Here is a 64,351-nt window from a genome sequence, read left to right on the forward strand (position 1 = left end):
CAAGAAGGAACAAATGCCGTCCTTAAGGCGGGGCTTTATTAATTCTGGGGCTTTTCAATTTGAAAGTCTGGTTTCTTTGATTGTTAATTAACCCCTATCCTGTGTATTTACAAGCAAAAGATTTTAGTTATCAGAATCGGGTCATATCCCCTTTTGAATGGTTTGACATGCCATTACATTTATATACACTAAACTCATTATAATTTGAGAAGTAATAGTTTTGCAATTATGTTCATTCTCTATGGGATGTCGTCTGCTTGGGCAGTGTTGGTCCATATAGTGACGTCATTAAAACATCGTTATTTTTCTTGCGAATCTCTCGTATATCCAAGCTGCTATGGAGGTGGTTGTATTTGCATTTTTATAAATCACCCGATATGTAGTTGACCTAAAACTTGTCCGATGGCCATCTGTTAGCTTACCAGTTTCTAGTGAAACATTAGTTGACATATTTCGTCCTTGTTTTCACGAAGTGACGGTAGCGAGGAAAATCGTAACGCAAAGTGAATGCAATTTTTTTTCACTACCGTCACTTCGCGAAAACAGCGACGATTTGTTATCTTCTTTGAATTTCACCTTTAACTTGCCTTTTCTTTGAATGGAATTTTATATGTGATTTAATTCAGGTTTTGATTACTGTTATGTTCTTTTGCGTTAAAAATACGGACCATCTTTACTCATTTACTGCTTTTTTTTGGTGGGGGGGGGGGGGGGGGGCAACTGCCCCTCCCCCCCACACTCCCGGCGCCTTTGTACTATATGGACGTATACATGTATCTCTTATATTGGGGGACCATTTCCTATATGGGATGTTGAGGACTTTGTCAATATTTAGCCTTGTCTGAATTCAGTTCCCCCTCCCCCAATTTTCAATTTTCCCGACAGCTGCCCAGTTTTACCAACAATATCCTGACAGGTGGGGGGGGGGATGGAAATGTCGAACCCCCCTTTAGCGACGCCCCTGAATACCAATGGCTTGCAGATTCTCCAGAAGCCAAGGCAAACATATGCCACTCAGTTGGTTCAAGCAAATATGCATGTATATTTACATTCATAACTCACCTCGTGTAGAATTGATGAGAGTCAGTTGAAGTTCGAATCCCCGGTAATTTGTTCCCGTATTACTAGTAAAAGTCATCCAACCTGTAGGCCCGTATATTCTATAAGAGTCAACAATCCATGGAAATGCAAGTTACATATTAGATTTCTGCTCTGTCTAATAATAGTTACATTGGTTTTCATAGATGACAAGCAACTGGAAATTCAAGGGGAATGAACAAAGGGGAAGAACGCATGCTAACTGCGCACATCTATTTTTATATAATTTCAGTAAGCATCGTAGTGTACCATGTACAGTATACCGTAAAAGATAGGTATTATATGTGATATGACATCAATTTTTGCTAACTTCAAACTTATCGTAAATTGTATTGACGCTTACATTTTATATTGTTGGTATTACGTATTATAACCTAATATAAAGGTGCCTTAATAATGCCTATTTAGCTTAACGTTATCATGACCTTAACGTGTATTCTTTCAAATGAAGAAGAAAGGGTGTAGATAATAATAATAATAATAATAATAGCTCACATTTATAATGCGCCTAATACTTTGTTTCTAGGCGCGGAACATATTATTACACCGGTCATCGGATTCAGGCTTACCCGCACACAAAGTAAGCACATTCTCCACTCCCTGGGGAGCATTCCAGCCAGTCGCCATTTTACAAATGAATAACCAATTTATTACAAGCTACTTATGACTACCACCAGGGGCGGTGATTCTCCCTCAATATTGTTAGAGCGATTGTCCCCCCGGAAAATTTGAAAAAGTGTGAAACATAACAAAAATGTAAAGCAAATTCTGACTAAAGACTGCAACACACTTCTAGGCCCGGGAGGGCAGCGTTTAGACTAATAAAAGTGCAAACATTTTCTCACTCGGTCGCTTCGCTCCCTTGCATAATATCCTTCAAAAATGGACAAGTGAATATTGTAGAAATCTTTATTCCATTCCTATCATGTAAGCACAATTTACACTGTTTGTTTACAATATTAAGAGTTATAGAAATAGATCAGTGCTACAAAATTGAATATTCCGCTTGTTCTTTTAAGAAGTCTCTTCCTGCCTAGTTACAGTCACTTCCTTCACCTTCGTCCCTCTCGTTCACTAGCTCCCTCTTCCCTCACATTTTGTACACCCCCCTCCGTCGTTCCTAATGAGGCGGTCACACATGGTACGAACGGGGGACGCCCGGCCGGCGAATTAGCAATTTTGGCTAGTGCGTTGTTGTTCGCTAGGTGTGCGTCATCATTCGTTACTCTTTCGTCGAGCGCGCTGGACCAACGCTATGCATTCTACGTTTTTCGCTGCATGTGTCAGGATTTTTTGAGCATGCTAAAATATGTGCGCGGAGGTCGACGCATGAATGTAAACGCCTAAAGGACGGCAGACACACCCAGAGCGCACTACGGCACTAGACCAATTAACGCCAGACATACGCGGAGCACAAGCTGTTAATTCGTTGTAAGTTCGGCGGCCGCGGTCTGCCGAACGCCTAGTTCACCTATAGCGAAGTCCTATAGCGCGCTTCAAACGCATGTCCAGCGATCTTGCAACGAATATTTATAAGCGAGCTTCAACGACTGCTGAACGTGTCTCTGGCGCACCCAAAGTTCTTCTTGCGTGTTCCTAGCGTATACCTGGCGTGTACGTAGCTTAGTGGGGTTGGGGGACGTCGGGTTAGGGGACGTCGGGTTAATTCTCTTGGGTGGCATCTTGAAGAGCCCAGTTGTACATTCGTCGTTGCGCTACTTTGATATGACGACAAACGCAAGCAAGACGAGTCGCCGATTTCTATAGGCACAGTCACGTGACCACTGCCGTTCGCGCGGTGGCTGTTCGCTGAGCACGCAGTGCATGCGTTGACCATTCGTCCCGCGCGCTAGCAAACACGCTGTGCATTCGTAGGGTTTTTTAAGATGTGCGCTTCGTATACGGTCTGTATGCGCCCTGTATACGCTCTGCGCGTTAGCAACATGCTAGCTTCTCCCAAATCCTGACAAAAGTTAGGCGCACAACGATGCAGTGACCTTTTTTCCCGATCTTTAATGCGCGGGCCGTGCGTCGTCTATGTAACCGAGCCAGTACATTTACATGCACATACCTACATACTATATAAATACTTCGTTAATGATAGTAAAAAAGAAAAGGAATGTCATATATGAATTCTATTCAGACCTTCTGTCGGGATGCTGTGAATAAGCTGTCAGCGTATACAGCTTTATACTTCCAGGTGATGCTGCTGAATCTCCACTCCCTATCAACAAATAATCGTAGGTTGCAACGTAGAAATCCAAAATTTGTACGAGAATATCGTAGCCTGGTGGAGCGGCGATGTACCAATTGTATTCTGTGTTGTCATCGTAATTTAACGGATAGTTAGGAGACGATGTATTTTTGGTATCTCCAAAGTTGAGGCTTAGCATTTCATCTGTAAGTATGCATTTAGAAGTTGAAAAGCTTATCAATGTATTGTTTTTTGTTTGTTTATTGACATGCTTGCTAGGTTGGGCATGTTTGTCGACATAATGATGATGGTAACAATAAAACAATTATAATAATCAAAATAATAATTATACTTATAATTATAATAATAATGATAATAATAACAATAGTATCAATACTTGAACTAATACTTATAATGATGATAACAATAATAATAATAGCTCACATTTATAATGCGCTTAATACTTTGTTTCTAGGCGCGGGCTTACCCGCAACACAATGTATGCACATTTTGCACACTCCCCAGGGAGTATTCCAGCCAGTCGCCATTTTACAAGCGCCACTTGCTAATCCAACCCCATTAACTTGTGCATCCTACCGGGTACCCATTTAACACCTGGCTATTGTAGATCAATGTCTTGCCAAAGGACATAAGTGCCGGGGCGGAGCTTGAACCGCGGACCTTGTGATCCACAGTCCGATGACATATCCACTCGACCACGACACCCCTGCAATACCGATACCAATGATGATAATAATAATAATAACAATGATAATAAAGATAATAATGACGGTACTTTAGCATTGTTATTGCTGTTTCTGCGGGTCTTGCCATTACTATTATCCCAACAGGTACCCTTTAATACTCCTGGGTTGAGGGGAAAACTTGTGGGCAAACCTGTTGTCTGTTCCGATCAACTCATACGAGAGTCCAGAGAGTTCACTAATACAGCAGCACAGTGCATACTTACTTGATAGTGACATGCTTGTTTACCATGTTTGCTCGGGCCTGCATGTGCGTTGAATGATTTCACTACTTGGGCTTGTTATTCGACATAGTTAGTTTGGAACTCTTTTATTATCGGGCTAAACGGTTTGGCTGGGCGTTAACCTGCTTCTTTGACATTAAAGGGTTAATTATATTAAACGAATTTATCATGTGCAAAACCTTACCTGATGTTGAATTGATGATACTTAGTTGAAGCTGAAATCCCTGGTAGGTATCAATATAATTGCTGGTAAATTGCATCCAACATGTGGGTGTATACAGCATGAACAATCTGCAAGAAAAATTGGAAGTTAAATTTACATTTGGACTTAAGAAACATATTTTTCATCATTCTCCAACTTTAAACAAGAAAGAGAAGATCAAATCAGACTCTAACAAGGTTGACGGTGGACCTTCTCAATACCTTAGACTCGGGAGAAATTTTGAAATTTCTTGCTTTAATTTGTCAAATATTTTTCTTGACTTTTCAAAATAAAGCTTCCCATCAACTTACTGATTGACAAGAACTTAGCTTGTTTCAAACAATTCTATGTAACTAAATATTAGGTAGGGATATTTCTGATTAACATGGCCCTTAGTCCAAAGTACCGTGTACTATTTGCTGTGGACCTCACTCGATGCCAGACTGTCACTTAATATGACGCTGTTTAGCTCTCCCGCAGGTTTCGAGTGCTGAGCTTTGAGGTTTGATTTCGGTGAAAAATAATCATTTCAGAGTTATCTAGCTCAGAAAAATATGATTTTTTTTAAAGTCTAAAGAGGACTCAGCCGAAAAAGGTTAAGATTCTTAATAATTCCTATTGATCATGTTAACCTTCTGACAAGAGGAGCTAGCAAGGGATCTGTGCTTTGATCCTTGCAGAAACGTACTTTCCGTTTCTCTTTTATTACTATCTCCTGGAAATGATCTGAAAATATAATTATTAAATATAGCATTTATGCACACCTTATATCTGAAGGTAATGAAGAACCGGTCAATGAAACTACCTCGACACTCCCTGGAGAAGTTGCTGAATCCCCGGTACCAATTCTCAGATAGTCGTAGTTAGATTGAAGGTAGAAATTCTGAAAGTGAAATAGAACATCGTAGCCTGATATAGCAGTGATGTACCAATTGTAGAGTGCGTCGTTAGGGTAGTTTAAAGGGTAGTTTGGAGACATTATGGTCTGCGTTTCACCAATAACAAGGGTCAGATTCTCATCTAGGAAAGATAATAAATAACATATCATAAATCATCATAATCCTTTAAATATGATTTTTCAAACTCAGTTCCTAGGTCGCGAATTTAAAATGGTTTTAATGATTGTTACGTGTTGGACCGAACTAGTCAATGCAATAGAGAACATAATTATAAAGGGGCAACTAAACGCAAAGTTTTATATTTCACTACAGGGCATTTCGTTATCGCATACAGTCTTCAAAGGCTTACGCCGAAAGGGTGGGAAGCGTCGCGTCGCGTGGCGTTGACTTGAACGCGACCATTCGGCGTCCAAAGCCCTTCCGGTTTTGGCCGACAGGGTGCGTTGGGAGTGTCGCGTCACGTCGTGTTGACTGGCACGCGACCATTTGACCAAAGCCCCACCCCCGGTTTTGCCGAAAGGATGTGTCCAACCAAAAAAAAAGCAGAACTATCCGTTTATCGTACTTTTAGGTTGCTTGAACTATTTTTTTTATTATTGAAACTGTTTCACACAAATAACTATGTGAAGTCAAACTCATAAAGACACGAACGTGGATACCCACGAATGCACACGCACATAAGCCCATGCATACATACAGGTGTCGGGGAAAAGGCCAGCGGAATAAATGCCAGAAGTAAAAATGCCAGAGGGAATATAACAGTGTAAAAGACTGCAAATCTCTCTTTTTTTGCTCTCTCATCAAGATTATGGTACATGCACCCCCCAAAAAAAAAAATCAACAACAACAAACAAACACATTCATGGCTTCAAACGATTAAAATGCTTTAATTTGCCCAGGATAAAACTTGGTTTTGTAAACGGACTTTGTATTTGTATACACTATGTATTAATGGCTATGAACAAAAAAGTTTCTTGGGGTGTTGATTGAAAAATATTTTCTGCTGCCGCCTGCAACCATTCCCCCCACTCTTTACACTCTGGGAATGTCAATGTGGGCCTTTTGGCTCTCTCACCAGTGAATCAGGGAAATAATGCCCCTCCCTTCGCCCCCTCCCTCTCAATCGAAGATGAATTATAAAATGTATAGTGTATGCGAATACAAAGTCTCTCTACGAAATAAGTTTCATCCTGGGCATGTACCATAATCTTGATGAGTAAAAATAGATTTGAAGTCTTTTACACTGTAATTTTTTCCTCTCGCGTTTTTTTTCTCCGACATGTTTAACTCTGGCATTTTTCCCGCTGGCATTTTTACCCGACACCTGTATGTATGCATAAGCTTATGTGCGTGTGCATTCGTGTGTGTCCACGTTCGTGTTTTTCTGTGTTTGACTTCACAAAGTTACTTTGTGTGAAACAGTTTCAATAATAAAAAATAGTTCAAGCAACCTAAAATTACGATAAACGGATAGTTCTGCTTTTTCATTTTTTTTAAACGAACCCTTCCGGCAAAACCGGGGGGGGGGGGGCTTTGGACGAATGGTCGCGTTCTAGTCAACGCGAGGCGACGTGACGCTACCCACCTTTTCGGCATAAGCCGTCTTCAAAGGATCCAAATATAGTCCGCGGACCGTACCCTCACCCGAATGGATGAAAGTAGGGCCCTCGAAATAAGGAACCAAGTTCCCATCCCTTTTAGACATATAATTCCTACAATTTTAGCCAGAATCTATACCAACCTTTTGGTGACGATGATGTTACGGGTGATAACAATGATAACAATTATAATAATGGTAATAATACCATAATAATACTAATTCTAATACTAATAATGTAAATGACATTAATAATAATAATAATATTAATATTACTACTAATAATAATTATGATTATAATGATAATGATAATAACAATAATAATAATATTGCTACTGCTCTTCCTGCTTGCCTTGCAATTAATAGTAACCCCCAACAGGTACCTAATAATACACCTGGATTGAGTGGGACACGTGTGGGCAAACTTTTTGTCTGTTCCGATCAGCTCATATGAGAGTCTAGGAAGTTCACCAATGTAGCACAGTGCATGCTCACTTGGTTAGTTAGTTGGTTGGGTTAATAGTGACATGCTTGTTTGCCATGTTTACTCGGGCCTGCATGTGCGTTGGATTATTTCACTACTCGGGTTCGTTCTTCAACACAGTTTGTTTGAAAATTGTTGTTTTACCTGGCTAAACGGTTTGGCTGGGCGTTAACCTGCTTCTTTGATATTAAAGGGTTAATTATATTGAACGAAATTATCATGTGCAAAATCTTACCTGATGTTGAATTGATGACACTTAGTTGAAGCTCAAATCCCGTGTTAGTGACATAATAACTGCTGGCATAGTGCATCCAACATGTAGGTTTGTACAACATGTACAAGCTGCAAGAAAAAGTGCAAATGTATTAATTTTTGGAAACAGAATCATATTTTGTTCATCTTCCTTCAATTTAAAAAATAGAGAGAGGGTCTAATCAGTCTCACGAAAATATACATGCTGTGTGAACTCTTTCACTACGGTATACTCGGTACAAATTTTGATTTCGGTTCAAAATAATTATTTTCGGAGTAATCTAGTTCAGAAAATTAAAATGGTTTCTCTGAGTAAAAAAAAAAGGTTCAGGTTGATGTTATAACTCCTATTCATCATGTTCACCTTATGACAAGAAGAGCTTGCAAGGGATCTGTGCTATGTTCCTTGCTGGAACGCAATATCCATTTCTTAACACATACTAACTTTTGGGGCACTCAACGTTATTATTGTTGGCAATTAGAAAATGTGAAGACTCTGTTATTATTATCTCCTGATAATGATCTGGAAAAGTGTATCGGTAAATGTAGTACGACAACACTCTTAAAGTAATAAAGCCCCTACTCTCCTACCAAATTCATTCCTGAGTATGTGCCTCATATGTGATCATAAGACCAATCTCAGTTTAAAATACTATTATTAAATCGAACTATCGAGGATTAAAGCGTATGTTAGCCTGTCGAACCAAAGATGCCGGGTTCGAATCCCACCTAGGCGGATGACTGAAGTCTGTGTTGTGTGTTAACGCGCCCCTCCCCTTGTTTCATATAGACGCAGGCTATGTTAAATGAAAAACACTCCGTCCCTCGGATAAGACGTTAAATGGAGGCCCCGTGTAGAGGAGAGTCACCACGTTAAGAACCAATTGAACTATTCGTATAAGAGTAGGTGGAACCCCTGTGTAGTGGTCGTCCTGTACATCCCATTATAGTACGATAATACTCTGTAAAAAGGGATGTACTCCAATTGGAAGAAGAAGTATAATGCACACCTTATATCTGACGGTAATGAAGAACCGCTCAATGAAACTACCTCGACACTCCCTGGAGAAGTTGGTGAATCCCCGGTACCAATTGTCAGAAAGTCGTAATTCGATTCAAGGTTGAAATTCAAAAAGTGAAAGAGAACATCGTAGCCTGATAGAGCAGTGATGTACCAATTGTAAAGTGCGTTGTTGGGATAATTTGAAGGGTAGTTCGGAGAGATAATGGTCTGCGTTTCACCAATAACGAGGGCCACATTCTCATCTACGAATAAATCATAAATCATCATAGTCATTCAATGTGATTTTTGAAACTCGGTTCCTTGGTCACAAATTTAGAACGGTTTCAAGATTGATTGTTCACGTGTTGGACTGAACTAGTCAATAAAATTGAGAACAAATAAAGGGGGAAACTCTAAACCTATTGCAAAATCTTGTAATCTACTACAGGGCGTTTCGTTTTTGTCCACTGTTCGCATACAGTCTTCAAAAAGATCCAAACATAGGAAAGTTGCCTCGGCCCAGAATAAAATTGGCATATGCCTTAAAAGGACACTTGTATTTCCCTATGAATTTGCCTGTGCTACCCGACTTAAGCAGTCCCAATGTTTGAATTAATATTTCCCAATGTTGCCAAATATTGATGACAATCTTTTGTAGATCGATATTATAAAAGTTATGCAAATGAGCTTCAAGAATAGGGTTACAAATAATGGACCATGAAAACCCATCTCTGAGCAAAACGACGTAAAGAGCCTTACATGTTGAATTGACGATTCCCAACTGGAGCTTAAATCCCCGCCAAGTTCCACTAGCATCACTGGTGAACTGCATCCAAAAGGTGGGTGAATTTAATCTGTAATAATCGAAGGTTATTTGTTGTTGAGTTGTTCAGAGAGACCTCATAGATGTCCGAAAGACTCAGGCGATTAAACATACATGTACATACCTATTAATGCTCGTGACCCTGTTTTTCTGCTTGGATTCATTTTAAATAATTACTTCGAACCCGGTTTAGTGACCAGTTGCCATGATAACCAATGTTAACCCATTGCCTACATGAACCGGGTGGCCTCTGTATTAAGCTCATGCCAATGAATGAATTCAGTAGTCAACGGGTTAACACGAATATCTCATGAAGAGAATTCCTTTATAATTGACAAAAACACTGTCAATTAAAAAAAAAATGATTCAACCCACTAGGAAATTTACAAATTAAGATGAACTATAATAACTGACTCTTTTCTTTTTGTAAATAAGCGAATTCATTAAAATAAAATTGAAACAAAAATAAATATCTATAACATAGACCCCTCATATGTTCACAGTTTTTACTATTCTGTAAACTTTGAATAACTCACTCATCAACATTTAAGAGAGTTTAAAGCATGACATGTGTTATTTAGACTTTGAACATAATTCTTTTAGGCATCCAATGAAATATGATATAGAGTGACTGCCATGCTGAAATTGACCATCCACATGTTAACTACACACATAACTAGCTTAATCCTCTCGTGTCTCGTACAGTGTAAAACATGGTAAATGGAATTGTTTAAGTAATACTGTCTATATTTTTATACTCATTTTAAGAAAGTAATACAATATTTTAAACTCAACAATTGTATATTAACAGAAATAATTTTCTGACACCATATTGCACCTAAATAAATTTCAAAAGCCATTATTGCACTATTATTTGAACTGAATTGAATTAAACACCTCTTGGTTAGTAAAGTGTAAAAACGGTCGATTCGTTACATCTAGACCATTTCTTGGTTTAAAGGCATTCCGATGTCTGTTTCAGTGGAGTATTACATCCCCCTCGCGAAGAAATACATTTTGTCAGTGTTTGTATCTACACTGTCGCTCATAAAGTTGGAATATTTTTGTTTTACCCCAATTTATGGAATAATTTTAAAAATAATTTAAAACTAATAGATCTAGATAATAGTATACATTCTCAGATTTTATTGAATAATAATATGCCAATGTGTGTTTTGCGTGACTGTTAAAGCATGTGTATGCTACTATGCTTATCAAATAGGGGACCTACGCCCTTAAGTCATAAATGACAGTAATGAGGATTAATGGCCCACAGAAGGGCACTAATATAGCACATTGACACGGTTTTGATCCTGGGGCCTCACAGTTACGAGGCCATTGCTTTGTTACTGAATCATGACTGTACGCAGCGGGGGTTAGGGTAGGGGTCAGTTTCCATAGATAAAAAAAAAACAGAAAATGCAATAAATTTTCAATAATTTATTGCATTTTACCCCGGTCCCCAACATAAAAAAAATCCTCTGGACGGCCATGCATTATGGCTCAAGGCACGGGCACACAGAGGATTTTGTTATGTTGAGAACCGGGGTAAAATGCAATAAATTATTGAAAATTTATTGCATTTTCTGTTTTTTATTTTATTTATGGAAACTGCCCCCTTCCCTAGCCCCCGCTGCGTACAGTCATGGTTCAGTGACAAAGCAATGGCCTCGTAACTGTGAGGCCCCAGGATCAAAACCGTGTCGATGTGCTATATTAGTGCCCTTTTGTGGGCCATTAATCCTCATTACTGTCATTTATGACTTAAGGGCGTAGGTCCCCTATTTGATAAGTATAGTAGCATACACATGCTTTAGCAGTCACGCAAAACACACATTGGCAAATTAATATTCAATAAAATCTGTGAATGTATACTATTATCTAGATCTATTATTTTTAAATTATTTTTAAAATATTTCCATAAATTGGGGTAAAACAAAAATATTCCAACTTTATGAGCGACAGTGTATGTAATGTACAGCCATAATTTTTAGGGGCCGTCTAAATCCTCATCCCGACGGAAATATTTGATGTGTTTGTGTGTAGTCGTATGTACGCGTGCGCGTGTCTATGTATGTTTGTGTGTTGTAATGTTCATTCATACTACTTCCTATAAGGACAAGGTGGGTGAATATTTCGGGACAGGCTCCTTTCCGACCATATCAATAGGTAAATTATTCAAAAATCACGCGCTCAAAAAGTGCCTATGGCTCATATCGTTTAGAGAAATTCATTATTTTCGACTTAATTTAAAAAAATAATAATAATTCGCATATAAAACACACCTTATATCTGATGGTAATAAAGAACCGCTCAATGAAACTATCTCGACACTCCCTGGAGAAGTTGGTGAATCCCCGGTACCAATTCTCAGATAGTCGTAATTCGATTCAAGGTCGAAATCCAGAAATTGAATGAGAACATCGTAGCCTAATACAGCAGTGATGTACCAATTGTAGACAGTGTTGTGGTAGTATCGTTTAGGATAGTTTGGGGAAGTCAACGTCTGCGTTTCTCCATATATGAGCGACACATTCTCATCTGAAAAACACAAAATAAGCCAAGCCAAGAATAGGTATATGTTACACAAACGACACATAGTAAAATTATGATTTTTGTTTCCGTCTGTCCAATATTCAGTGATTTTCTATCCACATGGTTAGCATAGCATTCCCTTAACGCGTAAACCAATGAAGTAGCTAGACTCAATGGATATCAATTGAAGATACAAAATAAAGAATTTAAAGAAAATAGTGTAAATATGGTAATAATCTCAAAATGAAAAATTTCATCGTTTTATGTTGATACGAAAACCAATATTGAGGCAAAGTGGGTAAAAACTTAAGGGAAAGAACGACATTATGGTCAGTATAACATTCCCCGAACGTGTAAATCAGTGAAGTATAAGACTTAACTGGAAAGCAATTGATCAAGACTTAAATATAGTGTAAAGTACGTTGATAATGTTAACATGAAAATGTCATCGTTCTATTTCAATACGAAACCGATATTGAGGCAAGATGAGTAGAAACTGAAGGGGGGGGGGGAGGAAATAAACATGTTTAATCAAAGTACACTTTGCTGCATGCTACTAGCAATACCATCTTAATCCCTGTACATGTTCATAAACGGAAAAAGGTAAAATGTAAACGCTAAGAACACGCCATAGGATAGCATCTAATTTGGCCCAGTCTTGGTAAAGTTACAATCACTGCACACAGAAAGATGTATATGGGACTACGCGACACGTGCGCGATATCTATCTGGTCCGGATAGATATAATAATTTACCAAATATATCAATTAGTAGGCGGTTTCCCGGCAAAACTTGTATCATCACGTATTAGTCAAACATATTCTTTCACATGATTGGTAATAAGAGCTTCCATTTCATTTTTAAGAGGGGGGCGTTTCCAAAACAGTGAATAACATTATTGCAGATGATATTCTCAATTGTTAGATTTTAGTCAATAATAATTTCTTGTTACAAGCAGAAGCATTTAATCTGTAAAAGTGACGAAAGTATATGCGATATAATTTATCATCTGGTTATCCGTTCATTTGTTTTCTTTACAAAATGTATTTATTGAAACAAAGCAATTAATTGGCTGCTCGTTAGAGCGCTTTCTGATATCCATCAATAGCTACCAGTATTCTGTTATCAAAATTGTCATGAATGGGATAAAGCCGATTAATGTTCTTACGCTAAGTTCGAGAGAAAATAAACCGGAGTTTACCATTACTAAGAGAGCACCTTACTCCTGCATCATCTGCATGTGAGCAATCATGGACACCAAGACCATTGTTTGGGCAAGAAAATATGCTTGATTCTTCTCCAGTGCAGTGGACATTGTCCAGAGTAATGTTTCCTGACCCTTCTCCAAATGCAGCACCAGAGAAGGCACCCTCTACGCCTGGGAAGCCCATACTTCTGCAGACGACCTTAGCATCATTCATATCCCAAAAGTCGTCGCATACGGTTCCCCAGACTCCGTCAGCGAATACTTCCACTCTGCCTTCGATGTAGTCAGAACCATTTCGGAGATGGACTGAAGAAGAACAAAAGAATTAATAAGGTAAATTAATTTGTTTGTACACACGACTTTAAGTGAGGAGTTTAAGGATTCAAATTGTGTCAAGGAATTTTTGCCCTTGTTAAAGGTGAAGACCAGTTTTGGAAACAACCCCCTCTCAAAAAATGAAATGGAAGCTCTTATTACCAATCATGTCAAAGAATATGTTTTGACTAATACGTGATGATGCAAATTTTGCCGAGAAACCGCCTACTAATTGATATATTTGGTAAATCATTACTATTTGGACCTGATAGAAATCTCGCACGTGTCGCGTAGTCCCATATACATCTTTCTGTGTACAGTGCTTGTAACTTTACGAACATACTTGTCAGTATTTCGTTACTTGTATAATTCATTTGTTCTTTTATATATTGTATTACTGTATGGTTTATATATGTCATTTAATTTGTGGATATTTGAGTGGAAAATAAATAAGATCAAATCAAATCAAATCAAATCAAATCAAGACTGGGCCAAATTTCTTATCATTTTGATGATTCCAGAACCTTGCAGCACACACCAATACTTATATGCTAGATGATCAATCTTTTCTGATCTATTCCAAATGTTTCTTTCACAATGCAATCACATGACCAGAACTGGTCTTTATCTTTAACGAAATTAAAACTGATATAACTATAGGATCAACAGTATAGTCTGTTGGGTAAGTCGACATAATAAAATCGAAATAACATACTTACCTTCTGAGCAAAATGACTCATAATCGAGGCAACAGTCATCAAATTCCTGGCAGGAAACGTCACAAAAACACGTACTATCTATGAATCCGCAGTCACAACACCCTTGACAGTATCCGGTTAATTCTAAGAAAAGTTAAGTTATTTTAAGTAAGTCTTGAGATCAATGATTTTTGTATTTTGTTTTATTTTTGTAACGACAGAATGTCTTATTTTAAGCCATGTTCTATCTATACTCAACTATGTTACTTAGGGACGTTGCGCTTCAAACATTTGTTGTTTATGCATTGTTCCTACTATGTATTATATCTCAATGTAACCCACTGAATTTTATTATCTGTAAACAGTTATTTTACATGGTGAATAAAACAAACAAACAAACAAACAAATGTGAAACCTTTCACATTTTTACAACACATCTATGGTTGTACTTTTTAAATATTATTTTCTTTTGAAGATGATAATGCCAGGCTGTTTTATGCTTGAAAGCGGTTTTAACGACGGGGGCAACGTATTAAAAGTAACTTTAACAAGATCTTAATGACAACATCATGAAGATAATAGAAATCCAGCTTAATAATGGATCTTGTTACCAGAAGTACTGCAGCTCACTCCTGCGTCATCCGCATGGGTGCAATCATGGACTCCGAGACCATTGTGGGAGCAGTTCAGAATGCTTGATTCCCGTCCATAGCAGTCGACGTTGTCAAGATGTATATCGCCTATGCCTGGTCCAAAGTCGGAAACATAAGAAACACGTTCGAACCCCATGCTTCTGCACACGACATGACCATCTGCCCGATCCCATTCATGATCACACACGGTACCCCAGCTCCCGCTGGCGAAAACTTCCACCCTTCCTGACGTGAAGTCATATCCATTACCAACGAGACGAACTGGAAAAAGAAGACATTACCATTAACCAAATTGATTAATAAAAAGGACTAATTATCTTTTTAGCTTAATCATCAACACATCTCTGACATCATTCATAACTATGGTTTAGAATAGATCTGCTACACAGATGACATTCTGTCACATATACATTTGTTGACCCACGCTCTCCGGAAAAATATTTATGAATCATCTCACCAAATTTCACTTTGCATTGCTGATTTTAAGCACTTGAATGTCTTTGAATATACATCTCAAACTATTTTCTTTTCTCTATTTGTCAATCAATGCAAAACTAGATGCACACTGTACGATCAAACTGCGACACGATTCTGGAAAAACTAATCAATCACTGAGAATGAAAATGCTAGATTCCAGGAATCTCTCTGGCTGCAACACCTCTTCTTTAAATTTGAATTTTATTATACCATACTTGACTATTTAGAACCTCAAACACGGAGATATATTACGTAATGCATGAAAACGCATTGCTCTACAACAACAAAGCTTATGCTTAAGTCAATCATCTCATCTATTTTTATATTATCTCATTATTCTATTAATTCAATATCATTATCATTAATATTATTTTCATTATTATTATTTAATTACTATTTTTATTATTATTATCATTATTATTATTACTATTACATGTCATACATGACGTTGTCATATTATTTAATACATAAACCCTTTGACTAGTTGAGTAGTTGTCCATTATTTCTAAAACTTTTCATTGACTTTTCCAGACTTTATTGAGTAACAATGATGTGCAATATATTATAATAATATGGCGGACTAAAAGAGGAAAGAGAGAGAGAGAAAGAGAGAGAGAAAGAGAGCGAGCGAGCGGTGGAAGAAAAGGAGAAAGGGAGACAAAGATAGGAAAAGGGAAAAAAAGATCTTGGAGTTTCCAGGATCAAATTTGCAATCAAATATTGGGAAACAAATGTTGAGCTTTAAGTACTTGACGCAGACCTTGTGAGCAGTGTGGAGTATAGTCATAACAGCAATCATCACGTGACTGACAGGCATAGTCGCAGTGGCATCCAATGACGTCACCACATTCACAGCATTCTTCGCAATATCCCCCTGCAAAACGGAAATGAAACAATAATGTATTGTTGCACTAGCAAGGGTAGTCCAGAATATGCCCGGTCCTTTAATTTTCCCGACACACTTGATTCAAGCCGTCGAAGATGGCGTTATCAACAAACTCATAATTTTTTTTCGCCGGGTTTCCTAATTTAATGATCACGCCATCTTCGGCTGGTAGCAAGTAAGAAGGGGAGGTGTGGTGGAGATCAAAATTAAATAGGCCAGATTCTGGACTATAGCAAGGGCCAAAGTATATGCCTCCACCATACCCCCCCCCCCCCGACAAATTTACGAACGAGAAGTAAAAATGACGTAAGCCAATTGCATCCTTCTCTCTCTCTCTCCTCTCCCCTTCCCTAAAGCTGTTTGCATGTCTTATGAAATTTCTATGTATTATCTGATTGTTATATTCATTGTATGTTTTCCGATTGGTCTAATAAATAGTAATAATAATAATAATAATAATCACTTTATTCTTAAAACCTCATAAATCATGGGCATTTCTTCAGATATGTTCAGTTAATTCGCCATGGCGACCTCCAAAAGTGATGATCGAGAGAGAGAAATGGAAAGAGAGGGGAAAGGGAGAGAAACAAAAGAAAGAGAGAAAGAGGGGCAGGGGAAAGATGGGAAATAAGAAAAGAAAGGGGGGGAGAGAGAGAGAGAGAGAGGGAGGGTGGGGAAGAAAGAGGAGGGACTATAGGGAAGCACTGCCGACGTGGAAGGCCATTCGCTTTATGGGAGACAGTCAATATCTTTGGTAGGCTTTTATGAGAGACAATCCAGTTGTGATACCAATTTCCTGACATTTGCAGCAAAAGGCTTACGGCTCAAAATAACAATATTATAAGTAGATTTCTCATGAAAAATTACCTCTTTTGACCGTCTTCTTTAAAAATACACCGTCTACTTTTGTTTTCGTAACAGTTTTTGTTATGAGCCACACACAGAAGGATAAGTTTGGCAGGGAAAATTGCCTTGTTATTTTTGTTGTTGTTTCTTTTGTTATTTTGCAAGCTAGGCCTCCAATATCGGAAACAGTACGTGTTATAAATGGGAGAGGGTCTTCCAAATTTGCCACGAATTGAGCACCATTCGGATAGTATCATTAGAAACAGATACTGACGTGTAGATATAATGCATGTATAACAGATGATTTTATTACATCTTGATAGAAAACCACATGGCTAACCGATGGCTTGCAGACTCTCCAGAAGCCAAGGCAAACATATGCCACTCAGTGGGTTCCAACAAAATGTGTATGTATATTGACAGTCATTACTCACCTACTGTGGAATTGATGAGAGTCAGTTCAATTTCGAATCCCCGGTAATTTGTTCCCGTATTACTAGTAAACGTCATCCAACCTGTAGGCCCGTATATTCTGTAAGAGTCAAAATTCAGGGGGGAGGGGGGTTTAAAATTTGAAAATCACGCCAAAAATTTCGCAACGATTCGGCCTTCGGGGGGGGGGGGGGGGGGTAAGAGCAGTTTTTTTGTCCCGAAAATTGAAAAATTAGGCCTACCGATATTTCGTTTAGTTGGGGGGGGGGGGGGTTAGGGCTGTTTTTTTCACCCTTTAGCACACACAATTAAAAAATATATATATTATAATTTTTACTCTTTTATTTAACCAAAATTAAGGGAGAGGGGGGGGGGAGTATCCTCCTATACCCACACATTAAAACAAAAATTGAGGTGGGGGGGGGGGGGTTAACCCGCCCCTCCCTCCCCCATCTGTGTACGCGACTAATATGTATTACATTTTGTTATATGACATCAATTTTGGCTAACTTTTATTTTATCGTAAATTGTATTAACGCTTACATTTTATATTGTTGATATTACGTTCTATGGCTTAATATAAAGGTGCTGCCTATTTAGCTTAACGTTATCATGACCTTAACGTGTATTCTTTGAAATAAAGTAGAAAGGGTACAAATGAATAACCAGTTTATTACAAGCAATTTATGACTACAATCAGGGGCGGCGATCCCCTCAATAATGTTAGGGGGGATCGTTACCCCGGAAAAAGTATAAAACATAATAAATTGTATAGCAAATACTGACTAAAGACTGCAACACACTTCTAGGCTCTGGAGGGCCCAGGGGTGCAGCGTTTAGACAAATACAATTGCAAAAATCTTCTCGCTCGGTCAGTACGCCCCCTTGCATAATATCCTTCAAAATGGACAAGTAAATATTGTATCTGTATACCGTTGCTATCACGTAGGCCCAGTTTACACTGTTTGTTTACAAGATTAAGAGTTATAGAAAAAGATCAATGCTACAAAAATGAATATTCCTCTTGCTCTTTTAAGGAGTCTCTTCCTGCCTAGTTACAGGCACTTCCTTCACCTTCGTCCCTCTCGCTCACCATTATATGCTCCCTCTTCCATCGCATTTCGCCCCCCCCCCCGCCCGGTCATGAAAAGAAATCGCCGCCCCTTACTACACTCTTCAACACTAACATACACCCGAAATACATACATACATACACCCTTACACCTCCCTTACATATAGCCATACATACATGCACATACCTACATACTATATAAATACTAATGATAATAAAAAGAACAGGACTGTCATGTATGAATTCCATTCAGACCTTCTGTCGGAAGGCAGTGAAGAACCTGTGAGCGTATACAGCGTTATACTTCCAGGCGATGCTGCTGAATCTCCACTCCCTATCAACAAATAATCGTAGTTTGCCTGAGTGTTGAAATCCAAAAAGTGTACGAGAATATCGTAGCCTGGTGGAGCGGCGATGTACCAGTTGTATTCTGTGTTGTCATCGTAATTTAACGGATAGTTAGGAGACGATGTAGTCTTGTTATCTCCAAAGTTGAGGCTTAGCATTTCATCTGTAAATATGCATTTAGAAGAGCTTTTCAATGTATTGGTTGGGCATGTTTGTCGACATAATGATGATGGTAATGTTAATGATGATAATAATAATAATATATGATAATAATGATAATGATAATAACGATGATAATGATAATAAGGATATCCTAATGACGGTAATAATAGTGATAAAGATAATTTTAATAATAAAACAATTTTAATAATCAAAATAATAATTAAAATTATAATTATAATAATAATGATAATGATAATAGTATCAATACTTGAACTAATACTAATAATGCTGATAACAATACAAATGATAATAAAGATAATAATGACGGTACTTAAGCATGGTTATTGCTATTCATGCGGGCCTTGCAATTACTATTATCCCAACAGATATCCTTTAATCAGGGCTCAAATTAATTTTTTTGTCCACGGGGGCTCTTAAAAAAAGAGCCCCTGTGAGAAGGAACACGGGGGCTCTTTTAGTACTTACGGGGGCTCTTTTTATACACATTTCCATCTAATTGGACACCATGATACTCCTCAATTCTTTGCTATATATGTCATCAATATCATTTATTTAAGTCAGCATTTTCCCAATTTACAAGTTACATGGCCGTTACTGACTTTCATCCTGTGGTGACATCTTCCCGTTTAGCACATTATTTCCTCCTCATTATTCGGAGCAACCTTATTCACATTCTTTCTTTACTTTAAGTCTTTACCCAGGAGCGGATCTAGCTTTTTGCTAAGAGCATCTTGGGGCGATTTTGTTGTTGTTACTATTTTGAACCACGGTAAGTGATGTTTTCCTGGCATCTACTAACATCTACTAATACCGTGTGGGTCTGAACACTTAAAGGTATTACAAAGTTTTGGTATGGGGTCATGAATTCGGTTCAAATTAAAATATTGGAAGCATATGCGTTCCTACAATATTAATTGATCGTTGTCGCGGTTGTAATCGAGTCTGAAGTTATGAAATTATAAATAATAAACTCTTTATGTTGTATAGCTCCCTCTCAAGGTCAAGATGTTAATTTAGCTTTGAAACAATGTTTCTTGACTAAAATCGACCGATTAGCTATTCCCGTTTGGAAATTATATATTACAACTAAATATTCTGAGATTTTCATGGTCGCAGCTACCATTGTACGGCCATACGCGCTATTTGAAATTTATCAAAATTTATACATTATAATACATCCACAGGGGCACCCATATATATCAAAATTGTAAAGATTCACTATCCACCCAATTTTCAAAATTTCCCAAAACATTATATTACCTTTAATAGCGTTTTTCTATGCACATCACATTTTCATTTGGCAGCTCAAGGGGGGGGGGGGGGGTAAACCCCCTAACCTCCCCCCCTCCCCCTCCACTCGGGCCCGTAGATCCCCTGATACAATACCCTTCCACAACAACTTTGGTCTTCCTCTTCTTTTCAATATTGATTTACTTGTCGAGGTTCATTATTTGCTGGTGTTTTGGAATCACGAGATTTCAGATGATTCACGCTTTTCACAACGAAAAACTTATCCATGACAATGTTTCAGCCCTTGCGCGATCGCCTCCATATTAAACTCTCTTGACACCGACAAATTCGAGCGAGAAATCTTGCACGCTAATCTAAGTTTTATTTCATCGGTTTAAGGGTTGAAAATTGAAACTCAATATTGTGTTATAGTTATAACAAAAAAGAAAATCTTTATTTTATAATTCCACGGGGGCGATTTTTAATAGTGCAATCGCCCCTGCATGTGAGCAACCTGACGGAGGCGATTATGTAGATCACGGGGGCGAATCGCCCACCGCCCGGTGTATTTTGAGCCTTGCCTGGGTTGAGGGGAATACTTGTCGGCAAACCTGTTGTCTGTTTCGATCAACTCATATAAGAGTCTAGGGAGTTCACCAATACAGCAGCACAGTGCTTACTTACTTGGTTAGTTAGTTGGTTGGGTTGATAGTGACATGCTTGTTTGCCATGTTTACTCGGGCCTGCATGTGCGTTGGATGATTTCACTACTCGGGTTCGTTCTTCGACACTGTTCGTTTGAAAATTTTTGTTTATCTGGCTACATGGTTTGAATGGGCGTGAACCTGCTTCTTAGAGATCAATGGGTTATCATTTATCATGTGCAAAATCTTACCTGATGTTGAATTGATGATACTTAGTTGAAGCTGAAATCCCTGGTAGGTATAAATATAATTGCTGGTAAACTGCATCCAACATGTGGGTGTATACAACATGAACAATCTGCAAGAAATGGTGGAAGTTAAATTTACTTTTCGACTTAAGAAACATATTTTTCATCATCCTCCAACTTAAAAAAGGGAAGAAAAGATCAAATTAGACTCTAAAAAGGTGGACGGTGGACCCGCCCCCCCCCACTCAGTGTTATTTAGGGTACGCATATGCTCGTTCCCTCTTTTTGAAAGCACCCCCTATATGAGGACTGCCAACATTTCCGAACCCCCCTTTCGCGGGCTTTTCGCGGGCTTTTCCTGCCTTGGAGACCCCCCTAAATCATAAAAAATGCTCAATGTACCCCCCTAAATTCGGAATAATTTCTCAGGAGTCCAAAGAGATGAGAGAAAAAAGAAAAAACACCCCCTTTTTAAAGAAATCTCCGGGTGAAAAGTCAAATACACCCCTTTTTTACAATTCTCGGGCCGGACTTTGTCGCACGAAAAGTACCCCTTTACCGGACATTTTGGCAACACGCATGCGATAATTTCGAAACATGAGTGGGGGGGGGGGGGTGGGACGGTGGACCTTCTCAATAACTAAGACTCAGGAGAAATTTTGCAATTTCTTGCTTTAATTTGTCAAATATTTTTCTTGACATTTCAAAATAAATTCTACCCATCAACTAATACTGATTGACAAGAACTTGGCTTGTTCCAAACAATGCTATGTAAGATTTTTAATAATTCCTATTGATCATGTTAACTTTCTGACAAGAGGAGCTTGCAAGGGATCACGGTGCTTTGATCCTTCCAGAAACGTACTTTCCGTTTTTCTCTTGTTACTATCTCATGTAAATGGACTGAAAAATATTATTATTATCTCTAGCATTAATGCACACCTTATATCTGACGGTGTTGAATAACCGCTCAATGAAACTACCTCGACACTCTCTGGAGAATTTGCTGAATCCCCGGTACCAATTCTCAGAAAGTCGTAATTCGATTGAAGGTAGAAATTCAGAAAGTGAAATAGAACATCGTAGCCTGATATAGCAGTGATGTACCAATTGTAGAGTGCGTCGTTAGGGTAGTTTGAAGGATAGTTTGGAGATATAATGGTCTGCATTTCACCAATGACGAGGGTCACATTCTCATCTAGGAAAGATAATAAATAACCTATCATAAATCATCATAATCCTTTAAATACGACTTTTCATACTCAGTTCCTTGGTCGCGAATTTAAAATGGTTTAAAAACTGGTGTGTTTCATGTTGGATTGAGGACATATAGCCCTAAACATAACGCAAAATCTTATATTCCACTGCTGCAGAAGGACATTTCGGTTTTCTCCACTTTTCGCATAAAGTCCTCCAAAAAATTCAAACAAACAAAGCATTTGTTGCTTTCTTAGCTGTCATGTAAAATAACCACCACTATCATTACTATCATCATCACACAGGATGTTGATTTATAGGTCCAATATACAAATACCATATGCCTTATGAGGGCCCATGTATTCCTTTTGAAATTGCCTGTGCTATCCACCTGAAACAGTTTTAATGTTAATTAATATTTCCAAATGTCACCAAGTATTGATGAATACACTTTTTAAATCGATATCATAAAAAATATGATTCGCTTTATCATGCAAATTGATACCATCTAGGGGCGGCAATCCCGAGGGGATCGTCCACTCCCGGAAAAATTGAAAAAGTGCCCCCCCCAAATGGTATAGCAAATACTGACTTAATACTGCAACACACTTGTAGGCTCTGGAGGGCCCTAAAGTGCAGCGTTTAGACTAATAAAAATGCAAAAATCTTCTCGCTCGGCCGCTAACCTCCCTCGCATAATATCCTTCAAAATGTACAAGTAAATATTGTAGAAAACTCCAAAAACCTGTGAGGGGGTAGACACTGCCGTCACCTTCACCCCTCTCGTTCATTATGCTCACTCGTCTGATGGGGGGGGGGGGGCATGGGGCAGTTGCCCCCCAAAAAATTGAAACGTTTTTCTTTCTTTTTTGTAAATTATAATTTGTATGCGTTTATGGAAAATGACAAATGCCCAAAGTGACAGTCAGGCAAAAAAAAATATGCTTATTAAGAAGCCTACATGTCATGGCCCGCGGTTTGACGTGGCTCGGGGTCGAACCTCCCGACCCCTTACTTTAAAAAAAAGAAGGTTGAAGAGAAATAAAAAGAAAGGAAGAAAGAAAGAATAGTGAACTGCCAATGTCAGATACGAGGTATAAAAATATGCTCATCTGACCGTAATTAAATTCCTAAAACCCCTGAGCTTGCGGGAGCTCTGCCCACTGGAACCCACAAGGGGCCCTAAGGCAGGCTCCTTGATGCTAATCTGACCGTAATTAAATTCCTAAAACCCGTGACCTTCCGGGGGCTCTGCCACCCTGGGCCTCTGGATGCTCATTTTATCGTAATTTAATGCCTAAACCCCTGAGTTTAGGGGGGTCTGCCCCCTGGACCCCACGCCAATTAGTGACTTGCCAGTGTCACAAATAAGGTATCAAAATATGTTCATCTGACCGTAATTAAATGCCTTAAACCTCTGAGCTTATACGGGGACATCACTCCTTGACCCCCGCCGGGGCTATGCCCCTGGACCCAATGCAAATTTACGCTCCACTCGCCTCGCTCGTTTCGCTTCGCTCGTTTCGCTCGCTACGCTCTACCTGATCATTAATACTTTAGCACACCCCCCTACTTTGAAAAACGTTCCGCGGGGCATGCATGTAACATAAGAGTGGTGGTAATGCGGTTCCCCCCCCCCCACATGAAAAAATGGTCCCTCGCATTTCGTCACCCCCCCCCCCCCCCCCCGGTCATGAAAAGACATTAACGCCCCTGATACCCTCCATATAAGAAGGTTTATATCATAGAAAGAAAATGATGTTTTCAATGATGATACCAAACATCGAGATATATAGGATATCGGCATGCAAATAAGCTTAAATTACTGTTCAAATTCAATTTGATTATGTAGTAAGAATTTAAAAATCAGCTTCCTTTCTATATAAGCTGACATTTGGATTTCGATAGCCTATAATGAAACACATCAAGTGATTGTGTTATCACCCAAGTTCTTCAGGGTTAGTGTAAACGACAGACACTTTTTAAAAACTGATTTGATACATGTCGATAGGATAAGATAAAAATATGACACGAAGTAATAAAGATAAATAACAGGTAATATTTTCCTTTGAACAAAGTTTTAATTTATATCAGGTAAAATCTTTTACCCTTTACGGAAGAATGGTTTTTAACAATACCGTGTGCAGGTTGTGGTTGTTGTGTGGTCCAAGGCGGCCATGCTGTTGATATCAAAATGATAATAATAATAAAAATTATAAGTATAAGTAATAGTAATAGGCCTACAGTAAAATGATTGTACTCAATTATAATAATAATTGTTATTATCGTTATTATTACCATAATAAGTAGGCCTAGTAGAATTATTGTTATTATAAACTAAAAGTTCTCAGTATTGAAATTCATAAAAAAAAAGTCTTTGTTTCTTTGGCAGTATCAGAAAATAGGAAAGGACTGATTTATAGTTGTTATCTAATATAGAACATTTTTAAGTACAGACACAGACACACATACGCACAGACACCCACACACACACACACACACACACACACACCCACACACTCACACACAGGTGCGGATCCAGGATTTCGTAGGGGGAGGCCCAAATTTGAAATTAATGAGAAATCGTGCCGTAAGGGGGGGGGGGGGTAGTGAGCACTATTTTTTCTTCTCTTTTGACCCCGTAAAATAAAATCAAACATTCCCCCTTTGAGCCCCCCCAAAAAAAAAAGTGGGGGGGGGGGGGGGAGGGGGGGGGGCAAGGACCGCTCGGTCCCCTGGATCTGCGTCTGAACACACACACACATATATGAATATGAACCCTATAATATACACCCCTCTTATCGCAAATTTACCCGAAACTTTCATAAAAAGTTACAACAAATATACGAAACCTCGTGTCTCGACCCCGAAACTTTTTAATATGGGATAAATAATAACAACAGTTTACCGACACTCCATCATTGTATGGGCATGTTTTCACAAATATTCATGTTAACAGATAAGCCTCATTTCAAGGGCCATTTTTGAAAACAAAAATTATTATTTGCCTTCAAAATAACCACCCTTTCGTGAATATGGGGTATGTTTTATAAAAGGTCGTGTAACCCGACGCGTTGAGCCTATGAAACGAAGTAGCAATGCTTAATCAAGTAAATATCAATATCAATTTTTCAAAAAGAACGTTATGAGCCTCATTCCCAATACTAATTAGTTAATCAATTAAAAAAAAATAGCATTCCATTATTACCGGTCAGGATAACATTATCTCCTCTTTTGTTGTCAGCATATGTCTTTAAAGTTAACAATAGCAATTTCAAAACTTCAAGGTGACCTCTGCTCTTAAAGGCACAGTTCGACTAATAAATACACATTGTCAATTCATACTCATATAATTCACTTTATTATTAACTTAAATACATTCAGGAATTTCACAATCATGTTTCTTTGGCGATTTTAATATAATTTAAATTTGACTCACCTGGTGTTTGGGGGGAGGTATGCGCTTCTGTGCCATAAGAAGGTGTCGTTACTGTTAATTCATGTAAAAAAGAAGTAAAAACGAAGATGATAATAGACTATTTTTTGTAAATGCACATGTTTTTGTTTATAATAATTATTATTATAATAATAATAACAATAATAATTATCTTTACAAAATTATTTCATTCACCTGTTAAGAAAAGTTGTATTTCAACAGTCAGAATGCACAATGCATATAATACGTGTTGACTATGATCTTTGACATACCTAGCAATAACCAATTTATGCAGTTCGCAGTCCGATTGATATTAATATGTATTTTATTTACCTTTTGAGTAAGGGGTAGTGTCGTCCTTATCAGTAACTAGTTCTGCAATCCATATAAATGTTTACAGTTAATAATAATAATGATTATGATGATTATAACGTGAATGACAACAATTACCATATCAATAACGGATTATGAATTTAGAAATAGATCATTATTATAATGATAACAATAATAATAATAATAATGATAATAACAATGATAATAACAATGATAATAATGATAATAATAATAATAATAATAATAATTTTAATGATAATAATAACATTACTACTAACAATAATAATATCAATACGAATGATAAATAGACATACAGGTAAAACATTGTCCTCAAAGCTTGGTATAAACAAGAAGCATATTCTACACTCCTGGGTCTTATAACATTGAGTATAGCAACCGATCGACGATTGATCAATCAAAATGTACGATACATATCTTGTGATTGGGTTGCACACAGCGACTGATTACAAAAAAAACAATCGACCGCTTACTTATCTTTGAGTTACAGGGCCTCTAGTATTCCAGTTACCTGGATTTTAATCCTGCATACAATCGCAGTGGCGGAACCAGGATTACCCAATAGGGGGGGGGGGGGGGTGAAAATTGGAAAATCGCGCAGGCCGTTATTTTCGCTCAACGGGGGGGGGGGGGGAGCACTAAAAATAAAATAGTTTTATTTTTTTTTTACTCAACACCCCCCCCCCCCCCCCCCAGCCCCGTGGATCCCCGCCTGTCCAATCGTGGACGTTATTTTGTATATGGGGACTACTACTTCCACATATATTAAGGCTACTTTATAATTTCATTTTATACATGCATTCAGTTTCAGGATAATTGAAAATTGGGAATATAAAAGGTAATTGATTGCTTGAATTTACTGATATACAAAACCGAAAGAAGATCTACCTGTTTGGTCAGCGGTGGTCTCCGGGATCGCACTCAATGAATTATCTAAAATGTGATAAGAACCATTTCTTTTTTAAATACATAATTAAATATAAAAACACTTATGTATTATAATATTATTGAAATTACTGTCAGACTTGTTCAGACATGAATAATTCGGCTATGAATATGAACCCTTACGAACAAAATATGATGTTATGATTTTTTAACTGGTTTTATAATGAATAGTAATTTGGTTTTGTCGTTTTTTCAAGTAATTGAATATTGTAATTCAGAACGTAAGAAAGACTTTAATATCCCTGAAAGCTCGCTTACTTAATTCCATAGGGTCTTCGGATTACACGAGATGTTGTTGCATTAGCAAACCGTGATTATCGAAGGGTCTGGTTTAACGTTTAAGATATACACCCCTCTTATACCCGAAACTTTCTTAAAAAGTTACAACAAATATACGAAAACTCGTGTCTCGACCCCGAATTTTTTTAATAGGGGATAAATAATAACAATAGTTACCGACACTCCATGATTGTATGGGCATGTTTTCACAAATATTCATGTTAAAGGAAGTATGTCCCATTCGCAGGCCAAAAATGAAAAGGTTGAATTCCAACGACATTTGAACGATAATACTATTAAATTTAGAAATTCCCTAAAAAAGGTAGGGCTCGAAAATGTCTTCAAGTGGGAAAATAACGGCTATTAGTTGTCAAATCGACTTAGGAGCTATAGAGCCAATAAGTAAAATTTTTGATTTTCAGACCATTGTATCGAACGGTCATATGTTTTATGCTGCGCAAAGATTGAATCAGTTTAATTTTGGCCATCACAAGAAGTGGGTGATTGATGTAGACAAATGCTCATGTAGCCTTTACAGCTCATGTTATGTATGTTATTACCAAAGGAGAAGAAAAAAGCCAGTCAGTCACTCTAGAGTGTCTGACAGTGAAGTCTAGCAAGTAAATGGGTTTCCTTGCATAATTTGAATATTAGGACACTGCTAACGTTTAAATTTCACAGATAGGACATACATGTCATCTTAAAAATTCCTGCAAAGTTCTACATAATTTAAGGTTGGTTGCAAAAGGGAATAGTACCTTAAACAGATTAACCTTATCGCAAGGGCCATTTTTGAAGAAAAAAATAATTATTTGCGTTCAAAATAACCGCCCTTTCGTGAATATGGGGTACGTTTTCATGAAAGGTCGTGTAATCCGACAAACCAACCCGACGCGTTGAGCCTATGAAACGAAGTAGCAATGTTTAAGGTAATAGTATGGGGTCATGAATTTTGTTCAAATGAACATACTCAGAAATAAAATGTGTTAATCAGGTTCGTAATCTTGGAGTTTTGTTTGATGCTGGAATGACCATGAAGTCTCAGATCTCAAATGTTGTTAGTTCAGCATCATTCCATATTCACAATATTTGGAGGATCAGAAAGTATGTGAATCAGAAACCCACTGAGCAGATTGTTCATTCCTTTATTACATGTCGCTTGGATATGTGTAATTCATTGAATATTGGCCTTCCTCAAAATCAAATAGCCCGTCTGCAACGAGTTCAGAACATGGCAGCTCGGCTCGTCACTCTCCGCAGTAGATCAGACAGTATTTCAGATATATTAAAATCTCTTCATTGGTTATCAGTCTCAAAAAGAATTATGTATAAAGCTGTTACTCATTACTTACAAAACACTTCTTCATTCTTCACCCCATTACTTGTATCAGATTTTGAAACCGTACACTCCTCAACGGAATTTACGTTCAGGTTCACAGCTCCAGTTATGTACACCCAAAACCAATATGGGGGGACAGGGCTTTTGCTAACGTTGCACCCAAATTATGGAACACTTTATCATTAGAAATAAGACAATCGTCATCAATTGAAATATCTAAGAAGAAACTTAAGCACCATTTGTTTATGTCGTAGTTTTTAATATTGTATAATTATTTTGATGTTGTACAAGAGCGCCTTGAGCAGTCTTTTAGAATGGATATGTGCGCTTTATAAGTTGACATTATTATTATTAGTATTATCATTATTGCAATATTCAATGATCGTTGTCACGGTTGAAATGGAGTCTCAAGGTCAAGACATTAATTTAACTGTAAAACAATGTTTCTTGACTATAATCGACCGATTGGCTTTTCCGTTTGGAAATTATATATCACAACTACATATTCTGAGATTTTCATGGTCGCAGCTACCGTTGTATGGCCGTAGGCGCTATTTGAAATTTTGATATTCCATTTTTTCAAAAGCAGAAGTGTTTTAGGAGCTAAATTTTCTAGTGGTTATAATACATTTACATGGGCATCCAAATTTACCAAAACTTTGTATTACCTTTATCAAGTAAATTTCAATATCCATTTTCGAAAAGAACATTATGAGCCCCATTCCCAATCGTAATAGTTTAGCAACTTTAAAGAAAAATAACATTCCATTATCACCGGTCGTGATTTCCTCTTTTGTCATCAGCATATGTCTTTAAAGTTTAGAATAGCAACTTCATAATTTCACGGTGACCTCTGCTCTCAAAGGCACAATTCGACTTATAAATACACATTGTCAATTCATACTCATATAATTCACTTTATCATTAAGAAATCATGTTGCTTTGGCGATTTTAATATAATTTAAATTTGACTCACCTGTTGTTTGGGGGGAGGTATGCGCTTCTGTGCCATAAGAAGGTGTCGTTACTGTCAATTCATGTGAGAAGGAAGTAAAAACGAGGTTGAGAATAGACTATTTTTGTAAATGCACATGTCTTTATTTATTGCCTCGTTACAAAATTATTTCAATCAGAATGCACAATGCATATAATACGTGTTGACCACGTGTTTGACATACCTAGCAACAACTTACGCATGCTATTCGCAGTCTAACAAATATAAATATATATTTTACTTACCTTTTGAGTATGGAGTGGTATCGTCCGTAACGATAGCAGTAAACGGAACTAGTTCTTGGTGAAATAGTGGGGCGATAGAGAGAGAGATAGATCAATGAAAATATATTTTGCATTTTAAAAGCTCCAACTTTGTTATCGCAAACATGCTAGGTTTGTAAAAATCATTTTAAAGTCTTTTAGATCTCATTGTCACTGCTATATTGATCAATGACAAGTTGCATCATACAAAAGCAGATATTACAACTTACAATTTCTACAACTACAACAACTATAGTTGAAGTAATATGAAGAGTAGTAGGATAGTAGTAGTAGTAGTAATTTGATATGATTTAAATTATTTTCTTCAGCACTTCATATACATGTTTACAATCAATAATAATAATGATTATTATGATTTTTACGTGACAATAACAAGAGAAATAACAAAATTAAAAAAATAATTATAATAATGATAACAAAATAATAATAATAATAATAATAACAATGATAATAATAATAACAATAATAATAATTTGAAAAATAATAATAATATCAACAGGTATGATAAATAGGTATACTGGTACAACATTGTACTCAACGCTTGGTATAAACAAAAAGCATATTCTACACTCCTTTGAGTTTAGCAACCGATCGACGATTGAACAATCAAAATGTACAATACATATCTTGTGATTGGGTTGCACACAACGACTGATTACAAGAAACAATCGACCGCGTACTTATCTTTGAGTTACAGGGCCCCTAGTATTCCAGAACCCTGGATTTTAATCCTGCATACAATCACAGTGGCGGATCCAGGATTACCCAGTAAGGGGGGGGGGCGGAAATTGGAAAATCGCGCAGACCGTTATTTTCGCTCAACAGAGGGGGTGGGGGGGGGGGTAGTGAGCACTACAAACAAAATAGTTTTTTCCCTTCTTGACTCAACACCCCCCCCCCCCTCCCGTGAGCAAAAAAAAAGGAAAAGGTAAATTTGTGGTTCCCATCTTTAAAAAATACTTTTTGGGCAAGGGGTGGAGGCCGGGCCCGTCGCCCCTCCCCGTGAATTCGCGCCTGTACAATTGTGGACGTTATTCTGTATATGGGGACTACTACTTCCACATATATTAAGGCTACTTTATAATTTCATTCTATACATGCACTCAGTTTCAGGATAATTGAAAATTGGGAATGTAAAAGGCAATTGATTGCTTGAATCTGCCAAGACATGCCAAATGATGCTACTGTTCAAATGAATGTGAAAATAAAATAAAATATATTTTCATTAAAACTGAAAGAAGATCTACCTGTTTGGTCAGCGGTGGTCTCCGGAATCGTACTCAATGAATTATCTAAAATTTGATAAGAAAAAAAAATACATAATTATATATAAAAACACTAATGTAATATATTATTATTGAAAATACTGTCAGACTTGTTCAGACATGAAATAATTTGACTTTTGTCGGTTGAATAATCATAGGAGATAACGCAAAATGTAGATTAGATACTGAATAGATACTGAAATGAACTCAATGACGTATAAACAATACAGGTATTGACAAAGTAAGTATTATGATAATACATAAAGACGGTAAGCAATCACCCGGTACGAGAATTGCAAATAAAAATCACCTCGTGAGTTTTTTTCTTTTCTTCGACCCATTGTTTTTGATAAATGCCAGACAAGGCTAACAATAAATTATCTTTGAAAGATGCTCTTTGAAATCACAATATAAACATTTGAATTACGACTTATATAATATTTGTATTTATTGTGTTTAAAAGGCTAACAAAATGGTAAAAGCTAATGACATATAATTTTTTTAGATCTTTTCTGTTTTTCCATTTAATTTGACATTCATATGAACAAATTTAATCAATGTTTAAATATGTTTAAAGGCATTGTCACGATTAGAGATATAAAGTATATGTTTTCATACAAATATATCTATCCGTTTTATCTGTGGTTGTGCCCAGAACCGAAGTCAAATCATGTGAAAAATGAGGAGTGACCGAGAGTAATGTAACGAGAAAGACAAATTATTAAAAGCATTATAAACATACATGGAGCAAAAAATGTATTGCTTTCCGACAACACCCACATAAACACATACACACGTTCATGTATACACGTACGTCAAAAAAGTACTATCAGAGGATCTTCATAAATGTCCAGCAAATGCTAAATGAAGTAAATATCGATATTAATTTTGGATAAGAACATTATGAGCCCCACTGACTCTTAACCAAGGTACAACAAAAAGTAAATAAAATATCATCATGGCTATTTATGATAATGTTATTTTCATTTTTTCAACATATCAACACAGCAATGTCTGTACATTTTGAATAGCACCTTCATTATGTTTGAGGGAAAATCTATTTTGAAGGCACAATTCGACTTCATGAATACACATTGTCAATTCATATTTAATAGAGTAGTAGTAGTACTACTGTCATACTATTGCTACTACTACTAGTTAAGTAGCATTAAATTGATTTGATTTATTCTCTTATGCAATCTAAATAAAATTGTTAACATTTTTCGGTAATATAACGAACATAAAATACAAAAAAAAATGTATGACAATAAACAAGAAACAAGCAAATGTACTTTATTACAATTGAAGAAAAACTAACGGGTAAATGTTTTAGCTATCATATTTCATCAAACTTTATGAGAAGAAGAAAAATGAAGACGGACTGTCAATTTACCTCCAATAAGTATTTGTTTATTTCGATAAGCCTTTGCAAAAACAAACGCAAAAAACAAATAATGTAAGCAAGCACTGGTCTTAAGAGGAATATGGTTGAGAGAAAAAAAAATACTGTTTACTTCCCAGTAACTGCTACACCGAAATATGTTAGGATAAGGGAGAAGCTTATAGGAAATTGGTTTTTGATATTTAACATATTCAATTAATTGTTCCGACAAAGATTTTCAGCTAATTTTGTAAAGGTTACCTGGAGGTCCGGTTCGCCATGGCGTAGTACCAGATGCAGTACATATCTGGAAAGTAACACATACAAACTCCGATTTTGTATGCTAATTGAAAGCGTATTAAAAAAGAAAAAAGTTTTACTATATAATGATGAGAATTTGAATGAAATCAGACCTGTTTTAAGAGATAAGGAGAACAAAAATTATTATGTTTTTTTTTTTTTTAAAGAGCAAATAGTTTAGAATATAAGAACTTCTTTATATTTGCACGGCGCCCGTACTATGAATTCCACAAAGTATCATTTGTAATAGGATATAAATAATAGATTTATATCCGTTTACCGACAACGACCCTGCTATCTTATTAGTCATATTGCAAAGTACATACATTAGTTTTTTCTAGGTCAAACAAACAGTATAGCTTGATTGACCAAACAATAAGTAATGTATTCCCCTCTCAGTGAAGTTAGCACCTGGCAACAAAAACGTGGGATTGTTAATTTTTGACAGAGTGATAAAATATTCTTTGGTTTTTTAGTATATCATTTTAATTGTGTGCCTGTCTGAATAGGCTTTTAATGTATTGTAACCAAATTCAATGAATACGTCTTTGTGAAGTGCAAAATACAAATTATTTCATTTACCTTTTTAATACAAATAATTGTATCTCAATAGTCATAATTCAAATTGCATACAGTATTTGTTGCTAGGTAGGACAAACATTATGATAGTGGCTTGCCCTACCTAACAACATATCATATATGCAGTTCGCAATTTGACTTTTGAAATACAATTATCCTTAACAGGTGAATTACATTATTTGTATTGAGGCATTTCACCAAGACGTATGCATAATTACGTTACAACATGAAATCGGCCTATTGCATATAGAACCTAAACAATAACAGATTACGTAATGGTGCAATATGCAACAAATGTCAGAATCCAAATGACCTGACTAAAATGTATAAAGTTTTTTTCAGGGAGGTAATAAAGAATGAATGGAAACCCTTGTTATTTATTCAAACGCATGCGTGAGTTCTAAACCGTAACTATGGGATGTGTAACATTCCGCTTGGCTTTGAAGTTCCATGCTCCGAGCCGCTCTTCCACTGTGGGGAATTTCGGAGGCCAGCACCATGCAGTTTCACATTTATTACAAAATATTCAATTACCGGCAAAATTTCAGTGTTAATTATAAACTTTATATGGGGGTTGTATTGGAAATAGTGCATAAAACAATTGTTCTAATTTAGTACTCCGCCCTTCCTATAATTTGTGTGCCAGAGTTAGTAAAAGAAAAATTAGATCCTGACAACAACTCAATATTTTAGGATAATGCACTTAATATTTCCGCACGTTTTAATGTCCCGTCATTTAATCCATGATTTACGATCTTCGATAACTTTAAGTTTGCCAATGCGTGTTTTTGTTTGTTCTTTTGTATATACTTTTTCAGTAAGAAAAAAGATGAAATTAAACAAGTTTGTGTTCGCTTGTTCTACTCATTACACTTTCAACAATTGATGAGAAATTATTGAAAGGGACAGCGAACATTTGCTGGGATACCATTTTCTGATGTAGGAATTTAAATCCTGATATTTCATGCGCTCTTTTATCTCACCACCTGGTCAACAGTTACAGATTAGCGCATTACTTTTCGGCGGTTTGGAGCATGGGGTCATCTTTATCATTTCCCTGTTTTTTGTAGAAGGTTGAGTTGAGCTTGAGATTATTTATACACGGTTAAAGCCCGAAACAGTTTGCAGACTGGTTTCAATCATGGCCGTGTTGGTAAAAAGCAATATAATCATGACATATAAACAAAAGCAATAAAACACTGACAAATTTACAAACATAAAACAACAATATATAGAAAAAGACTAAACACACTGTAATAATTAAAACTATATTGAAAGGCCTACAAGATAAACAATTGAAATAAGTTATAAACATAAAAAATCTGCTCGTAAATATAAATGGTAAAAACAAAACGAAGTATAACAAGTTAATAATAAAAAAAGTTAAGAACATATTTATGTATTTATGTTGAATATTAAATAAGTAAAACTTTAAAACAAAAACAAATAAAAACACAAATATATGTAAAAGTTATATATTACTAACACATATATGCCTATGGCGTTTATTATACTTTATTACCCTCATCGATTCGTAATTTACAAACATTACAAATGACTTTCAGGTCTCCGAGCCTTTTAAAGGGGAAAGCTATCTTGCTTTGTAATGTTTGCACTCTTTTTATGAGTATTGAGGGGACAAATGTATACTGACCTCCCTTTGTTTGAAGGATGCTAGTCTCCTTTTTCTCATTACATATTACTATTTCCAAAATTAACCCAACAAAAAAATGAGAATGAAAAGTGTACGATTTTTTTAAAATTAGGTTTTCATCGAGAGTCCTGTGAGCGTTTTGTCCAGTTAAAGCTGCCTTTTTGAGTTTACCAGCCACTACTGGTGACAACGAAATCTCTTTATATGAGTTTTTTAATCATGATTTCTGTTAATGTTGGTGTTGCTTTGGGTAGTGCTCTTCAATACACTTCGGTATTCTTCTTTGAATTCCACTTTTAATTGTAAACATTGGCTCTAGTATTTCAAAGGGTCTGGAGAGGATTTGTTGTTGCTTTTGTTTTGGCCACCATCCTGTTGCCCATGGCTTGCCGGGTGTATCTCTCTGGTTTTTGTTTTTCCCTTTTTTTTTCCTTCGTATTTAGGCCTTATATTGAAAAAATCTTCCAAAGATAGTTCATCGCTTTTTTGGCCATGATACTCTTCTCTGATGCAGGATGACATTAATTTTATTTCAATAAATTGTCACGGCTCGGCAAATGATAGGAAAGAAAAGACGTTTTGTTATATTTGAAATTTAAACAATATGACACTCATTTTACCCCTGACACAGAAACAGTAATATATCGGGAGTGGGAGGCATTTCCCCCTCGTTTAATACATCTACTTTTAGCTCAGAGGAGTAGCAATTCTCTTTTAAGGAAACTATTCTGTCAAAAGTTTACAAATGCAAAATAGACAAAGGGGAAAACCTGGTAGTTTTAGATTTGACATTATATGATAATGACATTACACTGGCATTTTTATTTAGTCCGAACACTCATAATTCAGCCTTTTCCCCTTTTTCTTCATTAAAAAACGTATAAAAGAATTCGAAAATCCGCGTGTCATTATTAATTTATCTGCGGGACTAGGATTTAGTTCAGCATCAAACCCTTGATACTTTTTACATGTAAATAACCCTAGGGCGAAACAGCAACTTAAAAATATGAAGAAATAAAATAGATCTATGGAGAATTATATACCCTCTGAAAAGAAATTACACACTGTACCAGCCGAATCATTTTAAACAAGGAAGATTTAGGCTTCTGTTTTATATTCTCAGAACTGCTGTCATTAGTTCATAAATCTGATATTCTCTCTGGTTATCGAACATATTATTCATTAGTCCGTGTTAGCATGACACTAAAATACATTTAACGGGGTCCTGAAATTTTTACATTTGATGAATCTACATAAGAATAAAACATGATTTTTGATAGGCCGTTATAGACAATTTTCGGAATTTTTATTCGACGTTCAAATGATTATATCTGGCTTGAATCTATGGGGGAGAAAACAGGATATTACTGAAATACTCAGATGACCCTATTTTGACACTTAACGGTACAAAATAAGATTAACAAAGTGCACTGAACATATTGTCTAACCTTAAAACAAATATTATGAAAACAAATGTGACATGGATTTAGACAAATGGAGCCTGCAAAAAACAATAACTACCAGAACACAAACTAAATTGAGTATTCGGAGGTTATTTGAGATACTTAGGAATCGACTTTTTTCGGTGAATTTATTTAAGATAGTCGAATATAATTATTGCGAAAGAAAAAATGACATGAAACGTTAAATTATTTCATGGTCTAAAAGAACCTTAAGGGTGCTGGGGTAGGGGGATTAATTGTAGTTAAAAATTTGTTGGTATCAAAACTGATTTATTTACTCTTTTCACTTCAAGAGCCCAATTCGCATATTATCATAGACATATATCGTTTTTTAAGCATTAACAATCATGATCAAATCAGTAGAGAGCATTTGTGACAATCATATGATAAAGGTGAGGTTAAGATGATTGGTGTAAACTGTTTTTCCCCCTATTTATCAGTCCTTAAAAAAGTAAAATAATGTAAAGGGCTAACAAAGTTTATTTAAACTAATATATACAGATTAGCTTTTAGTGGGGTTCATACTGTCCAATTCCATGTCAGTCAATAAAGTTTACCAACACGAGGTGGTTTCAAATCTATAATATTATATAATTATGAAAGAAAATTGTTGAGATTTGGTGTAGTAGCTGATAAGAAATGTACCTTTTGTAATACCGAAGAAGAATCTATCTTACACTACCTTTTTTTATTTTGTCACTATTGATACAGCTAAAGTATGGTCGAAAATTGGATATTGAGTATTTCGTAATATTGGGGAAAGGTTTAAACTTACTAATCAAAATAAATTGGTTGGACTTTGCGGTCACAATATTGATGCACTTAACTATATTTTAATGGTTCCAAGGCGAGAAATATTCCCTGCTTAATATCGAAATCAACTACCTTCATTTAACAAATGTTATCAGCTGATTAATGTTGATAAATTGAAAGAATACATAATATAAAAACGAATCTCAAAGAAATTAATTTAAAAAAAATGGTTCCATTTTAGAAAATGTTTTGAGAGTGTTGGCAGCGTGTCAACATACAAGTGATCACATATGTACTGAAATATCCATTTTGTCATCTTTGTATTTCTCTGCCACAAAGTTTTGGGCCGTGATGATCATGATCGTTATTTTAGCCATTATATTATATCGATATGATTATTTGATTATTAATATATTATTTGTGGATATAAAGAGTGGCTTTGTCGATTTGTTTAGATTTTTTTTTTTTTTTTTTTATAGATAAAGGACCTGTGGAAGAGGGAAATTTTGAAAAGACGTTTTTGTATTCAGTCAATTTGCGCTTTGACTACTGAAATATACTTTTTATACGGGCGAATGAAATAATTCGTAACAAGTCACAAAAGTGTGCATTACATTTAATTGCATGAAGAAAAACTGCCAATAGATCGTAATCTAGCCAAACTTAATGTATACGTATTTGTGAAGTGCCCAATACTAATATGTCATTCAACTGATAGCTCAGTCGGTAGAGCAGTGGTCTCGTAATCCGGTGACCCGGGTTCGAAACCAACGCGATGCGCTAGTGCCCTTTGGTAAGGCATTAATCTTCATTACCAGGTCCCTCGGAGAGGACCTAAAGCCGTCGGCCGTCTGGTTGCTTACTTACAAGCATTAATGCTTTCTTAGCAGTCAGGTAAAATAACCACCACCACCAAAGTACAAACTGTAATAAATAATTGTACTTTAATACACAGAATGCAAAATGCATAAAAGGATATACGTGTTGATAAGTGGGACAAGCCATAATTTGTGTCCTACCTGCATGGCAACAACTAATGTAAAATGCAGTTCGCATTCTGACAATTGAAATACAATTATTATTCGTGAGAGATGAAAGACAAAATTCGTATCGTGGCTTCACAAAGACGTATGCATTAAATGTTCTTACATTATGAAAATGGTCCATTTAGTATAAAAAGTACAAGCCAACTTACCAATGATAAAATCAACCACACATTTAGATCCATCTTGCTATTTCTACGTCGCTAGTTGATCTGAAGGGTGCGTCTGAATCGTGAGTTTACATAATCATATTTTTTGATATAGCACAATCTATTGTTCTGTTTCCATATCACGTTGACGTGCTCTATTGGCTGATACAGATCATACAGATTCACCATCTGAATCGTGTTAAAATGCTAAAGGTCAAAGGTGCCCTCTGATTATTTTATCCGACGGGCCAGAAATATGCCTACAAGTATTCGATTTGTCTAATTATACATTTCATAACGAATGTTTTTAGACAATTCAAAACGTTCGGAGATGGACGTTAGTTCGAAGCTTCGATTTTTGCAACTGAATGTCCCGAAACAGAAGTTTGGTAATGATGAACACATATGTCGATACCAGGGCAAGGACTTGTAACGATCACTCACGCAAGTTCGTTGAAAAACAATTTCGTTGAAAAACAATTGTAAAATACAAACAGTGATGGTATTTGACGCGAATGTTAACAAAATGAATGCAAATGGTCCCTGAGAAGAGACTTAATGTTTCTCCGGCAACGGTTTCGGGCCCCTTCGCAAAATGTCGACTATATCTGAAAGTCAGTAACCGGACCCCCCCCCCCCCCCTTTCCGCCCACCAAACGAACTGACGATAACCAAGATTACATTAAAACTTTTTTAAAAAAATTAAAAAAAACCTCATATCTAGTCTCAATATCAAGCCTTTGTTTTTTAAGTGGTAAAAAACTTGTGGTTAAGAAAGTACGAAACGATATAGAAACATCGCATTTCATGTTATGATTTTTTTTTTTATGCTCGTGTATGTTTGTACTGATTTTAAATCAATAAACACATGAATAAAATTAATGATAATTTTTAAATAGTAAGAACAGATATATAAACACTGAATTTTTATGTTATTTCCATTTCAGACCACCATTTTATACTTGTTTAGAAATATTTGTTTGGTACTTTTAATTTTTAGATTTGTTTATAATGCTCATGTGTGTTTCATATTGATTTGTAATCAATAAACACATTAATAAAAATAATAACAATTTTTTAAAAGTACGTCAAGAGTAACATCACGTAATTGCAAAAGCGTGAGTTTTCGTGATTTACCCTTCTGTAAAAAAAGTGTCAATCCTACACTTTGTAGATTAGATAGCCTGTGTGTCTACGAATATGCTCAACACGTGATTACGAGAGTGAACGCTACAAGCCCGGGGCAAGGAGTTCATTGTGAAAATAAAATATTTTTCCAATTTGTAATTTTTTAGTGTAATGTTTTTTTTTCTCCATAGATTCGTTATTCATTTCCTAAAGGTTACTACTTTCGAATTAAGGTTCATACTTTTCAAAGAGAAGTTGTATACACAGCATTGAAGTCATTTTATTTTTTATGAAGTTAAGAACCTTCCCAATATTGTCTAAATTTCGAATCCTATTTTATTTCTTTTAATTGATCCTTGTTCCATTTTGGACTATATACAAAAATTCGACACTCCAAATATTCAATGAACAAACCTTCACATAAACGAATCTTCAAAATTATAGTGAACCTTTGGGTTATAGTGGACCTCTTGAATAAACGAACCTTTAATAAAGATATAAAGTCATGTATTTTCTCGTTAGGTTTAATTTTCTTCTTATTGTATTCTCATAGTCCTTATATGAACCCAACTTTTAATTCATGTGATTTTTCAATTTAACTTACTCAGCACCAAGTACTGCACCAGAATTTATCCAAATATAATATGTCGACCAGGAAGCAAATCAAATGTAAACATCTTGTCCGAAAAACAAGAACAGAGCCAAACCATCGTGGATTTTCAAAAATTCATCTTCAGTTTCGTTTTTCCTCCAACTAGCTAGAAAACATACGCTATAGGTAGAGAAAATCAACCCAGGGGGATGTTTCATAAAGCTGTTCGTAAAGTTACGCATGACTTTACGAATGACTTAAATATGAAGAGCCAAATGGGATGCTCAATCTTTTTTTAACTGCATCAACTTAATTTGAACTGTGCAGTTGTAGATTAACATTCTATTATAACGAATATTTTTAATGCAAAGTATATTTTTTGCAATAATTTGATTGAGGTTATTGGAAATACAGTCACTCTTTTTTAAAACATCAGGAAAAACTTTGGGCATCCTATCTGGCACTTCATATTCAAGTTGTTCGTAAATTCATGCGTAACTTTACGAACAGCTTTAAGTGAACCCCCTCCCCCCCCCCCCCGAGGCGAATTCGATCTTATGATTTTAAATGGTTCTAGGAAATTTACCCCATGGATAACTACCCCCAAGAAAATTACCCTTCGAGGACAATTACCCCAGCACTGATAATTACTTACCCCCTGAAAATTGTCCCCTTGGACAATCACACCCCCCCCCCCGAGGAAAATTACCCCCTGAAAATAAAAATCTGCTTAAATTGAAACCAACTTATTATCAGGGTATACTTTCCCTTAAAAAAACAAGAAGAGTGTGGTAATTTTCGGGGGGGGGGGGGGTAATTGTCCTCGGGAAGGATGTGCTTGCTTGTTTGTCCTTGCAGAGGGTAATTTTCCTAGAGGGTAATTTTTAGGGATGGGGGCGATTGTCTTTGGGGGGTAATTATCATTGGGGTGATTTCCTAGGGGTTATTGTCCTTGGGGGATTGTTCTGATACGATTTTAAATACAAGACAACTAAGCTAGATTTTGTGAACGGGGAGGGAGGGAGGATACCTCGACCTGCATCCCATATTCCTTCCTCCCGCTTCAAAAGTTGTCTTAATACCATATATAACAGAAGCAAATAATTTTAAAACGAGTCTCAATGTACTAAATGGAATGAAAGATAGCTACGGGGTTTGTTTACCATGTTTACCTCATTTTTCCTTATTCTGACTGCGAAGTAGAAGTGTATTGCAATTGACGCGCGAACTACATATGCTCAAATTATCTGGTCACATATACCCTCTGGAGATAGCTCGAATTGGCATTCATAACGAAATCTTCAATTTTGTGGATAATGGACTTTCTTACGGACAGGACTCAAAGAGTTAAAGTACAAGGGGTTTTATCTGATTCGATATCTATCAATACTGGTGCTCGTCAAGTATGTGTGCGTTCTGCTATTTTATATATTTTTTATACTAATGATTTTATGTCTATAGTATTAACGGTGTTCGCTTTTCCAAATATGCAGATGATACTGCAATTTTGGGGATGATCAGAGGTGATTAAAATAACTATCGTTCACTACTTTATAGAGCAGTTTATTAAATTGTGTGATGATAATAACCTTCAACTAAATCAGTCCAAAACGAAAGAAATCATTGTTGACTTTAGAATTGATATACAACAACACGAACCAGTGAACATCAAAGATGAAAACATCGAAATTGTCCCAAAATACAAATATCTGGGCACAACGATCGATAATAAACTTACCTGGCATGATTAGTGTACGTCCATTGTGGCAAGGGCTCAAACTAGAATGTTCTATTTTAGGAAACTGAGCTCTCTACATATTGATAGACCTATCTTAAGTTTCTTATCCATTGTCGAGAGTATTTTTCTTTTCAATTGTGCTGTTTGGTTCGGGGCATGAGGAAGGATGAATTTAGGACAATGGAAAGTGTAGTTAGAGGCCCCCCCCCCCCCCCCACTACGAGAACGGACGGACGCCATGCGTGTTACCAAAATGTCCTTTTCGTAACAAAGGAAAAAGGTCGACCCGTATTGACTTTACACATCGGACTTTTGCTGAAAAGGGGGGTCGCTTGAATCACGCATATGCGTACCCTAAATAACACTGAGTGGGGGGGGGGGGGGTTAAGAGGGCGAGTAAAATAACAGGAAAAGGCGAAACTTGGCAGAAGAATGCAAGGCACGAATCCTCCAAAAAGCTAAACAGATCATTGCAAATGAGAATCTCAATCTAACTTACTTATATGAATTAGTACGGTCAGGAAGGAGAATGCGCTCATTGAAATGTCGGACAGGCCGATATTTGGGCCTCTATGTTCCATACTCCGTTCGTTTGTACATGAACCTATTACGGATGGACATTCAACGTGATTCTTTCTTTGATCCAATGATAGTCGCCGCCTTCTGATTATGTGCATCTTAATGAAAACATTCAGCTGTTTCAACAATAATGACTGCGTAAGCATTTTCGGTCATTGACAAAGGAGCAGTTTCCCTCTCTTGGGTTTTATTTGGATAGTGTGCTCTGTAAAGCAGGGCTCCCACTTAGCCGAGTTGGAACCTCGAGTTGTGGCGAGCTGGCGCAATCTTATGGCAAGCCGTTTTATTATTAATTGATATCAAGAAATAATTTTACGTTGTAAAGCAATGGTAATTCTTGATATCAAGAATTCGATTTCGTAATATCAGGAATTCGATTTCGTGAAATCAAGAATTGAATTTTTGATATCAAGAAATATGTTTTAATGATAAAAATGCTTGCCATAAGAGCGCGCCAGCTCGCCACAACTCGGGGCTCCAACTCGGCTAAGTAGGAGCCCTGCTATGAGTGTGTCTTAAATGAAAGCATCCCCAATGGGGAGCAGCAAAGTTGAAAAGCAGACGATTTTGGTGATATGAAATGTATTATTACTGATTCACAAACTTTCGCACACACCTATGACCTTATAAAACAATTAGAAGGCCATGATCTGTATCAGCCCTGTGCGTTGTAACGCTGGAATATTATGAGTAAATAGGGAGAAACGGGATTTATAATCACAACCAAAAAATCCAAAAATAACCTCTATCTTGTAATATCAACATGTTTTTCAAAATAAAATACATGTACAGTACACGGAACAACGATTTCCGATTATGAGCCAGAACTGCGCATCTATTTTCCATGATTTAGGCGAGTTATTATCTTCTGCGCATGTAGATAAACATGTGTAAAATCACTATCTTTATTTGCCCCGGCTTTTTGGCGGTGACCATCATGAGATCAAAGTGAAGAAACATGTAGGGAATGTTATTGAGACGACATTGACAGAGACAATCACAATGAATTCGTTAAGAAAACGATGAATGTCCATCTGTAATAGGTCCATGGTTTGTACAATCAAATAGAGTGAGGAGCATGTGGGCCCAATTCGGCTTGGTGGGGTTTACCTTCCTTCCTTCCTTCCTTCACACTGCTGTTCTATCCTTTTCACCATTTTCAATGTGTGATACTAGAATATAAGATTTTGTTATTTTGATGGTTCTTCTATGACTATAAACACAACGATATAGTTTCTCATATATGTATTTGTACAATGTGTGACCAACACAAATTTCCATTTATCCTTTTAAATTTGGATGAATAAAAAGAATTAAATGGAATTGAATTGGAATACTCGCTTTGTTTTCATGGATGCCGATGAAGGAACAGATTCGTAATATTCTATACATTTAAAGGGGTGTAATTTTCCTTGGGCTACTAAAACAAGAGATCGACAGCTCACATTGGCCCGAATTCACAAAGCAAGGTTTGAGGTCAAACCTCCTTTTGTTTCGCCAAACCTCCTTTTGTTATTTACAAACCAGGTTTGTAAATAACAAAAGGAGGTTTGGCGAAACAAAAGGAGGTTTGACCTCAAACCAGTTTGTAAATAACAAAAGGAGGTTTGGCGAAACAAAAGGAGGTTTGACCTCAAACCTTGGTCTGAGCTCAAACCTTGCTTTGTGAATTCGGGCCATTATGTTCATAGACCTTTTATCTTCGTTCGCTTGAGAAATGCAACTGACAGAATAGTTGAAAAGGCTCACTGTTTCTGTATTGGGATATGAGACCCTCTAATTAACTCTAATTCAGTTGTTTCGTACAATTTCGATGTTCTATAGTCTGAAAATCCACAAATTTTCTTTGGACTGGGAATGAAATTCCACCTCTCTCCCTCCTGAAAGTTATACATCGTTTGTCTCCTACCTTTGATCCAAACTTGCTTTTCTGTTTTGTTGTAACAGTGGTTTGAAGTTATTAGTTTGCAAAAAGGATTTTTATTTTTATTGAAAAGTTAATTTATTTTAAAATTCAAAATCGTTAATCATGTATGTAGGTTATCATGTAAGACAGCTAAGTTTGTTATTACTAATTATTTCAATTAATCATTAACAATGAGTCACTTTGAGAGGGTGACCAGTGCCATCGACATGACAAACACCTGGACAAAATGAAGTGCGAGTCATTGACAAAATAAATGGGAGTTTAACGAACAAAAGATACCTCATAATTATCTTGATTGGCCACGTAGCACACAATCCTGACTTATATTGGCCTTTTTGTTTTAGTTGAGAAAAAAGTGCCCAGCCAAATTTCAAATCAATTAAGATAAGGATTAATGACTTTGACTTGTTTGCTTTAAGTTATCTATTTAAACAATCGGGTATACACAGCATATTATTTGTATCAATATTTGTTAATCATTTTTGAGTGCGGAGCTTTCTGACATTTTGTCATGAACTAGTCTGACTCGTGGAGATAAGATTTGAATATACAAGCTTGTAAATACGGATCACCCATTTATGTTTGCCTTGATTCCTTAAAGGTATACTACATGAGAATAAAGATGAAAAGGATATATTTAATGTTCGTTCTGACATAGACAACGTTTGTATGAAACGACCAATTATCTTTAGTCGTGTCGAATTATCAATATACTTATTTGACCACTAATATTATGATTAAATCACTATTAAACTGATATCTAACCAGTAATAATGTACAGTCTTATTGGATTTGACGACAATTAAACAAAGCTAATTATTAGTATTAATATATAAAACATAGATTAATTGGAATGATTGCCCTAATTGTAAAATATCCTCAGATTTCGAATAACTGTTAATCTTACTTAACTCCTGTTAAACTTTCCTTTAAATGATTGATTGATTGATTGATTTTTATTCGACAAGCTTCCAACATACAACAATATACAATAATAACAGATAAAAAATAATTCAGCTTGAGCAGGATAACCCACGAAAGCTCGAGAGCTTATGTCCAGTGGGGTCCATTAAAGACATGTATAAAAAGTAATAAGTTAAAATAGTAATATTTACAGACAGATAACAAAAATAAAAGAATTACTTATTAAAGATAATAATAATAATAACAACATTAAACTGATGATAAAAATGATAATAAGTACAAGAAGAAAAGGAAGGATGAGAAGAAGAAGAAGAAGAAGAAGAGGAGGAGGAGAAAGGAAAATAATGATGAATTTTACGCGGAATTATGACCCCTGTTTAATTTGCAGAACCGTGAATTCTATTTCATTTTCGGAATTATTAACCTCGGAATATTGAACACTATTATTTGTACAGTTATTAAGCTTTAGATAAAATAATCTACGTATCAGATGATTAAGAATTCTTTAGGGGGAGGGCGTAATTTTTGCACTACCAAACGCTCCGATATAAAAATACGATAATTTTATGACAAAATAGTTTGTATCTTCTGGAGATAGATAAAGTGCATAATTATATACAGGTCTAGATGTAATGAATCTAATCTGGAAGCGCCGATTTGCCATTTCTGTCGGTTTTCATTTTGCTTATGTTTGCTGTCACCTTTTTAACAGTGTAAACTAATAAAATAATCTCTTGCCAATCAATCACTGAATTAAACACCAATCATACAAACCACTGCCAAAACTCACAAATCCTCTCTCCTAAGTCTCTAACTTATCATGCCAACGGAGCTCTAAATTAATACCTCTAACACAGTGTAAGTCCAGTCCAGCTCTGCATGAGTTTTATTCTATCAGGCTGTACATGTGCTTTATGTAGATTATATTCAAATGAAAAATACATTATCAACCAATAGCAAAATAGGATCTAAGAATAAAACTGAATATTCATAAGAAAAAGGAGAAGAGAACCATTGATAGAAGTGGAAATATGTAAATGAGAAGAGAACTTATCACCTGTTCTAGCTTTAAGAGTTGGTATGTGGTGGAGATGAATGGACGAAATGAATTTGCAAATGATGTGAAATGAATATATATGGAGAAGAGACTAGAGAAACAAATAGTTATTGTGACAAATACAAGTAGGGAATGAGTCTAATTTTAACTCTTTCAACAGTAATGTATTTAGAATATTTTCAAAACCTTAATCATTGTCTTTTAAAAAATACCAAATTTCTGAACCTTAATTGTTGTCTACCTTTGTTGTGCAAACGAACATATAGGGATTATAAACTTTGTGTATATATGATAACCAAGGTTTGCCCTCTTATAATTTTTCCATAAGACTTTCGACTTGATTGGTATTGTGTCATCTTAGTTGTTTTAAACAGAATCTCTAAGTGCTATTGGTTTATCCTGAATATGGAAAGAGAGGGCAAATAGACGAATTAGAACAATTAGAAACGTGACAGTAATAACATTTTCAATCTTATAAAGAATCAAAGTACAGTTATCTGAACAATATATAAAACGCTATGCTCTTAGCTTTTAACCTCAGTCTATACAAATGTAAAATTGGTGAATATGAGACTGACTCAACATCTCATATTTAGAGAGTGACATGGATATATGTTATATATATCTAAGTGCCCCTTTTCCTTCTGATCAGTGCCCCTTTTCCTTTTTTAATAAATGCTTCTTTCAATTAAGTTCCCCTGTTATTTTTGATAAGTCTCTCTTTTCCATTCTATATAACTGCTATTATAAAGAGAGGGTTCTAAATTTTTTACTTATTCAACACTTGGAAAATCTCTTTTACACTTTGGAACATACAGCCAATTACCTACTGAATGTATGGGCCCTAAACAGAATCTATATAGTGGCTAAATATATGAGCGGTGTAACTTTTCGACTAAAACACTTGTAACGGTTAGACAACATGTATAGGTAATCTAAACGCATGATTGATTAGTTGGGTAATAGTCTTAAGCAATGGTAACAAATAAAAGGCAAGTTGATGCTATTATTATGGATTATACACCATTCATGTACATAAGTGACATCATTCAGAGTTTAGAATTGACATTTGATAAATTAAAGCAATAAACTCCATATTACACATATCAACTGCACACCATGCTGTACAGGAATTTATATTGGCATAGCATCCTTAACACCACAAAATACAACACTACCATAATTACTACCTTCTTGGTACTATCAACAGTCATATACATGGAACCACTATGTTTCTTAAGGCTAAACAACCTAAATCACACAAATCAACCTAGTTATATCACAAACCATTAATAGAATGATGGTGACTGCAATAATGGCCTATAAAATGGACTGTACATATACTGTAAACATATTTTAGTACTGTAAACTATTGAGTATAGTTGGTCTAGCTAGCACAACAGAGTAGATATACACACTGGGAATAATAAGTTAAAGACACGTGAGTGTGCAGTGCACATAAATAATTAATATACAATATTAACGTTATTTACCTTCTACACATACAAAGGAGAAACATGTCAATGTAGTAACAGGAAGATCAACATCACGGACATGATTTTCTGTTTCATGTGCGTATTGTGAAAAGTTGTAGTGAGCACAATTTTTTTCTGTTTTGGCCCTTGAAAATCGCCCCCCCCCCCTTGAGCGCCAGGGGGTGGATGGGGGCATCTCCAAAAAGGGTACAATTAACGTGTTTTTACACTTTTTTCCACACTTGGATCCGCCACTGTCAAACTATATAAAAACTAAAGAAAGGTTTACGGATCGTAAACCCGATCATGAGCGAAACTACCAACTTCCATTAAAAATCCCCTGTTTAAACAATACATAAACAATACATATATTGAATGACAAACATACCGAGACACAACTGCAATTGCTTGAGCACGTTATAATGTAGCCGTAAACAATATATCAATAATCTGATGAATTGCATCAGTATGAACATTAATTTTGTAGAAAGAAACTAGAATCCTCTAAAGCCATCACCCTGCACCACTACGTAAACAATACAAACGTACCATTTAAGTAAATCAAACACTGAATAACTGAATTTGTTGTTAAAGTCAATAATAGGTATACGTGTACTTAATGGTAAATGATGTCGGTGAAGATTGGCGATGTTTCTGGTATAATCAGCGAGCCATTAAGATATAGGGGAAGCAGGTGCTGAGGAAGCATCTATGTATTGTTTTATCAATGGCTATTTGTAAATATAGCCTACCTCATATCTGGAAAATTATGTATTTTTAGTATTCATGAAAGTAGAAGTTTATTAAATTAGTCTATATACAAAGCCATGTCATATCCCATTCGATTTTCAAAGGTAATTAAACAAAATGAGTATTTAATGCAATTTTATTACAACACAAGGAGTGAATAATGTCATCGAATTACATACGCATTGTGTTCATTGAGAAACCATATAAGAAGTATGGAAAATAATTCGTAAAAAACGGTGTTCAGACAGGATGGAGTGCAAACATAGTAAAATGAACCTGTTTGTATACATATGTACAATGTATAAACGTTGGTATGACAACCTACAATACATCATAAAAACATTTTGTGCAGTACTAAACCGGACCTCACCGGTAAATTGTACGACATATTGTGAGTAATTTCAATTTGTAAGTGAGAAGCGACCGTTTATGTCTCTCTGACTCTTAGTAGTGCGGTCGAGTCGGTAATGCCTGTTCTTGAATGAGACCATTCCCAAACCTGATGACGTTGATCCTTCAAAACCAGGTTTCTGTACCAGCCGCGTGGATGTAGACTGTTCGGCCTCATCTTCTTCATGTACATCAACCGGTACATATGTGAATACTTCTATTTCGGCAACTTCTGCCAATTCGCAATACATTAGAGCCTGCTCTAGAGTTTCATTTCGCAACTGTGGTTCTGTTTTCTTCAGCCACTCATGTAGCATCTGGAGAGTGCCCATGGTACCAACTACTGCGCCTCTCGTATTTGTATCAACAAATCGCATTGCCTTAGCGTTTGAAAATCCCAATTTCAGGCTTAACTTGAATACTGAAGTATGAGGGATCTCTTCCGATAGTTCCACCAATTTCAAGTTTTCCTCTTGAGTTGTCCCACAGCCCTCAAAAGATCTCGTTAAGGAAGGACTTTAAATGATAAAGGGTGAAGAAAAATAAAAAAGAAAGAAAAAAAATTACCAACCAGTATATCAATCTTTAAACATATATAATCCCAAACAAATATGCGCTTACAAGTATTTAAAACAGATTCTTTAGAATAAAATAATGCTCCTTGCGTTTGGTCGGGCTCCCTCTACTCCTGTATAATTTTTACAAGCGATAACATCGAACAAGACAGTTATTTTTATTACTCAATTTCAGGCATTGTTGTACGTTTCCGTCTGTCACTGGTCAACCACTCGAAAGCACCATTTTCCTTACACAAATATTTCCCCTATTTTAACGTGGTGTTGTCTGTATCCCAAAAGGGGAATGATGGTATGATGTTCACACACAAGTAGTCATATCCTACACAAAGATTGTAGAGCTAAATGACATAAACGAATAGCAAGATTACAGTGTTTATGTCATAATAGTGGGATGCAAACATCACAGTGACTAGAGTATCATGATTTACCATTTATTGAATAATAAATCACTTCAGACTTAAAACTTTTCAATGTATTTTTTCAACTTGCTCCTGGAAACTGTTTCACGAGTTTTTTCAACCGTAACTTAGACTTAATCCTAATATGTTGCAATGGCGATTTTAAAGCCTAAATATCCACGTGTATATCAAGGAATAACTGATATGTTTGGCATGGGTGTGCAAATCCGAAAGGTAAACGTTTACTGCGCAGGGTGCCATTTATCGTAATATCTCTGTTTTGTTTGAAATATCAAAGGTATTACAATTTTTTTTTTTTTTTTTAAATGATTCTCGATGAAATATGTACGCACCCCAGAGGCTGAACAATTACAACAAAATTGTTCCATGTTTCCATGTAAACCTAACACCAATATTTGTTGTGGAAGGCTGCATTGTCACTTAATTAGTCTGATGCAGTTATAAAAGGGAACATTTTATACCGAATGGCGACGACTGCCAAATAAATCATGTACCCAACAAAACCAACGGATTGAACATATAGTCTTTGAAATACTTACTCGGGAGCAACCTGCTGGGGTATGGTGGGCTCAGGTTCTACAACGTAAAGTAAGGAGAAATGATTACTCATGAGTTGATAAGAATCGCATTGCATTAATTAGATGTGCTATATATCTATTTAGTCATGATATATTACAAGATATGATTTGTTTGAAACGAAATGTGAACACAAGATTTATTTCAACTTTACTGAAAAAGGTAAACATGCAAAACTATGCAATTGATATTTTCCAAGATGAGAATTGTTGCTGAATTACATGTAAATAAACATTTACATGATGTTTATTAGTATTTGACTTTTAACAGCACTTGTAATTACTCCCTAAGAATTAAGATACTCATGAGGCCCATTTACGCATTCAAAAGACCACTTTGAAAAAATCGTTTGAATGTGACTACCATTTACCCTACTGAAAAAACCCATGAAACCGTCGACGTTTGCTCATGAGCAGTGCGCATGAGCGACTCGTCGGAGCCCTGCATGCGTTAGCGCGGAAGCAAGGAGAGTCATTGACGAAAAACCAGTATCTCACCGAAATTTGATTTCACATAAAATCGGTGAAACTTCGGCAGGCGTTTAAAAAAAAAACTCCAGAGGTGGATTTTTGATTTCTTTTTCTTTAGTCGTGTTTGCTTTGCAACTACTGGCGAAATACGAAATACCGGAATGCGAGAAGAAAAAATAAGACGATTTTTTTTTTTTTTTGCAGAGTAATGATGTAGCTAATGTCATAGAAAGATATAAGTATTTCATTACCTTGCATCAGAACATCAAAAAGTGAAGACTCCAGTTCATTTGACCCTTGAAAAAGAGTTATTCTGATGTTCTTTGAACCGTACTCCTTGCAGAAATCCAACTCAAATTCTGTCCTGTTTGATTTCTTTCCCCGCAGGTTTGTATGAGTAATCTATACGAATCACAGATTACAAAAAGGTATTTTATTTCCAATTGTTTTCCATATCATACTATAACACAAATTATATGTCTCTTCACTTGCCACTGATCTCATAAAATTAGAATGGCGATATTTGTAACATATATTTTCAGAAGACCTCTGCCAGGACATCTTTGTCTATATACACCTAATTTTGACGAAAACCCTATTCAGATGATATGGTACATATAACGTATGGTTTTGAACGAACCTTCCCGTTGATTTCTTTTCTACCATCCGAGCATACGATCGTGAGGTCCTCGTTCAGCGTGTTCATTAACACTTCGGTAGGGGGTGCCGCTTTGCAGAATTCTTGGTTCAGCTGCTCATACTCCTTATAAATTTTCTTGTATATAAGGAGAAAGAGGACAAGCTGTATATGAATGATCCATATCTTATTTAACTAAAATAATTTTTGGGAAAATGGATATTTGTTTGATAGAACTGTCTAACTATTTATAAATAAAAAGGACACCATTTATTTACAAATTATATACAAATAGAAAAATATAGAGTGTTAAAATCTTAGTGCGTTTCATTTCAGAACTTGGTTTTTATTAACCGTACCGTACATATTTTGGAATCCCAATCTTCATTATGTAGATCTACGCATGAGCTCATAAAGATCACTTTGTACAGTAGTATCCAGTGAGGTACAAGTATGGAGTGTGCCCATTAAAGTATGGTAACCATCACATGCACAGACATAGAATTAACTGAAATACAAGAACTTGTTTAACTATTCATTCCAAAGTGGATTATCCTATATATCATGTTCGTGGAGCATCTTTATTGTAGAATTTTCATGGGAGAAAAAAAAATCATTCTAAAATGGGCAAACTTGAATCCATCTATTTGTGGATCTGCTTAATATAGGCATTAGGGAATGCTGACTCCGACCTGGTTTGTTACATCCATATGATATTTATTCGTGGATCAACTCATTGGCCCGTATTCTACTAGCCCAGGCCAATAACCCGACACTGAGTCTAAAATCACGCTTAACAAAATGAAAACTAAACCTCATACTATCTTTATTAGTTACACCCGAATTTGAAGAAGAAGAAAATAAAAAAAGCAAGAAAAAAAAACTAGTGTTTGAGCTGGAATGGGTTTCGAGGACTAGTGTTGTTCTTACCGATTCATTTCTTTTGTACTTGTGATAGAAGATGACACGGAGTATGGGTTTTCTTGACGGCGGCATAACCAATTTGTGAAGCGGCAAGAACCCCAATTTCACACCTCCAATCTTTTTCATGCCGATCCTGAACAATGAGAAGTGACGAACATTCACCACGACTGAGTCATCTGTAATGGTGAAGTCTTTTCGAGATAGTTTTTCTTGAGTGTAATCGGCTGTAAATAAAAGTAGAATGTGATGACAATACTCGAGTAAGTAATGTGTCATCTCTGACCAAATAATACAAATTTGATTTGCACAATCATAACAATGGTTGTGGGTGACTTCCTACTAGACCAATAGGTCTCGAAACTGACAGTCTCGTGACGCTGTAATCAGGAAAGTTGTCAAAAATCACGCGAAATTATTCGACATAAAATGTCTCGGGAACCTTATAATATCTTTTCAGAATGCCTAGGAGAACCAACATTATCAGTCACATGGGATTTAGCCATCGATGTTCCATTTGTATTAAACAAAACAACATATTAACCTGTTCCGTGACTGGTGTAAAGGATGACTTCACTTTCATCTGTTATCTTGTCTAAACTCGTGCAGTGAGGGAAGGTGAGTTTGACTGGCTCATCGAAGGTCAAGCCAGAAGGAGTGCACAGGACTGGTGGTGATGCCTGGACTTCATCCTCATCACAGGTCACTTCTGGCGCATGGTTTGGAACCTTGACTGTGACAACTTCACACGTCTCTTCTCCAAGTGCACCGGGCGGAAGAGACAGCTGTATATCCCCTTCTCCGAGTTGAATGTCACCTCCCTCGTTGTCAATCGTCGTAAAGGTAAACGAGTCCGCTAGACCAGGTTCTTGTTGAATTGCTGTACGGAGAAATCCAGAAGGAGGCAATTTGAACTGAAATTAATAAGAATTTTACACAAAAGGAATCATAACGTCTGAACGTAATTGTGACATCTAATACAGTTTTCCAGTCCATCTCTTAGAACTAAATACAAAGGCAAGCTACATGATCAAGTGTTGACATCTTAAACCATCATATGTGAACATTTTGGACGATAGCTAGCAAAGATCCTTTTCAAGGTACAAGGTTCTTCTAGATCTATTCACACACAATATATGTTTCTGTATAATATGAAGGTCATGTTATGATAAAGTGATGTATTAGGACAAAAAATACTTCGGATTCAATGTACCATAAGTTACAAAACGTGGGTCGTTGACATATATCGAGACTTTTGTAAAAGTTACCATCATGGTATTAATTACAACAGATGTAAGTTTGCTACCATGGTTTTCATTATGGGGAGCAAGTCAAGTCACATTCTGTTTTATAAGATATTTAGAGGACTGTTAAAACAAAACGAAGTGTTTTATGAAAAAGCTTCCACAGAAGAAAAAAAAACCTTTGTAACTTATAAGCATCTGTGTATCAGCTTGAATACTTTCACATGTAGAACTTAGCATTTGTTAGTACATTTTTGAGATGAAGAAAACTTTACCAGTCGAGACTACTTCTGCCGGTTCGGTAAGATGCCTCGCTTGAAGAGCACGGAGGAGTTCATCTCGTTTCCCTCCTTTCTCCACCCACTTTGAAAGTAGCTCGATTGCAGCATTCTGTAGCCTTTGTTTTGTTGGTGGTGCTGAGCTTTGTTCAATCTGACAAATGACATCCTTTGCTCGGTATTCCAACTTCGACGCCATATTGAGCAATATGGGCATAGTGTATATCTCCGTAGACAGTTGCTCGAGAAGGACATCGTACTTCTTTGCTGCAAAATCAATGATAATTTATAGAGACAGAGACGCACACTCAAAATATACACACAGACAGGAGAGATCGGAAGAGAAGCAAAAGGATATAGACAGAGTGGTAGATAGACCAACAGAAAAAAGAAAACAAAAAGAGAAGGTGTTATTCATCAATTTTTCAGATTTCCCCTGAGTGTCATAAACGTTATCCCATAACTAGCCCTAAGCTAATCGTCTAAAGCTATAAGATGGTCTTAAACACTTTTATAATTGCAAATGCAAAGAGACAGTTATTTTCGTCTGGTTACGTTTTAGCTGGGTTTAAAAATAATCATTACAAACGTAAAAGTGTTATTAAGTTTTTATCACAGCCTATTTTTTAATCATTTATGGCAAAGGCTGATTGTATACATAATGCCATAGCCCATCACCATGATAAAAGAGAATTTTTAAATACAGTATATATCTGCAATGTACTTTTCCCTGATCGAATACGTTGATATTCTGGAATTGTCTTCAGAATTTTCTTCTTTGCTTTTTCATTTCCCGGTTTTTCCTGAGACCATGATTTCAAGATTTGAAGAGCAAGGCTAGTGTAGTGTACGACGACAGGAAGTGCTTTGGCTATGGTGTCGTCTTCCATTCTGAGTTCCTTGCAGAGTTCCCAGAGGTCCAAAACGCTTCCAACAGTGTTTGCTATGTTATACAACTCATCTTGGGTTGGTTCACCACCGGACTCATCGTCCTCGAATCCACTGTCAAAAAGGAAATCATCTTCACTGTCAAGGATGACTCCATCTTTTTGAAATCTGAAAAAATAGAAGACAAATGAAGTAAATACGAAAATTTAGGTTCATTATTTTACTAAATATTCCATTCTTGATGATAAGTAGTAATACATTACCATAGACAATAATGGCCCCTCCGCCTCATGCAATCGAATGGAAAAATACTGGGGAAATTATAAAAGAGAAGGAAAAACGCAGAAGGGGAGATGCGCCTTAGAAGATGATAGAACCCCCTACCACATCTACCCCTAATCATTGGCCTGGTAAATGTGAACGTTATGCAGTTGGTACAACCTGTACCTTTCTTCCCCTGATGCCTGTGAGTCCTCAACAGATGGGGACTCTCTCTCTCTCTCTTCGACACTGCTATATGACGTACATTCTGTTTAATATATCAGGTCACAATCCATTAATATTTTAAATATGGTCTCCTTTTACTGTTTTCCCAAAGGAAAAAATTAACTACAAGCAAATATTTTAAAATGCAATGTTAGAATTGAAAATCTGTAGTGCTAACCTTGAAAGGATTCGTCGAATATGATCATCACTGGCGCAGTCAAGAGCGGTGTGGCCATCGCTGTTTTGGATGTCAGGTTTAGCTCCATGAGCTAAGAGGTATCTCAGAATATCCGGATGCCCTTTATTTGATGTAACATGCAGTGACGTTTCCTCGGTCTCATCTTTATGGTTTATCTCTGCACCGTTGTCCAGTAGAGCTTTGATCATTTCGAGGTGACCTTTATCCGCTGCATTGTGGAGAGGTGTTTGGCCGCTCTTGTCTGTCTGATTTATGTTGGCTCCTCTGTCAAGTAGCAGGGCGGCACAGCCTTTCTGTCCTCGCCTTGCCGCAATATGAAGTGATGTTCGCCCCTTCTTATCTTGCTGCTCAATGTCAGCCCCATTGTCCATTAGATGATTCATAACGTTAGTAATGCCTTTTCTTGCTGCGCGATGCAATGCCGTCAGCCCATTTGCATCTTTCTGACCCAGCTGAGCTCCTTTCTGAAGAAGGAATGAAACTGTTGCTAAGTAACCCCTGTCTGAGGCGCAGTTAAGAGGTGTTGATCCAGAAGAATCTTCTTTGTCGACATCGGCCCCTTTACTGGTAAGAAATGTGGCAACATCCTTCCGTCCAAGAAAAGCTGCTAGGTGCAGTGGTGTCGAACCATCTGTATCTACGATGTTCACGTCAGCATCACATTCATTCACCAGGAACTCCACGATGTTTAGATAACCCTTGTATGCAGCACGATGAAGAGGCGTCTGACCATTTTCCTTGTACCAACTGTCACTGTCGCTTGGTAAATCTACAGAAGCGTGATTTTGGACAAGACTTTTGACGATTTCAAGGTCACCCGCATCTGCTGCCATGTACAGTGGTGTCTTGAGGAGGCCTTCTGTTGTGCGTTCGTTGACCCCTGCGCCATATGTGCATAGAGTTTCAACCATCGGTAGGTTCTTACTGGAAAGGAGAAATAGCTATGCGTGATATATTATCATATTCAAAATAATTTATACAAGATGTACTTTGACAATAATTGTTAAACTCAAGGTAATCTATAATAAGAATAACGTTGATTTTTTTTTAGCGCACATATCCGTGACACCGTGGCGCTCCTGGCGCCCCGACATTTTTACCCCCGTCGTCATAAAGTGGAGTGACTAAAGATCTGGATATGTAGCGCTTTAGCATATCGAGTATCCAACTACACCTGGGCGGAGAGTGACAAATGTGGATTTTTGTGCCAAAGGACTAAAGTAGTGCCGGGTTGCGATTCAAACCCTCAACCTTTGGATTTTTAGTACAACCTTTCCAAACATTGTCATATTCACTTGCGTTGTGCAGAAGAAAAAAATGCGAACAACCTACAGTAATCCGAATGCATTTACTTTTAATTGTAAAGGGTATTTTCAAACACTGATATCATAAAGTTGGAATAATTTTGTTAAACTGACCAATGTTGAAGAAAATTGAAGAAAAATAAACCTTTATCCTATTGATTCAGTACCCTCATTTTTACTGATACACAGTTTGTAATGATTTATTGTGGTTTCATTTTTATTATGAGGAAACTGATCATTAAAGTTTTGAGAAAATATGCACTTTGTCTGTCAAGAATAAGTGTCAAAGACGAGTGAACAACAGCCTATAATCGCATGCTCATTATTATTTACAAAACAGAAATAATAAAAGAGAAGCTCAAAAGAAAAGAGATCAAATACATTTATATTGGAGGAAATATAGAAAAATAAGATGAAACAAATAAAAATGCAATACAAAGGGAAGAATAGTAAGAGAAAAAGGCGGAAACAAACAACAATATCAGGAAAGAAAGAAGATGAAAGAAGGAAAGACAAAGAAATACAATTTAAAAAAGACATAAAGAGAAAGAACGAAGCAATTAAGGAAAGAGAGATAGAGAAATGAGAGAAAACATTGAACATATATAAGGAAAGAAAGAAAGAGAAAAACAAAAATATGCATATGGAGAAATAGAAGGTGAAGGCAGTAAAATTAATGAAATCCATAAATGAACACAAAAAGAGAATAAAGAGACAACATAAGGAAAGCGAGAAAGACAACAAATCAAGGCTCCAGGAATAAGATTTTTTTTTTTAAGTACAAAACAAACAGGAGAGCTTCTTGCAGGTGTATTTTATTTAAATACGTGTAGATTGCCTTTCCCCTTCATTTATAGCTTATTAAGATGAATACAAAAGACATTTCTACTTGTAATGTGAAAATACACAATACAGAAGAATTTTGTTTAGGGTGGTACATATAGTATCGTAAAAATATGTTTATGTAGCGCCCGATGTGGTCCATCACCCAAGAGATAGCCATGTGATTTCACAATTTCAAAATATTAACAATTTCATATAATGAGCGATACAGAAATTAGGAAACAAACCCCAAATGTTATGTTTTTTGTACAGTATTAGAACCTGGCATTATTTTGTTTGAAGTTTGAGACATAGCATTTATATTTATGCGCACTATAATCCTTTAATAAACCTTGAATCTATTTCATGAAAACCCTTTTATGTATAAACATCATAAATGGAAAAAAATTGCTGAAAATAATATCTTGCATTGATATTTTAATAATAAATTAAACAGTTATGGAAGCCGGAAGATGGATGCAAAAGATCCATAAAATCTTCCAAGAATCCCTTACATACATATAGGGGGTGTGACAGCTTAGACGGTAGACAGTGGTGTCGTAATTGCGTAACCGGCAGGTCCACCGTTCGAAACAAAGTCGATGCTTTAGTGCCATTTGGTAAGGCATATATTAATCAAGGCCATCGGATAGGATTTAAAGCGTAGGTCCCCTTTGTTGCTTACTTGTATACTTGCTTTCCTATAGCAGTCAGGTAAAATCACTTTTGCCATTCTTAATAATGTTGATGTCTTTTTGAATCATCACAAATAGGATTTAGATCTATATGTATTATTATCTTACCAATTGTTTTTATCTTGAACTTGAAGCGTTTTGGGAAAACTAATATAGTTTTGACTTATGATAATAGTTGATCACCCTTTCAACTGTAAAATTATACGAACGAGTGAAAAATTAATCCTCATGTGTGCCACAAATCACATAAGTATCATAAGTATCATAAGTCTGGTTGAGCCGATAGACACTTTGATTGAGACATTCGCAATATATTCTGTATCAATGGAAATGGAAGGAACGAAAGAATCGTACCGCACAGCTGATAACACTCGGGTAATGCTGTGGTTCATTTTAGGTTTCAAAGATAAAAAAGAAGTCAGTCAGTCACTAAATAGTGTCTGACAGTGAAGTCTAAAAAGAAAAGGATTTCCTTGCATAATTTGAATATTAGGACACAGACTGTTAACCTTTAAATTCGCAGATAGGACATACGTGACATATTCATAATTTCGGCAAAGTTCTACAGAATTTGATGTTGGCTGCAAATAGGACAAAGTACCTTTAAATTGTGTTATTTATAAACATTTTATTATGTAATTGTCTCAATGCCTGCACACTTTGCTTGTCCTGTCTGTCACGCTCAGTTTTCGCCCCCCCCCCCCTATCCAAATGAACGGATTCACGGCTCATGAAAGCACTGACAAATAATAAATTACACCCGCTTAGTTACAAAATAAAAATTCAAGATGAGCCAATCAGGAGAGCGAATTAAAAAAAGTATCACAATAGACACCGGGCGGAGAGTCTCACCCTAATTCCATTTATCATAGGTTTCAAAATTAAATAGTTTTCGTTTGTGTATTTAGAGGAAAACTTTCCACAGATTAAACTTTACATCAATATAAAAATCTTTTAAAATTAAAGAGTAAATGCATGATAATGTGAGAATTGGATATCCATGCTGTCACGCTGGAGTTATACCAATACTAATAAGTAGAATATTAGATGGAGCAGATAATTAGACACGGTGATTTTAAAAACTGAATTTACAAAAATTATGTTGTCCCAAATCCTGGGTTGCACTATTCCCCAAACTCCGGGGGACCACTTAAAGGTTCCCCTATAGAAATCTAGCTTAGGGCCTACCCAATGCCTGAAACATTTTAGAATGACTTTTATATGTTTCAGTTAAATTTGATGTAAATACTTTATATGCATTGTACAGAAAGAAATAGACTGAACGAAATCAGTGAGAGTAAAAAAGAGCGAATTTGACTTTGGAAAAGTACCAAAAGATCGACGCGAAACCTGGGTTGCATTCTCCCCCAAACGCCGGGGACCACTTAGAGGTTCCCCTAGAAATCTAACAAAGGGCCGCTAAGCCTGAACATTCTTAGAATGACTTTGCCATTTTCAGACAAATTTAATGTTTATTCTTATATAAATTGTACAGATAGAAATAGACTGAACGAAATTAGTGAGAGTAAAAAAGAGCGAATTTGACTTTGGAAAAGTACCGAGAGATCGACGCGAAACCTGGGTTGCATTCTCCCCCAAACTCCGGGGGACCACTCAAAGGTTCCCCTAGAAATCTAGCAAAGGGCCGCTAAGCCTGAACATTCTTAGAATGACTTTAATATTTTCAGACAAATTTAATGTTTATTCTTATATAAATTGTAAGGATAGAAATAGACTGAATAATATTATTGAGACTAATAAAGAGCAAATTTGACTTTGGAAAAGTACCAGAAAAATCAAACCCGGTGAAATCTGGGTTGCACTCTCCCTCAAACTCCGGTCGACTACTCAAAGGTTCCCCTAGACATCCATCTAAGGGCCTAACACAAGGCCTGAAACATTTTGGAATGAATTCTATATTTTTTGGTTAATTTTAATGTATATACTTTATAAATATTGTACAAAAAGAAATAGTTTCATTAGCATAACACTCATTCATGGCATCCACGAGAATGTGATTTAGGTCGTTCCAAAAAATTGTGATAACATTCTACAGAGATTTCTTCAGACCTAGGTGTTTCATTTTTTAGTAGATAAAATTGTATGTTTACATTCGGCAACTGTCATCAGACCTTCACATGAATTTCTATCATCGCTATTTAGAAGTGGTATATTTTATGAGGGCACATAATTCTTTAATAATAAGCTTACAATTTAGTTTTTCATTAATATAAAACGAACTGTAAAATTTCATTGTTTCTTTCAAAATATAATTTTCTTTGTTTAGTACTCTCGTCCCGTTTATTGAGATTAAACGGGACAGTCTAGCCCGAACGCCTGCAACTTTGGATTCAAAAGTATATATTCGTTCCAATTTTTCTTTTACTAACCTATAGTTCAATCTTGTTTTAATATAATGTATAGAGATTGTCTACCGGGATTGTTCTCCTCCAAATATCAAATATCTGTCAGTCATTTAGAATTAAGTAATAAATATTTATAATATAAAGGCAGCTTTAACCACCCAAGAATAAAGGAACATTCGAATCAGCAATATAAATGCAGTGTTCAGTATTTAATTTCAAAACAAATATATTACTCAAATGATTCCTGTCTGTATCGTTGACATAATACTAAATATACATAGATGCAACAATACAGATAATATATAGGAGATTATGAATGTGCAATGTATTAATTATTTAAAAAAACCTAACGCGGACGTCATTAACGCGAAAGTCTCAATTAGCTTCAAATACACGATGTTTAATCAAATAGAAATACAGAAAGCATCATGAATTTCTTTTAAAAGTAAATAATAATTAGTTATAAATTGGCTCCATAAAACAATGTCGAAAAGGGGTACGTAGGCCATTGCTCTGTATGTCTCTTCCACGCTCTGCTGGAACAAATTTGCTTCCCTCCCTCTGAATTTGTGTGGCAGAATAAGCTGCCTGCTATGCTAAAAACCCTCAAGTAAAAAGCGGGTTGACTACACCCAAATGAAATATATCTTAAATATATATTAGTTATTGACAAGAACCAAACTACGTATGTTAAAGGTCGTTCAGTTGCTGACATTGTTCGAATATCGAAAGACATCATTGCATTTATGTTGAAGAGAAGTGCAACTGGAGCAAAACATTCCTATTCCAAATATGATACGCATGTATAATAAAAGTTAATTTGTTGGATTTTTTATCCATTGTAATGTTTTATCATTTCAATGTCTTGATTCGTGTACATTGCATACCTAATTAATGAATTTTAATTATATTGAATTGCTATTTACTTTAAAATTGTATAATTAATTCAAATACTACTAAATTTCCATCGCTCGAGCATTGAATAAACTGTATCTATCTCTCTTATTAATCATTTCTTGTTCATTATGACCTTTCAATTGGTCATACCACTGCTCCTGCCGCTATCATCAATTATCTTACTGCTGTACCCACAAATGCAATATTATAATATGAAGAGATTATGTCTTAGTCCATACGTTGGCAAATATATATTTTCTTTTGCAGCCAGACAGACAAAACACACACACACACACGCACACAAACACACACATATACACACATACACACGCACACACAAACGCACACACACACACACACACACGCACCCACACACACAAACAAACGGTGACAATTGTTTCATAATTTCCCCTTTTCTAATCTTGCATTGATTTTCATCAAGATCGCTGAATGTTCAAGTGGCATAACCCTGACAATCTTTCCCTTTAGTACACATTCACTACCACCATCGTGTCATCATCATCATCATTATCATCATCTTAATCTTCATCATCATTATCATCACCATCATCATCATCATGAAGCACAACATCCGCCAATACGCACCAAGAGGACAGCGGCCACTCAACTTTTCGTACAAAAAGAAGAATTCCCGACAAAAAGTAACAGTTTCGGTGGGCCTTGTCGGGAATGAAACGCTCATTTGTGTGCGTGTGCGTGTGTGTGTTTTTGTGTGTGCGTGTGTGTGTGTGTGTTTGTGTGTCTGTCAGACTGTCTTTGTTTAATGCACTGTTTTATTCCTCACCCAGTAACTTGGCGCAAGTGAGATCTGGCAGTCTTGTAAAGATTGTCGGATGTTCAGTCATGCAAGCAGAGATTTAAATGAAAATGGTATCTAAATGTACTGGGAGAATAACTCTTTCAAGACATATCATGAAACCAATGATTAAATATTCATACTTCAAACAATACAACTTTTAAAAAGTGGGACATTTTTTCTGACTCACTCTGTATATTGAGTTTTCGTTTCAGATGGCTTAGTAGATTATTGGGTGACAGTAAAGGTCCATGGAAAGATATGTGTAATTAGTGGTATTATCATATCGGTGGCTTAATCTTCTGATAAACCTTGAATTAGATGTCCAGAAATTACAACTTCTTGCCTGATTTCTATTCAGAAATATTACAAGCCTGGAATTATGTGAAAGGATATACTTGTAGAGAAAAGTATCCTTACAAGAAAAATGTTTTCATTAGCAAATATGACATAACAAAAATAAATTGTTGAATTCGCAGTCTTTGTTTAACGCAGATTGGTTTAGTTGTGGAATATTTTATCTGAAAAACCCCTGAATATGAACATTTTTTTTCTGTTAACGACTTGTCAGTACGCCTTTAAAACAAGGAAAAGCAAGTGAAATCTTGTATTTGATTGTACTAAATTGACGAAATATATCCAAAAAATATGGTTCAAAGATTTTACAAATGAAGACAATGAAGCAGTAGATCATAGTCCTCCTGAAATTCCTCATTTTTAATTGGAAAAGTATCTTTTCTTATAAATTACGTAAGCAGCAATCGTTTCTATATCGTTTAAACATACATTCACCAATAGGGGCTGTCTTTTGGGGGAAATATACTACAAGAGACTTTCCGTATTCAAAAGGAATTTACGTATACAAGGGAAAATATGTGTTTTGTATTGATGACACTGTACCTCAATTTTATTTGTTCTCACAACTCTAATTTGGTGGCTAAATATAAATATTAACATCAATTGAGGCACATACAAAATTGAGTTTGAAAGCCTTTGAAATACTTAATGCTAACTGAATGCATTATTACACTGAAAATGAATAACAAGATACGTTATCTTATCTTATACAAGTGTTTGCCTACGATATATGAATTACCTTTGACATAATGAAAAATGAATAACAAGATACGTTATCTTATCTTATACAAGTGTTTGCCTACGATATATGAATGACCTTTGACATAATTAAAAATGAATATAATGCCATTCGAATTTGAGTGATACCAAATCCATGTCATATGAATAGTTATTTTGTTTTCAATCTAACATGCCGTCACCTTCTTAAAATAATGGCCTGAATCATATTTTCAAGATTTGGGAATAGTAGAGAAAACTGAACCAAACATAGGATAAATGATATTTTTGGCTTACACAGAAAGGTTTAGGGATAGATTATTGAAATACAAATAATGCTGCCCATCACATCTGTTTCATAAGAGGGTTAGATTCCCTTTTAAACATGCCGTTG

At 36.1% G+C, this 64,351-nt stretch overlaps 2 protein-coding genes and 1 long non-coding RNA gene across 3 annotated transcripts; all 3 read right to left on the reverse strand.

Moving 5' to 3' along the window:
* Positions 1 to 29,837: 29,837 nt before the first annotated feature.
* On the reverse strand, positions 29,838 to 31,433 carry LOC105447527. The gene is made up of 3 exons (XR_974116.1): positions 31,387 to 31,433; positions 30,101 to 30,154; positions 29,838 to 29,888 (listed from the first exon to the last, which is right to left on the reverse strand). It is a non-coding gene; the product is annotated as an uncharacterized LOC105447527 (long non-coding RNA).
* Positions 31,434 to 48,938: 17,505 nt separating this feature from the next.
* Positions 48,939 to 54,868, reverse strand: LOC105447531. Its single transcript, XM_030997268.1, has 7 exons — positions 54,407 to 54,868; positions 53,432 to 53,767; positions 52,897 to 53,114; positions 51,970 to 52,104; positions 51,581 to 51,731; positions 50,823 to 50,859; positions 48,939 to 49,802 (listed from the first exon to the last, which is right to left on the reverse strand). Exons 1-7 carry the CDS (start codon positions 54,624 to 54,626, stop codon positions 49,298 to 49,300), a joined length of 1,602 nt encoding a protein of 533 aa, XP_030853128.1. The 5' UTR covers positions 54,627 to 54,868; the 3' UTR covers positions 48,939 to 49,297.
* A 23-nt stretch (positions 54,869 to 54,891) lies between these two features.
* LOC115929096 (ankyrin repeat, PH and SEC7 domain containing protein secG-like) lies at positions 54,892 to 56,902 on the reverse strand. The gene is made up of 3 exons (XM_030997269.1): positions 55,962 to 56,902; positions 55,261 to 55,465; positions 54,892 to 54,897 (listed from the first exon to the last, which is right to left on the reverse strand). The coding sequence occupies exons 1-3, from the start codon at positions 56,891 to 56,893 to the stop codon at positions 54,892 to 54,894; spliced, it is 1,143 nt and encodes a 380-aa protein (XP_030853129.1). The 5' UTR covers positions 56,894 to 56,902.
* Positions 56,903 to 64,351: the final 7,449 nt, after the last annotated feature.

Source organism: Strongylocentrotus purpuratus, unplaced genomic scaffold (assembly GCF_000002235.5).
Source record: "Strongylocentrotus purpuratus isolate Spur 01 unplaced genomic scaffold, Spur_5.0 spur5_scaffold_4, whole genome shotgun sequence".
NCBI lineage: Eukaryota > Metazoa > Echinodermata > Echinoidea > Camarodonta > Strongylocentrotidae > Strongylocentrotus > Strongylocentrotus purpuratus.

What these genes read in the sequence shown, in the direction of transcription:
- LOC105447531 (XM_030997268.1), bottom strand. Translation starts at nt 54,626, where the DNA reads ATGCCCATATTGCTCAATATGGCGTCGAAGTTGGAATACCGAGCAAAG. An exon ending in TTACACCAGTCACGGAACAG is followed by an intron (nt 53,115 to 53,431) that starts GTTAATATGTTG and finishes TTTTATTTACAG; the next exon opens with CCGATTACACTCAAGAAAAA. An exon ending in CCCCAGCAGGTTGCTCCCGA is followed by an intron (nt 49,803 to 50,822) that starts GTAAGTATTTCA and finishes TATCATTTAAAG; the next exon opens with TCCTTCCTTAACGAGATCTT.
- LOC115929096 (XM_030997269.1), bottom strand. Translation starts at nt 56,893, where the DNA reads ATGGTTGAAACTCTATGCACATATGGCGCAGGGGTCAACGAACGCACA. An exon ending in ATTCGACGAATCCTTTCAAG is followed by an intron (nt 55,466 to 55,961) that starts GTTAGCACTACA and finishes CTATTTTTTCAG; the next exon opens with ATTTCAAAAAGATGGAGTCA.